General features: G+C 41.6%; 1 protein-coding gene and 1 non-coding gene across 3 annotated transcripts; one reads left to right on the top strand and one right to left on the bottom strand.

Annotated features, from left to right (window-relative positions):
* Window positions 1–21,450: 21,450 nt before the first annotated feature.
* On the bottom strand, window positions 21,451–23,558 carry LOC119869701. The gene is made up of 2 exons (XR_005372375.1): window positions 22,651–23,558; window positions 21,451–21,782 (listed from the first exon to the last, which is right to left on the bottom strand). It is a non-coding gene; the product is annotated as an uncharacterized LOC119869701 (transcript).
* Window positions 23,559–24,206: 648 nt separating this feature from the next.
* KCNG3 (potassium voltage-gated channel modifier subfamily G member 3) lies at window positions 24,207–71,784 on the top strand. Of its 2 annotated transcripts, none has more exons than XM_038561354.1 (2): window positions 24,207–24,871; window positions 68,732–71,784. In XM_038561354.1, the coding sequence occupies exons 1-2, from the start codon at window positions 24,207–24,209 to the stop codon at window positions 69,375–69,377; spliced, it is 1,311 nt and encodes a 436-aa protein (XP_038417282.1). In that variant the 3' UTR covers window positions 69,378–71,784. The 2 variants fall into 2 exon arrangements, with proteins under 2 accessions (XP_038417282.1, XP_038417283.1); XM_038561355.1 differs by having other exon boundaries at window positions 24,207–24,838; window positions 68,732–71,782.
* The last annotated feature ends 305 nt before the right edge of the window (window positions 71,785–72,089 follow it).

The following is a 72,089-nucleotide window of genomic DNA, read 5'->3' as shown; positions in this document are numbered from 1 at the left end:
TTTTTTCTTAAGTAGGCTCCATGCCTAGCGCCCGGGAACCCAATGCGGGTGAACCCTCGACCCTAAGATCAAGACCTGAGCTGAGATAGAATCAGATTCTTAACTGATTGAGTCACCCAGGTGCCCCTCCCATTTCTCTTGAAGTTGGTATACCGTGTGACAGTCTGACTAATGAAATGCAGATAAATCGTACGGTACTTTTGAGGAATCAAGCTAAAAAGAAAGAGAAGATCTTATTCCCTCCCCTTTTCACTTTTCTTCCGCCTGGAACTTGGAATTTCAATAGCCTTCTTGAACCCTGAGACAATAAACCAGTGATAACTTCATTGTCATTCAGGACCTGGGTTCCTTCTATCTTGCTGCTCTATCTTCATTTGCTCATTGCCTCATGGTCCTAGAAGCCCATGCAATGCTTCTTATTAGGTTCAGTTACCTATAACTAAGTCCCTCAAAAAATAGCAAAACAAGCCAGTTTATGTCTCTCAAAAAAATTTTGAAAAAAATTTTTTTTCCAAGGTCCCTGGCTTGCTCAGTCAGAAGAGCATGCTGCTCTTGATGTTGGGTGTAGAGATTACTTAAATAAATAAACTTAAATTTTATTTTTTCCTTAAGAAAGAAATAAAGTTCTGTTATTTATGCTACTGTTATTTGGGTTTTTGTCTTACATGCAACTGAACTCAATCATCCATCAAATAACCTAGAATGGGCACTGGTATATATTGGAGGAGTCAGTGATGGGGCCAGTTTCAGTCCACTGTGAGTAAAGGGTACTTTCCCATGGGAATCTGCTCCCCACCTTTGGAATCTTCTCAAACTTGTTAGGGCCTCCCACCAAGCAAACTAGGTAGAGAGATTTCATCTGAGAGGAGGAAGGCTGAGAGGGTGTTGCTCTTAACCCTTGCCTCTTTATTGAGGACAAGACTTCAGATTCAATATGAAAAATTCCCTGTTTCTTTATTTTCTCACCTGAGGAGGTCTCTATAGCCTAGAGTCTAGACTATCACAATCCAATAATGTGAGCCCACATATGCAATTAAAATTTTTCCAGTAGCCACATTAAAAAAAGGAAAAAGAGGGCTGCCTAGGTGGCTCAGTGGTTGACCACCTGCCTTTGGCTCAGGGCGTGATCCAGGAGTTTCAGGATCCAGTCCCATATCAGGCTCCCTGTGAGGAGCCTGCTTCTCCATCTGCCTATGTCTCTGCCTTCCCTCTGTGTCTATCATGAACAAATAAATAAAATCTTTAAAAAAAAAAGAAAAACTTCTTTTAAAAAAAGTAAAAAAGGGGATCCCTGGGTGGCGCAGCGGTTTGGCGCCTGCCTTTGGCCCAGGGCGCGATCCTGGAGACCCGGGATCGAATCCCACATCGGGCTCTCGGTGCATGGAGCCTGCTTCTCCCTCTGCCTATGTCTCTGCCTCTCCCTCTTTCTCTCTCTGTGACTATCATAAATAAATTTAAAAAAATTAAAAAAAAAAAAAAAAAAAAAAAAAGTAAAAAGGGCAGCCCGGGTGGCTCAGCAGTTTAACGCAGCCTTCAGCCCAGGGCCTGATCCTGGAGACCGGGGATCGAGTCTCACGTCAGGCTCCCTGAATGGAGCCTGCTTCTCCCTCTGCCCCCGCCCCCCATCTCTCATGAATAAATAAATAAATAAAATCTTTAAAAATGAAAAATAAAAAAATAAAAAATAAAAAAAGTAAAAAGAGGGAAGCCCCAGTGGCACAGCGGTTTAGCACCGCCTTCAGCCTGGGGTGTGATCCTGGAAACCTGGGATCAGGTCCCACATCGGGCTTCCTGTATGGAGACTGCTTCTCCCTCTGCCTGTGTCTCTGCCCCTCTCTCTGTCTCTATGAATAAATAAAAAGAGATCTGTAAAGTTAATTTTCTAAAAAATGATTTTTCATGAATAAATTTTTAAAATCTTTTAAAAAATAAATAAAAAATTTTAAATATTTTATTTATTTGAGAGAGAGAGAGAGAGCATAAGGAGGGGGAGAGACAGAGGGAAGAGAGAGAAGTAAGCTCCCTGCTGAGCAGGGAACCCATTGTGGGGCTCTATTCTAGGACCCTAGGATCATGACCTGAGCTGAAGGCAGATAACTTAACCAACTGAGCCACGAAGGCACCCCTGGTAAAGTTAATTTTAATAATATAGTTTACTAAAATATATATATATAGTTTACTAAAAAAAATAATAATAATATAGTTTACTTAACCCAAAATATACAAAATATTATCAATTTCAACATAGTCAATATAACCAATAAAAACAGAGTCGATATAAATTGTATTGGATCAAATGTAATCAATATAAAAATTATTAATAAAATGCTTTAACACTTGGGGTGCATGACTGGCTCAGTCATTAGAGCATGTGACTCTTGATTTTGAGTATATGAGTTTGAGACCCATGTTGGGCAGAGTTTACTTAAAAAAAAAAAAAAAAGATACTTTACAGTCTTGTTTTTGTTCCAAGTCTTTGAAATCCAGTGTATATTTTATACTTGCAGTGCATCTCAGTTTGAGCTAGCTACATTTTAAGTGTTTAATAGTTCCATATGGCTAGTGGCTACCATATTGGACAGAGCAATGGACAGGAATTGCTGGTTATAATCTGCCTCTAGTAGTGTCATCATGAGGGTTTTGCCTCTCTGCCTAACTCTTTTGGACTGATGCATTATTTTGGATCTTTTAGATCTTCTTTACCTCCTGGTCCACATGGTCATGGTCCAGCCCCATCTCTATTCTGTGCCTAGCCTTGACAACTCTAGACATCTGAAAGGGAAGTTCAGATGTCCGAAGTTCCTCTGTTGCTTCTCAGATACATGGCTGATCCTTCACATTGGCAGTCTCACGCCCTGCTTACCCAAATGCCAAGATTTTTTTTTTTTTAATTTTTTTTATTTATTTATGATAGTCACAGAGAGAGAAATAGAGAGAGGCAGAGACACAGGCAGAGGGAGAAGCAGGCTCCATGCACCGGGAGCCCGATGTGGGATTCGATCCCGGGTCTCCAGGATCACGCCCTGGGCCAAAGGCAGGCGCCAAACCGCTGCGCCACCCAGGGATCCCCCAAATGCCAAGATTTAAGATCTTGCAAAGGAAACAAAAAGTGTGGGAGGCAGAATCACCTGATGAGTGAGGTTACTCTTGATGTTAATCACTTGGGAAACTGGCAAGTTCTCAAACTGGAAATAAAAACTGGTAAGATTAGGTGCAGAAGGGCTTTCTCTCCTGGCTCTCAGTGTCTAAAAGGTATATGAGGTCGTTATATGGCTCTTAACACTTAAGGACAGGGAAGGACCTGGAGCAGGAAGGATCAAGGCCAGGGGCTAGTGTACTTGTACCAATTCCTGGAGATAGAGCTATGATTTTCAAACAGCACTCTCTGAAACTCCCAGTTTATGGAGATCTTCTGGGGGCTGCCTGGACAAGGATGTAAGGGGAGTAAAAGGGATGCCTAGTGGATAGAACTCTATGTTCCTCAAATCCCACTCAACCTGAAAATGACTGAGATGATAAAAAAAAAACCAAGGGGATACCTGGGTGGCTCAGAGGTTTAGTTTCTGCCTTTGGCCCAGAGCGTGATCCTGGAGTCCCAGGATGGAGTCCCACACCGGGCTTCCTGCATGGAGCCTGCTTCTCCCTCTGCCTGTGTCTCTGCCTCTCTCTCTGTGTCTCTCTTGAATAAATAAATAAAATATTTTTAAGAAAACAAAAACCAATGCTCAGAGAGATTAGGTGATTTTCCTAAGATCACACAGCTAGTCAGTGGTAAACCCAGGATTCAAATGACCAGATCTACCTCTGAAAGCTAAGCTTCTTTTACAAGAAAAATAGGTAATTTCTTTGGCTCACCAGAAAAATATGTACTGGGCAGCCCTGGTAGCTCAGCGGGTTTAGTGTCGCCTCCAGCCCAGGGCGTGACCCCGGAGACCCAGGAATCGAGTCCCACATCAGGCTCCCTGCATGGAGCCTGCTTCTCCCTCTGCCTGTGTCTCTGCCTCTCTCTCTGTGTGTCTCTATGAATAAATAAATAAAATGTGTTTTGTTTTTTTTTAAAGAAAGATATGTGCTGCCTGGAAACTCATGAGGCCAAGGAGAGATCTCATGGAAGAATGAATCTTTAACATGAACTGATAGAATCTGGACATAATGAACTCCTGCTGAGAATGTGCCCTAACAAGCAAAGAAGAGGAAGTCTTGGGACTCTACAGAATTCTGACATTTGGGGATCCCTGGGTGGTTCAGTGGTTTAGTGCCTGCCTTTGGCCCAGGGTGTGATCTTGGAGTCTCAGGATCAGGTCCCACATGGGGCTCTCTACATGAAGTCTGCTTCTCCCTCTGCCTGTGTCTCTGCCTGTTTCTCTCTCTGTGTCTCTCATGAATAAATAAATAAAATCTAAACAAAAAAATAAAATAAAAAATAAAAAGATTTTCTCTCTCCCTTTGGCCTTCTGCCCCTTCCTCCTCAGAAAAAAAAAAAAAAAAAAAAAAGGAAAAATGGTTTGAAAGACTGAAGATAAGGTAAGAAGACTGAAGTTTGAGTCAACATGCCTTCTCTGGGCTCTTCAAGTTTATATTATCTTTATCTATTTGTAACACCATGGAGGTCAAGAGGACTTATGCCTGAAGCAGCTCATAGTTGCATGAGTATATTCTCAGGACCACATCCAGCTGTTCTCCTTCCAAAGTGAACGTTCAATATATTTTTTTCAGTAAAGAAGAGAAGGAAGGAAGAAAGGGAGGGAGAAAGAGAAAAAGGGAGGGAAAAAATGTTGTGACCAACAGGAGACAAAGCCACACAGGCCTCCTTAGTATTCCTCCAACACATTCAGCATGTTGCTGCCTCAGGGCCTTTGCACTCTTCTTCCTCTCTTTTCCAAAATCCTCACACCTAACTCCTTTCCTTCACTGAGGTCTCTGCTGAATGCAGAGGGTTTCCTTGACCAACCTATCTAAAAGAGCACTCCAACCCTGCTTTTTCTTCATAGCTTTCCTTAGCACCCAACATATTATATATCTACTTTTTTTTCCTTTACTTTTTAAAAAAAGTTTGTTTATTCATGGGAGAGAGCACTAGCAGGGTAGGGGTATGGTGGAGGGAGAAGCAGACCCTCTGCTGGATTCGAGCCAAAAGCAGATGCTTAGTTGAGGTGCCCCTATTATATACCTCTTTTAAAAAATTATATCATTAAGCTTTATTTCACAGTTTTGAGGAGTTTTGAGGAGTACTGTTCGGGTATAGAATGTCTATATTTACTTTTTAAATTTTTAAATTTTTTTAAGTAGGCTCCATGCTTAATGTGGGGCTTGAACTCATAACCCAGAGATGGAGTTGCATGCTGTACTGACTGAGCCAGTCAGGCCCTCCTCTATTCATTTTTTATCTATCACTTCTATTTCTCCATTAGATTGTAAGCTCCAAAGCTACAGAGACTTCGTTTTGTTCACTGCTGTAAACTCAGATAGTAGAACAATGCCTATCACATAGGAATTTCTCAATAAATGTTGAGTGGAAAAAAATAAATAAATAAATTTTGAGTGGAAAAATAAAATAAATCACAGTTCAGATAGGGAGTTCAGAAACACAGGCAATCTTCCAAGGAGCCCAGAGATGAGGGTGAATGCAGCTGCCCTCAGGGTGCCTGTCATTTGTCTGGGTTCACATGGCAAAGCACAGTGAGTGTTGGCAGGGCCAATAGAAGTTCCAAGGAATGCATTAATCATCTTGGCAGGACCCTGGAGGCCTAGGGAAGTGTGGGACACAGACAGCCATGAATATTGGCCTCACCCAAGATATATTTTTTTAAGTATGCTCCACATGGGGCTTGAACTCTCGACCCAGAGATCAAGAGTCACATACTCTACCAACTGAGCCAGCCAGGAGCCCCAATATATTTTTTTTAATCCAGGCAATCATTTATTTAATCAAAGCAGTTTTAGCGGGGCCCACAATTAGCATAACCAGGTGCCTGTTGGTTCACTTTCAACAAGAATTGTGTCTTAGGGAGTATTTGAAAAATACAAGGAGGGCAGCCCCAGTGGCACAGCGGTTTAGCACCACCTGCAGCCCGGGGTGTGATCCTCGAGACCCGGGATCGAGTCCCATGTCGGGCTTCCTGCATGGAGCCTGCTTCTCTCTCTGCCTGTGTCTCTGCTTCTCTCTCTCTCTGAATTAAAAAAAAAAAAAAAAAAAAAAAAAAAAACAAACTTAAAAAAAAGAAAACTACAAGGAAAGGGCAAACAACCAGCTTCTGAGGCAGGCAGCCACCCCTGCACTTGCCTTTCTCTGGGACTGTGTCAGGGTGACAGAGCTCCTGGATATCAGATTGGTATTCTTATTGGTTCTGGGCAATGATTTCTAGGTCTAGATGGGGTTATCTGGCTGTGGACTTCAGGTGGCACTGGAGTCCCTTAGTACTCTGGCTCCCTGGGAAAGCAGTGACATGGCAGTTCTTTCTCTCTGGCAAAAGAGAGCTTAAAATGGAAGTGTATTAGTAATAGGACTAAATGAAGCCCTAATGCATCACCTTCAAGACACCCACAGGTGCTTCAGGCTTTGGTCATTCAGTATTATGTCATACAGTATTGGTTTTCCCAAGTTGGCCTTCCTGGCCTTCCCACCTGGAAGGTGTCCTGACCATGGGTGCTTTTTTTTTTTTTTTTTTTTTAAATAACAATATAGCTTTTTCTCTCACTTTTACCAGTGCCTAAATACAAGTTTTTCGATTTTCTAAAAAGATTTATTTATTTATTATTTATTTGAGAGAGAGAGAGAGAGAAGGAGCAGAAGAGAGGTAGAGGGACAAGAAGACTCTGTGTTTAGCACAGAGCCTGATGTGGGTCTCAATCTCATGACTCTGAGATCATGACCTGAGCCAAAATCAAGAATCAGTGGCTTAGCTGACTGAGTCACCTAGGTGTCCCACCGATACAGGTGTTTGGGGCCTAGTGCTTCTAGATTCTGAGACAAAATAGCACCACCCAAAGATTGGAGACATCTATCTCTAGCATAAATCTGGATCAGGGTATGTGAAGACAGACACAGGGATGAAGAGGATCTTAAATTTCCCAAAACAATGGTTGCAACCATTTCAGGTGAATATACAGGTTTTTTTTACAGGAGGTCAACCAAAGGTGATTTGTAGAGAAAGAGGAATCAGACTAGAGGAATAACCTGTAAAACCCAGGAACTGTTTTGTGTCTTTGACACCTTGAAGAGCTTGCAGTCTAGAACTATGGCCACCTTTGCTAGAGTCAGCATGCCCTGACAGAAGAGATACCCTAGGATGGCCACCTCAGGCTATAACAGTGTCTCTATTTCTGAAGAGGTGATTGTATTAGTTGTGGGGAGAGGGTGTTTCTGCGTTGCTATTCTTTTTTTTTTTTTTTTTTTTGTTAAATTTTTTTTATTTATGATAGGCACACAGTGAGAGAGAGAGGCAGAGACATAGGCAGAGGGAGAAGCAGGCTCCATGCACCGGGAGCCCGACGTGGGATTCGATCCCGGGTCTCCAGGATCACGCCCTGGGACAAAGGCAGGCGCTAAACCGCTGCGCCACCCAGGGATCCCTCTGCGTTGCTATTCTAAAGAGAATCCCAAAATTCAGTGACTTAAAGAACAAAGAAGCTGATTTCTCTTTTGCATAACATCTGAGGTAAGTGTCTAGGTCAGTAGGTAACTTTGCTTCTCTCTCTCTCTCTCTTTTTTTTTTTTAAGATTTTAATTTATTCATGAGACACAGAGAGAAGCAGAGACATAGGAGCCCGATGTAGGACTCGATCCCAGGATCCCAACCTGAGCGGAAGGCAGATGCTCAAGCACTGAGACATCCAGGTGTCCCATTAACTTTGCTTCTTGATGTTATGTAGGGGCCAGTTTCCTTCTTACGGCTCCTCCATCTCCTATGGTCTTACCTCCCTGGCTGAATCTGGGCCATCACCTTGTCCAGATTCCAGCAGTGGGGAGGTAGGAAGAGACCCTGTGTCAGCCCACATTTAGAACTTTGAGGCCAAGTTCAAGGAAAATAGATTGAACTATGAATCCTTTTAGAATAAAGACTGATTAAAAATTCATCTTTGGGGACGCCCGGGTTGCTCAGTGGTTAAGCGTCTGCCTTTGGTTCAGGGCATGATCCAAGGGTCGCAGGATTGCGTCCCGCATCGAGCTTCCTGCATGGAGCCTGCTTCTCCCTCTGCCTGTGTCTCTGCCTATTTCTCTGGGTCTCTCATGAATAAATAAATAAAATCTTTAAATAAATAAAAATTCATCTTTGCTGGGCGCCTGGCTGGCTCAGTTGGTACAGCATGTGACTCTTGATCTTGGGGTTGTGAGTTCAAGCCTCACATTGGGTGTAGGGATTACGTAAAAATAAAACCTTAAAAAAATTCACCTTTGCATCTTAAATCCCCAGAACCTAGCACAGTAACTACACATAAATATTGCCAATAAATACTTGTTGGAGTTTGTATTGATAAATTTCTTTTAGTTACGAGAAAATATTATTGAGAGGTTAGTGGACAGCTACTCTGGATGACTACTAGAATTTATAAAAAGGACTGGAAGTACGAAGTCTCGGAAAACAGGAACCATCACAGCTACAGGGAATCCAGCAGCTAGTTCATGGACATTTTCTGTAGGGCAATACTCTGGATTCTGCTCCTCAAACCCTCAGGCTTGGTTATTATTGATTCATTGAACGCTCCAGATGGACAGGCAAGAGAATGTGGTTGTCCCAGGCTGGGCCAGCTGTCATCTCCTGTCAGCCACAGCCAGGAACAGGGAAGAAAAACACAGAGAAGACCCCTGGTTGTCAGCCCAATGTTTTGAACATTTCTAGAGAAGAGAAAATCGTCCCATAAATTAGCATCCAAATGCATGAGCACTCTCTAGTTCAGGAAGTCTTACAAGTTTTGGGTTGTTAGGTGCTGGAGCAGAGCAGGGCAGATACAGCAGCTGAGATTAGGACCGGCTATTCAAAGCAGCTGAGCCTTGGAGGTGGTTTTGAAAATGTGCATAGCTTGGAACACACATTAGGTGGTGCTGATCTTAGCAGGGTCCCAGCTTGTTACTTTCATGCTTTACCAGTTTCCCAGGAGACTCTGGCAGGTAACTTGAGCATCTGATGAACCCCCAACATAAGTGTGTGTCTATGTGCTTCTTCTGGAGGACCTGGATTTTCTGCCTTTCCCCGCCTGTGCTTGGACTGAGTCCAGTCTTTATTCTACCAGTAAGACCATACCTTGGCTTCTTGCCCTTCCCTGAGTCAGAAGCATGGGACCTCCAGTTTTGCTCAGCAGTTTGCCTAGATGACTTATTCCAGAGAGGCTGAGCACTCCTCCTGAAAGTGGGTAGAAAGAACAATACTATTCCAGAGCAAGCCCCACACCAAGGGCCGTAGCTCACTGCTCCCAACTTTCCTGGAGATGCCACTGTGCTCTGACTATATTGACACAAACTGGAGACACAGATATCTTACATTCTGCAGTGAGTAATCCCTCATGATCCTATCGCATGTTGAAGTGAGGAAGAGAGGATGGTTGTTAACTGTCTCTCTGTCTCCCTAGTTGGGTTTATTTATTTATTTTTAAGATTTTATTTATTTATTCATGAGCGACACAGAGAGGCAGAGAGAGAGGCAGAGACCCGAGAAGCAGGCTGCATGCAAGGAGCCTTGATATGGGATTTGATCCCGGGTCTCCAGGATCACGCCCTGGGTCAAAGGCAGATGCTCGACCACTAAGCCACACAGGTGTCCCCACAGTTGGGTTGAAAATTAGGAAGACTCCTTAGTCAGCCTCTATCACACAGCTGGAAAGATTAGGAAAATATCCGTTTGCATGAGAACTTGGGACAGCTTGACTCAGCTGCCTTAGAAGGAATCAGATACAATACTCTGGCAACCAGCCAGCCTAGATTAGCCAGTTTGACAAAGGGACTCCCAAACTGGCTTGAATTAATGAAGAGGAAGCGGTTCTGCCTCTTCTTTAGTGCTATTCATTCCTTTTGAACTCTCATTCATGGCGCTGCATGATGATACCTGTTTCCGAGTGTGATGCTGGGCTCACCCAGTTTGAGTTACCCACGGAGGTAGTACAGGAGTTTGGGAGGTTTATTGATTCTCAATTGCTGTGTAACAAATGGCCGTAAAACCTAGCAAGATAAAACAGCATTTATTATTTCAGTTTCTGTCATCAGGAATCTGGGCACAGCTTAGCTGGGTATCTCTGGTTCAAGACCTCTCCCAAGGCTATCGTCACTTTGAGGGCTGGGGCGGTAGTCATCCCAAGGCTCAGGGGTAGGATCTGCCTCCAGGTTCACTCATGTGGCTATAGACAGGCCTTGGGTCCTCTCTGACTATTCGCTAACCAGAGACCTCATCTCCTTGCCCTGTGGGCCTCTCTGTAGAGCAGCTCACAACATGGCAGCTGGCTTCCCTCAGAGTGAGCAAATGAGAGAGCAAGAGAGAAAGCCCAAGATGGAAGCTGTAGTCTTTATGTAACCTGATCTTGGAAATGGCATTGTATCACCTTTGCTGTGTTTTATTGGTTAGAAGTGAGTTACTAGGTCCAGTCCACACTCAAGGGGAGGTAATTACCCAAAAAACCACTGAGGATCATCTTATAGGCTGCCTGCTATAGGAAGTCTCAGAGATAGGATGTCAACAGGGGAAAAAAAAAAAGGATGCCAACAGGGATTTTCAGTTCTAGGAGATGCCAGGACAGAGGAGTAAGGTGTTTATCAAAGTCAAGACCTTGAGGCCAGAGCTAGGAAGCTGGGATATTCAGGTAGAAAGGCCAGGCAGAAGAAGAGCCAGGTTGGGGAAGATTTTGGGGGAAAAAGACCAGAGTACCATTCTCATCACCTCATATCAAAAGTTACTATTAACATGGTATTGTTGGTGATATTAACCATTTTGTTCAAATTATTTCAGTTTTCATCATTGGGAGCCCTTTTAGTTGGCTTTTCTGTTGCTTTGATATACTGCCATCATGGCAATGGTTTTGTTTTGTTAGCACTTCCTAATTTTCTGACACTATAAGATACTCTAGGTTCATTGTAAATATTTCTTGCCTGGTCCTAGATTCAGCCATTCCTCCAAGGAACCTTGGTTCCTCTTACCAGAGAATGATATTAGAAAACAAGATCTGGGCACTGGGTGTGCTTAACTCAACAGTATTTTCAACCCTTATTATTTCCTTACCTAAGGTAAAGTGTGCTATACTTTTGCAAAGGCCTACTTTAATTTCCATTATGGCTTCCTAATTTCTTCATATACCTTGATACGCATGCTCTCTTCTCCTTTCTCTCTACATTTAAAGGTGCTTAAATGGTTTTTGGCTAGACTGATGTCCATGGGCTGTCACCACTAGATTTCTTCAGTCACATTTACTGTTTTAAGTCTAGACTTAAGCTCCTGCAGCCATTTTCTTCCTTCCTAATGCAAGGGTATTGATTGCCATTTTGCAAAATAAAACTATAAAATAAAACTTGAGTTTGTAAACCTGTAAAACTAAAATTCTGTAAAATCATTGTTGAGGAAGAGAGGGAGTCAGCTGGACATACCCAGGAAGCAGGGTTGAGTTGGGACCCTAAACTATAAAAGGCTTGAGCTTCAAGAAGATGTGTCTATTTTTTGTGCTTAATAAAAATCCTAGATCAAAGGAAGAGGGAGCAGTATTTATGGTGTTGGTGGTTTTTTTTTTTTTTTTTTTTTTTTTTTTTAATAATTTATCTCTGTGGCTACTACCATGAAATCCAAATATGGCCAAAAATCCCTTTCTCTTTAGTTTAACAAACACAAACTGAGCTTTTACAGACAGAGCTTTTTTTTTTTTTTTTTTTTTTTTTTCATGAGAGACACAGAGAGAGAGGCAGAGGCATGGGCAGAGGGAGAAGTAGGTTCCCTGTGGGGAGCCTAATGTGTGATTCAATCCCAGGACCCGGGGCATCCTAAGGTTCAACCACTGAGCCACCCAGGTGCCCCTCCTCCCACCCCGGAAGTTCTATTCTTTTCTCTGTCCTATGTGGCTATCCAAAGAATATTCTTGAAGGTCCTGGTAAGTCTGGTTATATCCTTTCATGGATCTAGGTCTCTTGATAGGTTTAGGTGTGGTCTTACCATTGACTAAGTGGTCTCTGGAGGCCACTGCTTTCTTAACTTAAAGCCCATCCCTTTTCCTGGGTGTCGTCACAGTTATTTCCTTTCTAGGCCTCCTAGTGGCCTTCAGGAAGGTTTTTTTTCTGGCCTCTGAAATGTTCAGTTCTTTTTTTTTTTTTTTTTTTTTAAGATTTTATTTGTTTATTTATTTATTTATTTATTTTTAAATTTTTATTTATTTGTGATAGTCACAGAGAGAGAGAGAGAGAATGAGGCAGAGACACAGGCAGAGCGAGAAGCAGGCTCCATGCACCGGGAGCCCGACGTGGGATTCGATCCCGGATCGGATCGCGCCCTGGGCCAAAGGCAGGCGCCAAACCGCTGCGCCACCCAGGGATCCCTATTTGTTTATTTGAGAGAGACAGAGACCACAAGCAGGGGTGTAGCAGAGGGAGAAGGAAAGGCATGCTCCCTGCTGAGCAGGGAGCCCAACATGGGGCTCAATCCCAGGACCTCAGGATCATGACCTGAGCCAAAGGCAGCCACTTAACCAACTGAGCCACCAGACACCCCTAAAATATTTGGTTCTAAGGATGCTTGTTAGACCAAGAAGGTTGACCCACAGAAGCTCAATGACTGCAAAATCCTTTCTCAGTCAAATACCTGTACAGGGACCATGTATTCCAAGTAGTTCTCATTTTGTCCCTTAAAATCTTCTGACCTGAATTGGTTTTTGCAATACAAATCACTACCATTTAACATCTAAAAACAAAAACAAAAACAAACCTTAAACATCTAACAAGGTACTTGCTAAGGCAGAGATAAAATGAGGTGCCCCCGAGGGGGTAACTGGAGGCACCAGCCTCTCCTATGTGCCTAGTTGATTATTTAGCAGATTAGAAGTGAGGGAAAGAAAAAAAAAAAAAAGAAGTGAGGGCAGAGTGAACATTCCTCTAGAGGATCCCACAGTGACTAAATCAAATGACGTGGCAATGTTACTTGTATACCTTGCATTTTCACAGTTTGGGAGAATTGATTGAGTGGCACCATTCAAACTGGTTTCTTTGAGGGTCCTAGAAGTAAAGGGGATGTCTCTGCAATATTTAATCTATACAGTATATAAATATCACTCTTTACTTGGTTGTTTGTCTTGACTTGGGAGAAATCACAGTGAACTATAAATTGAAAGTCCTGACTAATGCTGATTCAATGGAAGTTATATTCACAATTTCTCCCTTTCTGTAAGTATCTGTCACTATTGAGATAGACCGCTGGTACAGTCATTGAGCGTTTGCTAATCCCCTGACACCGGCTAAGTTAAATACACACCACATCTAGAGAAGAGAATGCCTTGGCATTGTCAAAGGAAACTTGGTAAGCCTATTTTCTTCTTTCTTTGGAGATTTATACTGACATTCAGTCTAATTGCTCCTGCAGTTTCATCCATCACAATAGAAGCTAGTGAAAGGGTATAAAAAAGCTTCTCAGTGTTCCTTTGCTACAAAGATTTTTATTTGTGATTACTTTCCTGTGGAAAAGAAAAATCCTACTTGGAAGACCGAAAGTACTAGCAAATGTTAAGCAGAAGGCAAGGTCCGTTGCAGGCAGAGGAAGGTTCTATTTGAAGATAGGATCTGATGTCACTTGGCCACGTGGTGATACCGCCCAGCACTCATTTTAGCATTTTTTGCTGAGCCATACATAGCCTCTGTTCTCTGACCTAGGCCTTGGACAGGCTTATACCAACCTAATTGTATTTGCTCCAAACCGTCTTTAAAAACTGTAAATCTTCCATATTTTGCTGTATTTTGCAGCTTTACTTTAAAAGCATACTTTTTTGCTAACCTGTGAGCACATGTGTTTTAGGGAAAACCGAGGCTGGGGTTTTGCTATGGAAGAGTATGGGATCACACAAACTAGAACTGAATGATTTTATCTCCATATAAGAACTGGAGAAAAGTAGTCCATATTTTAAATCCTGTACCTACAGAGAAAAATGCAATTGCTGTTGAACGGTGTATCAATTATTAAGTGTGGAGCCAATGCTATTTTGGTTGCATCTACAATGAGAAGATCATTTCCAGGAATACCATATGCTTTGTTTCAATAAACCCCGGCCCCAATCTTTCCTCTAAGGCAGAAATAATAGCACTGGGCATAAGGAGGAGGAGGGCTGGGATTGTGGGGCAAGGAAATAAGATTGTTACAGGGACAGAAGGGTAAGAACAGCAGGTGTTTTTCAAAACAGACTCCTAAACTAGCTAATTTTGGTTCATTAATGTTGATAAAGGCAGCTCTCTTTTCAGAATGGATAGAACACAGCGGGGAACTTTTCATTCATTTTGAAAATGTCTTTGATTTTTCTTGTGTGTAGAGTCCTTTCTGGGGCTGTTTGAATATGCCCTGTGATGTGATAAGGGGGCAAAGTGGGGGAATCCCTCTCTCTCTGCTTGGCTTTCCCATTTCCTTCCTGTCTGGGCTCAAAGCCTGCTTTGCTGGAAAGCTTCTCCTGCTGATCTGGAACACCCAATCAGGCAATAGGGTCTCTGAGATGTCATCTACCATCAGGGCAACAGCCTTTTACATTTCTTCCCATATTTTCTATAGTTCCCTGAGCCAAGACCCACAGAACCTCCTGGTTCTACATCCAATCCTTTCTCGACAGTTTTATTTATTTTTTGGTAACAATTTTGAAGTGTTTAATTCATTCGTTGCCAGTTTTTTTCCTTGAAGACTCTGGTCTGCTTCCATAATATCTCCTTCCTCCAGGGACAGGTATGGGTGGATGATGGGACCCAGACACAAGAAGAGCTGATTCCAAGAATTTTTCTAACTAAAACATCTGCTAGGTAAGGACTCCAGGTTTGGGGCTTGACCCAGGGTTGGGGCCTGCTAAATGAGGAGGGTTTCTGCAGTGCTTTTAAATGCTAGGAAGCTGGCATATACTGTAGGTCCAGGAAAAATGGTGCCAAGATCTCTGCCAGTATGCCATTTAACAAAATTGAAGTGGTTTTTCAGAAAAAGCCTGGATTTTTCGAGTGGGTCATTTTTTTTTTTTTGAGATTTTATTTATTTGAAAGAGAGAGAGAGTATACAAGTCGGGGGGACGGGCAGAGGGAGAGGGAGAAGCAGACACCTAGCCAAGCAGGGAGCCAGATGCAGAGCTGGATCCCAAGACCCTGAGATCTGAGCCGAAGGCAGACGTTCAACTGACTCAGCCACCCACATGCCCTCAAGTTGGTCATTTCTAACTTCACTGTAACGTATACACTGATACTGCCAGTTTAGTACCCTATTTAGAACACTATTTTAATCAATAGTAACAGTCATTAATTCCCTCATTCAACAAATAGTTATTGAGTTTGGTACTATTCTAGGAGCTGGGGACATTGCTGTGAACCAGTCAGTCTCAGGGTCCCCATTCTCAGAGAGAGCGAGCAGAGTCTGTTGGGGAGACATCATAAACAAGTAACAGGTCGATGAACAAGATGATTTTTTTTTTTTTTTAGAGTGATAAGGAAATAAAAAAATAGGTTGATATACAAGCATGGGTGGTCAGGGAAAGTCTCTTCAAGGAAGTGAACTTTGAACTGAGACTTGAGAAACAACGAGTCAGCCACATAATGCTCTGGGTCAGAGTGTTCCAGGCAGAGGGAACAGAAGGTGCATGGCTCCAGATGTAACTGAGCAGAGGAGGCAGGACACAGCAAGAATTGGCCTCAGGAAAAAGAGAATTTGGTAGGAGGATATGTGCTGAGATTTTTTTCTTTTTTTAACTGCAAACATAGTTCTTGAACTCAGTTAAAAAAAAAAAAAGTCTTACAACCAATAACAAGTAGATTTCATATTAACTCTAACCTTCCCAATTCCTTGAGCAGGAAACAATCACCAAACTGTATCTTATGTATCTTTTCTGAAGCCTTATCATATATCTATATCTATATTCATATATCTTAAGTTATAAAGAAGGAATAATTTAACTCATAGTACAGGATCTAGAATTTTTTTGTTTAGCAATTTGACTTATTAACTTTTTTTTTTAAAGATTTTATTTATTTATTCATGAGAGACAGAGGGGTAGAGACATAGGCAGAGGGAGAAGAGGCTCCTCACAGGCAGCCCAATGCAGGACTTGATCCCAGAACCCTAGGATCATGCCCTGAGCCAAAGACAGATCCTCAACCACTTAGCCACCCAAGTGTCCCTACTGATTTCTTTTTAAAGATTTTTAAGTAATCTCTACACCCAGCGTGGGGCTTGAACTCACAACTCTGAGACCTAACCGAGACCTTCGTTAGGACCAAGGCACCCTAACTTAGAAATGTTTCTGTAGGAATCTATATGAACAACAGTTCATGATTATGCTATTACTTCAATAACCAGTTCCCTAATTACAGACAGGTAATTTCTAGAGTTTTGCTATTGAAAACAATGCAATGATCTTAGAAGTATGTCTTTTTTTTTTAAGATTTTATTTATTTATTCATGACAGACAGAGAGAGAAAGAGAGAGAGAGAGAGGCAGAGACACAAGCAGAGGGAGAAGCAGGCTTCATGCAGGGAGTCTGATGTGGGACTCGATCCTGGGTCTGCAGGATCACGCCCTGGACTGAAGGCAGCGCTAAACCGCTGAGCTACCAGGGCTGCCCTTAGAGGTACGTCTTTATGAAATACGTGAATTGGGCACGTTGGGTGGCTCAGTGGTTGGGCATCTGCCTTCAGCTCAGGTTGTGATCCTGGGGTCCTGGGATCAAGTCCCACATCAGGCTCCCTGCATGGAGCCTGCTTCTCCCTCTGCTTCTGTCCTTGCCTCTCCCTCTCTCTCTCATGAATGAATAAATAAAATCTTAAAAAGAAAAATGAAATACGTGAATTTATTTGTAGGATAATTTCCTAATGTTAACATTGCAGGACCACTAGATGTGTGCATTTAAATTTTTTTTTTAATTTTTATTTATTTATGATAGTCACACAGAGAGAGAGAGAGAGAGAGGCAGAGACATAGGCAGAAGGAGAAGCAGGCTCCATGCACCGGGAGCCCAACGTGGGATTCGATCCCGGGTCTCCAGGATCGCGCCCTGGGCCAAAGGCAGGCGCCAAACCGCTGCGCCACCCAGGGATCCCAGCATTTAAAAGTTTTAGTAGACACAGTCAAATGTATGCTGAGCTTTTGAATACTCTGGAGAAATGAGAGGGCCTCTTTATGACAGACATTGTGAAAAAGTGCATTCTGGTTCAGTCTGATGGAATGATTGTTAACATTCAAAACTAAGCTTAAAGGAAGCTCAAGATTTAAAATTTTTATTTTTGTATTATGGACAATATCAAATAAATAAATACAAAGAGGTAGAGATTAATATCAGGAACTCCCATCACTCAGCTTCAACAATTATCATACTCATGGCCTAATCTTGCTTCATCTGTATCCTCAATCCACTTGCCCCTGCCCTTGATGGTCTTGAAGCAAATATCAGACATTATATCATCTCCTGCTTAAATATTTCAGGATATGAAAGCAACTTTTTGAAGATTAGTTATTTTGTAGAATTACCCCCATTCAAGATGTCAGATGGTTGTCTCTGGATTAAACTCACTTGGTTCCTCCCTCCCCAGGGGTGGGAGGATGCTTGGTAGAGAGGGGAATCAGTGGTGAGACAGCATGGTAGGCAAGAGAGCTTGCATGCTTTGGGTCTTGGTACTGGGTCTAGTGTTTCTTAGCAGCTGTGGATTCTTGAGCAAGTCCAGCCTCTTGAAGCCTCAGTTCCTTATCTGGAAAATGAGGGTTATAGTAAGATGTTTTTTTGTGGAGAGCTGAGCTTGTGGTGCCACACAGAAAGGGCTTCTACAGTGACTACTGTAAGGAGCAAGGGACAAGGGAATGGTGGTGGGGAGAAGGGGCTATTACGTCACCATCCAACATAGCAGCACAGGAGTGAGTGGTGTGGAGATAAAGGGAAGAGCCATTCTGTAAGTGGCACCAAAAAAAAATTTTTTTAAAGAGTTTATTTATTCATGAGACGCACAGAGAGAGAGAGAGAGAGAGAGAGAGAGAGGGGCAGAGACACAGGAAGAGGGAGAAGCAGGCTCCCTGCAGGGAGCCTGATGTGGGACTCTATCCCAGGTCTCCAGGATCACGCCCTGGGCTGAAGGCGGTGCTAAACCCCTCAGCCACCTGGGCTGCCCCAAAAAATGTTTTGTGGTTAATGATGAAGGGTAGCAGAATATGGCACTCCAAAACATGCCACTTTGGCATAAGGATTATTTTGAGCTAAAAGCAACTTACAAAAACATCAGGTGCGCACGAAGGGTGTTCTGACCCCCACCCCAGTCCCTGCCTTTTCTTCCTAAAAGCAGATGATGAAACCCCCACATGGAGATGTCCTCCCATACCAGGAGGTAAGTACCATTTTTATCATCAAGGAGGAGAGAACTTGAGGCTGAGAGAATTCTGTATAAGCAGACTTTGTTGAAATAATTCCTAGCTTCCTTTAGCCTCCCCATGTATTTCCATTACTTTTCTCCAACTGCCTTTCTTTGTTCAATCTAGTAGGAGAGCATTTAGGTTCTGTCATTTTCTTTTGCTCTTCATTTCCTCAGGAGGGCTCTCGGGTCACATAAAACTCAAATTAAATAAATTTGTATGCCTTTCTCTGTTAATCTGTCATATCAACCTGATTCTCAGGCCCAGTCAAAAACCCCGAGAGGTTAGAGGTAGAATTCTGGCTCCCCTGTAATGATTACACAGTGACCTTCTCAAAGCTGGAAATTTAAGGAAGATGGTGTTCCTTTTGCTCGTGTAAGAGCAGTAGTGTCCTGGAGCAGAGAATAAGGCAAGGACATTGGTCTAGGATAGGGGTGAATGTCCCTCTGATGGCTTTTCACCTTTAAGAATGGGGTCTGTTTGGTGGGATGGTCCTCAGGGCAGCTTATTAAAAGTTGCAGCTTTGCATTCTACTTGGGTAATTGTGCATAGTAGGTGAAGTCATTCAAATCTTTCATTTATATAAAATCAGAGACATTGGAAGGCTGACTTTCAAAAAAAGTTGACATTTTATTTTATTTTATTTTTATTTTTTTTAGAGAAATACTTGTCTTTTATTTATTTTTATTTTTATTTTTTTAAGTTTTTTTTTTTTTTAATTTTTTTATTTATGATAGTCACAGATAGAGAGAGAGAGAGAGGCAGAGACACAGGCAGAGGGAGAAGCAGGCTCCATGCACCGGGAGCCCGATGTGGGATTCGATCCCGGGTCTCCAGGATCGCGCCCTGGGCCAAAGGCAGGCGCCAAACCACTGCGCCACCCAGGGATCCCCAAAAGTTGACATTTTAAAGCATCTATGGATTCTGCAGATGCTGAGAAATAAGCTGGTGTAACTATAAACGCTTGGAAATACGAACTAACAGCAGAGTGAGAGTTTTTTATTTTTGTTAATATTTATTTATTTTAAAAAGATTTTATTTATTTATTCATGAGAGACAGAGAGAGAGAGAGAGAGAGAGAGAGAGAGGCAGAGATACAGGCAGAGGGAGAAGCAGGCTCCATGCAGGGAGCCAAACGGGGGTGGGGGGTGGGGGGGCACTCAATCCTAGGTCTCCAGGATCATGCTCCAGGCCGAAGGCGATGCTAAACTACTGAGCCACCCGGGCTGCCCTATTTATTTATTTTATTTTATTTATTTTTTTTAAATTTATTTTTAATTTATTTATTTTTAAGTAGGTTCCACACCCAAGGTGGAAGCCAATGTGGGGTTTGAACTCATGATTCTGAGATCAAGACCTGAGCTGAAATTGTTAGTCGTCTGACTGAGCCATCCAGGTGCCCCAAGAGGCTATATATATATATATTAATATTTTATTTATTTCAGACAGAGAGAGCAAGAGAGAACACGAGTTGGCAGAGGGCAGAGGGAGAAGCAGACTCCCCATTGAGCAGGTAGCCTGATGTGGGGCTCTATCCCAGGACCCCGGGGATCATGACCTGAGCTGAACATAGACGCTTAACCGACTGAGCCACCCAGGTGCCCTGAGTGAAGACTTTTTAAAGCAGAGTGGATAAATAAGCAGCAAAGACTGATAGTGCCCACGAAGTATTTCAATTTATAAAGTGTTGGGGCAGGGTGTTCAGAGTCCCTGAGCTCAACCAGTTGTACAACGCAAAGTGATGGAGGAATGTGCTTTCCACCCAGAGTCAGCAGTACGAGGGTCATGACTTTTCACTGAGTCTTTGATGTTTTAGGTTACTATTTGTGATCAGTCACATTTTTAGATGAATCGATTTATATTTATTTAGAACCCAGGAATGAGAAGGAGCATGGCTTGACTGGGCTAGGGGAACCGTACATGGACATGTGATTTTGCCAGTATCATGCACTGGGCTGTATGTCATCCTCACATCACCTCATTCAACCCTCTTATCACCTTGTGACATAGCTAGCATTACCTCCACTCTATGGAGGAGAAAACTGAGGCTAAAAGAATCTGTTGCAGGTCACTTAGCGAATAAATTATGCGGCCAAAATTTGAATCTAATGAGGGCCCTAATAACTAGGTTGGACTTCATTATGCAGACAGTTTGTAATTCTACAGATCTATAGGCCTTTTAGGATCTGATCTGGGGAATCACTTAATAAAAATGAACAAAAGGAAGAGCTGCCTGGTGGCATAATACAGGATTCACAGAAGGAGGAAAGAACTGGGGTGTGGAGAGGTCAGATGAAGGTTGTGGCAGCAAGGCAGGCCCTGGAAATGGAGGAACCAGAATCTGGAATTAGAACACTTGGTTCCAGCCTGGTCTCTGCCATGATGCTGCTAAGGGGAACCGAACCACATGGGTCAAGTCACAGCCACATCTCTAAAACCTTGTTGTTCCTCCCTAAATAATGGGTTGATAAATTGAGACTAGAAAATCTCTTTGGTTCTTTCAAACTCTAAAATTCTGCCTGGTGCCTTTAAATTTTAATGCATTCTAAAGATTTATATATGAAGGCCCTAAATGTCATCCAGAACCCAGAAAAGAATTTAGCTGAAATGATTCTCAACATAACCTTCTCAGAGTACAAAGGAATAGAATTTTAATAATTCTAAGAACACAGTTTTTAAGAAGACTTTCTAAACTGGATTATATTGAGACAAGCCAATCACTTGTGCACCTTACTGTTTTGTGTAAGAACATGTTTTGGGGGGAGAAAAAGAAGACGATTTGGGTGTTGCTTCTGCAGTTGTGGCTGATGATATCAAAATCAAATAAACACATTACGTTTAAAACAAATGAAATTATTTAAACCTATTTCTCTAAGAAATTTTATGAAAATATACCTAGGAGGCACAAATTGTATTATCATCAAATTAATTTGTTTTCTAAGCTCAAATTTAATTTAAAATGTGATATTTCTTCAACTGGTTCAATCAACAGACTTTAAAAGGATTTTAGAGAACACAGGAAATATAAATACAATAACATTGGAACAAATAATCAACGAAATAGTTGTTCTGTGTTCAGTTGCTGTGATGCTTCTAGAAAGTATTTTTAACAATTCCCTGAGGAACTTGCTCTTGCTGGTGTGAAGCCAGGCTCTTCTCTCCACTCACATCTGCAAACTTTTCTTCATCTTCATATCCTCCAAGAAATCCATTTCCAAGCCTTGCTGAGTCTTGCTCAGCATTTCTCAGAACTGACCCTTCCTCAAAAAAAAAAGAAAGAAAGAAAGAAAGAGAAAAAGAAAGAAAAGAAAGAAAGAAAAAGAGAAGAAAAAAAGAACTGACCCTCATGTACAAAGATTTGGGGGGTGGGGCTCCCATTCTTGGGTTGCAAAAATTGCCTTCTCCTTAGATTAAACTAAAGGGCAAAAGAATCGTTCTGAATAAAGCTTTCATCAAGCCATTTCTACTATTAAAAACATCAAGCATCCCATTACTTATACTTTGAAATCTAAATTCTGCAGCTGAGATCCTGGTCCTTTGAGCCAAGCAAATGCATTAGCTTTCTTTATAGACTTTAATCCTTTACATCTGAGATTTCTGCTATTGGAATGCTTTTCTGCTCTTTCTCTCTGCCAGCTCATGACCATCACCTCCTTCCATTCTATCTTGAAACTCATTTCCTTCAGGATGTTTTCTTGGTTTAGTAGCTACTTTGCAAATAAACAACTCTTGTTTTTGAGCTTTCAGTCACATTAAGAGCTTTTAAGATAAACTATCCAAGTCGAAAGATAAACAGCACATAGAGATTTCCATTCTTTAAGAAACCACCCAGAATGATTTCATTTTGTGAGGAGGGACAGCACTTCAATTTTTAGGTGTCTGCTTTTCAGCCAGGAATCCGTAATAGAATCAGAGCAAAATGACTCTTTATGGTGACCTCTAGTGGGCATGGACAATCCTACAAAATTATGAAAAGTGAAGGGCCAAGTAAAAACCTTCCCAGTAACCAGCTGGGTTACTCTCAGGTCAGATGACCGCATCCCACCCCACCCCACCCCACCCCACCCCACCCTTATTCTTTTCTTCCAGCATTTGTTTTGCATTTAACTTAGTTTGCCTTGCAACTCACCTGTTTCGCCTCTGGCGGGCACGGCGCGGGCTGGGCTGCGGGTGTCGGATGTCGGGTGAATTGCTGGTAGTAGTTTAAAATAATCCCTGCCCCTGGAACCCCCTCCCTGGGCTTCGAGCGGAGCGCAGGGCAGTTCGCTCTGAGGAGCCCTAAAGGGCTTCTTTTCAGCTCCGGGAGCCGGTGCTGCAGCTGGCTCGGGGGGCGGAGCGGGGGGGGGGGCACGGGGGAAAGCAAGACATTATGAAAAGGAGGACGCAGACGAAGGCTATGGGGAGAATTCTGTTCTTGCCAGGGGCAGAGCGGTTCTCCCCACTTTCACCCCACTCTACAGGAAGCGTCACGGCGGGTGTGGGGGAGCGCCCAGGCGCTCCACGTAGGCGCCCTCCTAGGACCCGCGCCCCAGAAGGCAGGGGCCCGGGCCGCTCCCCTGCGCGGGAGGACGGCCGCGAGGGCGACACCGAGCTCGGGTGCCGGGGTGGTGGCCGCCCTCGGAGCGCGCGGTACGTGGGTCTCCGCGCCGCGAGAGGAAAAGCGAGTCGGCCAGAAAAGCAATTAATTGCTGGGGTGCCTCCTCTGAGAAATCCCTTAGGGCGGTCTCAGAAACCGAGCTGGGCTCCGGACAGTTTCTGGAAAAAGCTCTCCAAACGCCGTCTGTCCTCACCCTCCTTACCCGCCTGTCGCCTCCCTCGGTGGTGGTGGTGGTGGTGGTGGTGGGTTGGGCGGGGGCTGTTAAAAGGGCCCTCGGGAGCTGCCCCAGTCATCCCTGATGGCCCGGGGCGGCCCGCGGGGCTCTGCCCCCCTCCCGCCTCATCCCCGGGGCTCCCCACCGCTCCCTCCCCAGGCCCGCGGACCCCTCCTGGCCGCGGCGGGCGGGAGAGGAGGGGGAGGACGGCGTCACGAGGCGGGGAGCCCTGGGTCCGGGGCGGGGCGCCGGGGAATCCCAGCCGAGCGCGCCCGGGAGGTGCGGGCGCGGGTGGGGAGAGGGGGGCGGCGCGCGGAGGGAGCTGAGCCGAGCGGCGCGGGGAGGCGGGGAGGGGAACCGCGAGGAGGCCCCGCCCCCGCCTCGCGGAGCCGGCTCTCCGCCGCCTCCGAAGCCGCTCACTTTGCCTCTCGCCTCTGGACGGCGGCGGGGCGGTTGCCGGAGCCGCGGCCAGAGGGAGCGCCGGGGACCGGGAGCCATCCCGCACCGGCGCCTCCTCCCGGCGCCCGCGCCCCTCCGGGAGGGGACAGCGCCGCCGTTGGGAAGGACACCCCGGCCTCGCAGGGGGCATCCCCGGGCGCTGACGGCCTCGTTCCCGGCCAGCGGGGCGCAGCGCTGGCGCCTGAGGGGGCTCCCCGGCCACCTGCAGGCACCGCCGCGCCGCGGGAGCGTCGCTAGCCGCAACGCCGGGCTGCGGAGGAGGCTGGGGCCGAGGGGTCTCCGGGCCGGCGAAGGGCCCCGACGGCGCGCTTCCCCGGCGGCCAGCGGCAGGCAGGCCCCGCTCGGCGGCCGGGGGGCGGCGGCGGCGGCGGCGGCGGCGGCGGCCTCGGGCCTCGGGGCCTCGGGGCGGCCAGCCATGACCTTCGGGCGCAGCGGGGCGGCCTCGGTGGTGCTGAACGTGGGCGGCGCCCGGTACTCGCTGTCCCGGGAGCTGCTGAAGGACTTCCCGCTGCGCCGCGTGAGCCGGCTGCACGGCTGCCGCTCGGAGCGCGACGTGCTCGAGGTGTGCGACGACTACGACCGCGAGCGCAACGAGTACTTCTTCGACCGGCACTCGGAGGCTTTCGGCTTCATCCTGCTGTACGTGCGCGGCCACGGCAAGCTGCGCTTCGCGCCGCGGATGTGCGAGCTCTCCTTCTACAACGAGATGATCTACTGGGGCCTGGAGGGCGCGCACCTCGAGTACTGCTGCCAGCGCCGCCTAGACGACCGCATGTCCGACACCTACACCTTCTACTCGGCCGACGAGCCGGGCGCGCTGGGCCGCGACGAGGCGCGACCGGGCGGTGGCGAGGCGGCCCCCTCCAGGCGCTGGCTCGAGCGCATGCGGCGGACCTTCGAGGAGCCGACGTCGTCGCTGGCCGCGCAGATCCTGGCCAGCGTGTCGGTCGTGTTCGTGATCGTGTCCATGGTGGTGCTGTGCGCCAGCACCCTGCCCGACTGGCGCGCCGCGGCGGCCGACAACCGCAGCCTGGATGACCGGAGCAGGTACTCCGCCGGCCCTGGGAGGGAGCCCTCCGGGTAGGATGCACTGCTTCTCTGCCCGTCCCGTCCGTCCGTCCGTCCGTCCTGTCGCATCTGTCGGTCCCGTCCGTCGGTCCTGTCTCCGACCTGTTTGACTCCGGGCCCCCGGCGAGGCCAGCCAGGGGACGGGTTGGCCCTCGCTCCTCGCTCCTATTTTCCCGGCACCAGGTGGCGGTGGTCTGCGCACTACGCCGTCCTCTGGAGGGCGAATCGCCAGGCATGGGGAGGGGCGGGTAGAGAGAAACTAAAACCAGCTTCCCGCCTCTGGTTTACTTTTGAGCAGAAAAGCACCTGGCTAGTTAGATGCCTCTAAACTTTTATTGCTAGTATTTCAACAGTTTAACCTCGGGCTAATAGCAGCTTGGCTTATTTGCCAGTTCTTGGTGGGGTTTGAAAAGATGAAGTCTTGTGGTGGTGAAATGTGGTCTGCCATACACTGGTCACACATTCTACGCTCTGCCTAATATGCGCTTTGATGGAATTGTTACATTACAAAGGAGATTCAGTTAACGGTAGACTCTAAATAATGGATGTCTGTGCCCTCTTCTCTCTTCTTTTGTTCCTACAAAGTATGGAGTTAGAAAAGCAACTGTCCACCGTTTGGTATCAAAGATACACACTGTGACTTTCAGAAGGCTCTTCAGTAGGGGCAAGGAAAAAAAAAATCACAAACATTTAAACAGCCCCAAATCCAGTTAATAGTTTTTCTTTTCAGTTTATTGGGGTGAAAGGAAAATACTTTAATCTTCTATTGTGTTTACCTTTCTTTTTTTTTTTTTTTTTAATATTTTGTTTATTCATGAGAGTCACAGAAAGAGAGGCAGAGGGAAAAGCAGCCCGAGGTGGGACTCCATCCCTGGACCTGGGGATCACACCCTGAGCAGAAAAGCAGATGCTCAACCACTGGGCCACCCAGGCGTCCCTGTGTTTACCTTTCGGTAGAGATAACATACTTCTGATTTTAGTACTAGTGAGTTTATTTTGCATATTTGGTAGGAGAAATAAACAGTAAAGTTGGACTTTAAAGGGAGACGGTCTCTTTGGACACAAACACAAAATTGAATATTCTGTTTTTGATACTGTTTTAGAACATGTTTTTTTTATTTAAAGATTTTATTTATTTGAGGGAGAGAGCAAGAGAGCAAGCATGAGCAGGTGGAGGGGCAGAGGGGTGAGGGACAAGCAGATTCTGGGCAGGGAGCCAAAGGAGGGGCTCCATCCCAGGACACCCAAGAGATCATGACCTGAGTCCAAGTCACACACTTAACCAACTGAGCCACCCAGGCACTCCTTTGATACTGTTTTAAGAGGCTTCCTTCATTCTTATTTACTTATTTATTTATCCATCCTCCATTCGTTTTTTAAAATTAGGTTGTGCCTGATAATCTTTTCCTGATAGACATGTGCATGTTTTCAATGATATTATGTATCTTGAGGTTGCAGTGCATTACTTACACATAATATTCTTTGGAGAGTGAAGATCGTTTTTTAATCTAAAGGGTAAATTGTCTAGTACCACAGAGTCCATTACTGATATATTGATATCTTGGCATGAAATCCAAGATACATGCTTTAAAAGGAAATTCATTAGTAAACTAATTTTGTTTAATGTATTATGTTAGGAGTTTTTGATTTACAGATAAGAATTACTTATTTAATGCTCCATCAGTACAGTGAAATTAATTTATATATCTAAATACATAAGTGCTCTTGATTCTTTTAGAAGACCATAGGAAAATGAGCCATAACTGCCCTTGAAATGATTCACTAGTAATTGTGGAATTCTAAGGTTAGTGAAAGTTCAAGCTGCATTAACAAAGGAAACAGGAGAATTGAGTTAGACTTACCGGGACTGAAAAAGAAGGAAGAAGAGGAATTCTTGATTTGTGTATATGTATTTTATATATGTATGTAATTATTCAAGTCAGAACTGTTTCCTAGATACCCAGATATTTCAGGCAAAAGCATGTTTTTCTTGGCGTAATGGTCCAGTTTTAAGCTTCACTTTCCAAGTGTAGGTATATGAAAACCAACCTCTGTAATTCCAAACAGATAAGCTGAAGGATGAGTGAGCAGCTAAGGCAGCTGGAAGTCCCAGAGGGAGCCTCCCATAGGCCTCCTGCAACTGACAGGGCCTCTATACTGGCACTTTGACCATAGTCTCTCAAATCCTGCTTTCTTATGGTTGCTGAAATTAGTCTTTATTTTATTTTATTTTATTTATTTTATTATTTTTTTAAAAGAATTTTATTTATTTATTCATGAGAGACAGAGAGAGCGAGAGGCAGAGACACAGGCAGAGGGAGAGGGAGAAGCAGGCTCCATGCAGGGAGCCCGACGTGGGACTCAATCCCGGTTCTCCAGGATCACACCCTGGGCTTCAGGCGGCGCTACACCGCTGCGCCACCGGGGCTGCCCTGAAATTAGTCTTTAAAACATCATCCCAGGATGCCTGGGTGGCTCAGCAGTTGAGCGTCTACCTTGGGCTCAGGGTGTGATCCTGGGGTCCAGGATCGAGTTCTGTTATCAGGCTCCTTGCGGGGAGCCTGCTTCTCCCTCTGCTTGTGTCTCTGCCTCTCTCTCTCTGTGTCTCTCATGATTAAATAAAATCTTAAAAAAAAAAAAAAAACCCCATCCTGATCATATGACCATATTTGGCATCTACCAAATAAAGCCAAAACTTTTTTCTTGGCCTTCAAGGGTCCCTTTTTTTTTTTTTTTTTTTTTAAGATTTTATTTATTTATTCATGAGAGACAGAGAGGCAGAAACACAGGCAGAGGGAGGAGAAGCAGGCTCCCTGCAAGGAGCCCGATATGGGACTTGTTCCTGGATCCCAGGATCACACCCTGAGCCAAAGGCAGATGCTCAACCGCTGAGCCACCCAGGCTTCCCTCCCTTCAAGGGTTTTTATGATTTTACCATAATCTGCGTTTCTTGACTTATCCTGTCATTTGCAAGCATCTTTTTTGAGCATCTGCTGCGTTTGAGGCACTGTTGGTATTCCAAATATTCTAACTTTTTTCTTTTTAATAAAGAAAAGGTGTCAAGTTGATGATCTAGGAATCAGACAGAACTGAGGCACTGTTGGTATTCCAAATATTCTAACTTTTTTCTTTTTAATAAAGAAAAGGTGTCAAGTTGATCTAGGAATCAGACAGAACTGATCAACAATTGACTTGTTCTGGGATATAATTTGGCCTACAAAGTGGGTGGAGATGGAAACAAGTCATCTTTGGAAGGTTGCAGATGTTGTATACTGTCCAACAGTGGTGATGGGAATGTCATTTATATGAACTGTAGTGTTCACAGTCTTTATAACTATGTGCCCTGCTTGAGAAGATAAGGAAAATTTTCCAGGTAAAAGGAACAGCAGCAGTATGGGCATGAAGTTTGCAAATTATGTTTAGGGAGTGTGAAGCCAGTGATGGAGTGAGAGGAGGATAGAGAGCAGATGTTAGAAGGCCTAGAATGAGAAAGAGCATGATTTTATTTTGCAGGCAGTAGTTAGCTATTGGCACTTTTGAGGTGAGTGGGTTATGCTTATAAAAGAACAAATGTCATGAGTTGTGTACTGTGAGTTGGGGATGGGGAAGATGGGAAACAGGGGAGTTTGGAGATCTTTGCAGAGGGAGGGAGTGAGGGTATAGATTGTATTGAGGTGGTAAGAAGGGAGAAGAAATGACCACTCTGGGAAATATTCAGAAGACTTGTAATTAATTAACCCAGGGCATTGGAAGGATACAGACAGGCATCAGGGACTGATTATGTGGGCTTCCAGGAGCTAGGAGCACTCCCTGTCACTTGCAGGCTCCATTTGTTCAGACTGGTCTGCTCACTTGTTCTTGAACCACGCAAATGTTCCTTAACTGTGCAGTGCCTTGCCTGTTGAAATTGGATCATCCATCAAGCCCAACTCAGATTCTGTTTCTTTTTTGAAGCCTTTCCTTCCTACCTTAGGAGATGTAATGTTTTCTTCCAAATTTCTTGAGGGATTACTTATTCGTATTATATATTTGCCATCTAATATCCTTCCTAGCATGGTAGTTATTTTTTCATATAAACATGTCCTAGCTCCTAAACTAGATGAGACAAAAAGTCCTAGAACACAGCTGAATTCTCCCATACTATTTATTATGGCAGCATCTTTTAGGAAAAAAATATTATTCTGGCACAATAAATGTCTACTGTTTATATTACAATTCAGAATATAACCTCCCAGGAATATATCTTCTGTTCCCCACATTGAAGAGTTGTGTGGGGTAGGCCGTGGACTTCAAGTGGAGCTCTTTGTTGAGGAGGATGAGATCTTGTGCTAGAAATGAGAAAAAAGTCTATTAAAGAATGATTATTTATCAAGTACTGATTATGCAAAAGGAATAAATATAAGCACAGCATCTCTTTTTATTATACTTTGAAATTTTGGAATAACAACCTCAAGTTTGGAAGAAGTCTTGAGAGACCTTCCAAATCAATAATTTGAAAGTTTTTTGTGTGTATAGATATGACCCTTTTAAATTGATACGTTCTGATGGTTAGTAATCGTGTAAATAATGGTTTAAAGTCTGAAAGCTACACAAGCAAGCCTTTCTCCATCTCCTGGGCATTTAGTTCTTTTCCCTAGATGTAACCAAAGTTGTTTGTATTTTGTGTATATTTTTAGAGACATTCTGTGTATTTACAAGCATATCATATATATTTACAAAACAACAACAAAAACAGTGCAATACTGTTCTGAAACTTGCTTTTTAAACTAAACAACATGCCATGAGATTGTTCTGTATGAGTCTATAAAGAGCTACCAGATTCCTTTATGCAGCTGCATAACATTCCATTGTATGAATGTCTCATAATTTTTGGATATTTATGCTGTCTCACCTGTAGAAATGCTGCAATGAATATCCTTGTGCATGTACGTTATTTTTGCTTTTGTCCATAGGATAAATTCCTGAAAGTTAAGACATAGGGTCAGAGGGCATGTACATTTGTAATTTGACTAGATAACTCTAAATTGCTCTCCAAAAATCTGTCATTTTATTTTTTTATTTTTTATTTTTATTTATTTATTTATTTATTTATTTATTTATTTATTTATTTATTTAAATCTGTCATTTTATACTCCTGTCAGCAATGTGTTGGAGGACATGCTTTTTTCAAATGCCATAAAGTGTTGTGATACTTCTGATCTTTTCCATGCCATACTGGAGAAATATCTAGTAGCTTTTTTTTTTTTTTTTTCTAGTAGCTTTAATTGGGTTTTGCCTTATTGTTTTTTTAAACATATACTGAGGGATCCCTGGGTGGCGCAGCGGTTTGGCGCCTGCCTTTGGCCCAGGGCGCGATCCTGGAGACCCGGGATCGGATCCCACGTCGGGCTCCCGGTGCATGGAGCCTGCTTCTCCCTCTGCCTGTGTCTCTGCCTCTCTCTCTCTCACTGTGTGCCTATCATGAATAAAAAAAAAAAAAAAAAAAAAAAAACATATACTGAAATTTAATAAGAACACATAATCTTGTAACATTTGATGTCAGAAATTAAGTTGGGGACAACTTTCAAATCATCCCAACTTTTTTTTTTTTTTATTCATGAGAAACATACAGAGAGTGGCAGAAACCTAGGCAGAGGGAGAAGCAGGCTCCATGCAGGGAGCCTGATGTGGGACTCGATCCCAGGACTCCAGGATTATACGCCTGGAAGGCAGGCGCCAAACCGCTGAGCCACCCAGGAATCCCCCTCATCCTAACTTTTGTACAGTTGAACCTTCTGTCATAAGTAGATTTCAGTTTTTTTTAATTCAATTTAGTTAACACATACTGTATTATTAGTTTCGGGGTATTTTTGACTTATTTTGAGTCAAATTGTGCATCTTGTATTTAGGAGTCATCTTACTTTTTTTTTGGTGAAATATTTATACCTTTTGCTCATTCTGTCATTGACTTATTTTGGAGTTTTGAAAGATACATTAAGAAATTAGACCTTTGTTTATGATGCGTTGCAAATATACTTTGTTCTCTAAGATCCCTTTTTTTTTTTTTTTTTTAAGATCCCATTTTTTAAAAAGATTTTATTTATTAGAGCGCGAGTGAGCATGAGTAGGGGGAGGAGCAGAGGGAGGAGAAGCAGACTCCCCATTTAGCATGGAGCTTGACATGGGGGCTCAATCCCAGGACTTGGGGATCATGACCTGAGCCGAAGGCAGATGCTTAACCGACTGAGCCACTCAGGTACCCCAATTTAGGACCCCATTAAAAGAAAACCATAATTGTTTAGAACATACTAGCAGTAATTTTAATATTTACTGAGAAAAAATGCACAATGATTAAAAAATAATTCTGAATTGTAACTTTCTGAGCCATTTTTTATTCTGGTGACCGTGTCTGGCTGTGTGGCAGCCGGGGCACAAAAGATGGGGTTCCTCCTTGTGGAATTGGTGGGCTGGTGGTGGTAGTGGGAAGGGAAGAGACACAGCAAAGGAAGCAAATAATTGGAAAGGAAACAAGGATTTCAGATAGTGAAGGGAAATCAAACAGTGTATTCAGGTATGGCATGCAGCAGGAATGTCCTTTGGCGAGGAGGTAGCGTGAGTGGAGACCTGAATGATGAGAAAGACCCAGCCTTGGAAGAAGGAGGGAAGGGTATTCTTGACACAGGGAACAACAAAGGCAGAAGCTCTGAGATGACAGTGAGCTTGGCTTGTCTATAGCATGGAAGGAAGGCCCACGTGGGCTAGCAGTTAGTCCAAGGGCAAGAAGGGGTTAGATGAGATTCCAGGGGGGGGGGCAGAGACCTATCAGGCTTGGCCTGTGTGCCAGGAGAAGTAGTTTGGATTTTCTTCCAAGTGCATAAGGAAAGTGTTTGGAAGGTTTTAAAGCTGGGGAAGGATAGGATCTGATGTGGGTTCAAAACATCACTGACCACTGGGTGGAAAATGGACCATGGACAACAGCAGATGCAAGACCCGGCAGGTGAGAGGATATGGGGCTTGATTAGAGGAATAGCAGTGGAGATGGTGAAAAGTTGTTGGATTCAGGTAGGTATGTTGGTTTTTATCACGTTATCCTAATGGTGACTGACCCACCCTTACTAGGAAAAGTGTGAGATCTAATTGAGTGAAGCAGTGCTAGGCTACTGGACATGGGGTCCCTTCTCTTTAACTGGCTTGGCCCACATTTTGTGAGCTGAGAATCCAGTTCCTTTCTACTGGGTCTGCCTCTCATTTGGAGGGGTATTGTGAGGAAAAGGATCTGGAGGAGGGATCTTTTGAGAGTCAGTGGGAGAGGGATCATTTGCTGTTTTCCTTTCTCTATAACCAAAACCATCTCATTGAGCGGACTTAGTTAAAGATCTTTGGTAAATGCATTCACAACCTTCACCAATGTATAGTTCTGGTCATCATGATGACCAGAATGATGATGTTCTTACTGTTTTATTTGAGAAGATAAACTACAGATTTCTCGGGCAGTTTGCCTTCCAGTACCATTGAGTATCATTCTGACACTGCCAAGGAGATGATTTTTTTTTTTTTTTTTTTTTGCATTTTAAACAAGATTTTATTTGAGACAGAGTGCAAGCAAGAGAGCAAGCACACAAGTGGGAGGAGGGGCCGACTCCCCACTGAGCAGGGAGTCCGATGTGGGACTTGATGCTGGGACTCTGAAATCATGACCTGAGCCAAAGACAGATGCTTAATCAGAGCCACCCAAGCGCCCCCTTTTTGGGGCATTTTAACATACAGACATACTAATTTTTTAAACTTTGTTTATGTATTTCATAATCTCTACCCTACTGTGGGGCTCAAACTCACAACCCCTTAGATCAAGAGTCGCACGCTCTTCTGACTGAGCCAGCCAGGCACTCATTTTAAAATCACTCCAGAGTGGCACTGGCGTGGCTCAGTGGTTGGGCATCTGCTTTTGGCTCAGGTCGTAATCCTGGGATCGAGTTGTGCCTCGCGCTCCCTGCTCAGCAGAGAGCCTGCTTCTCAGCCTATGTCTCTACCTCTCTCATGAACAAAACAAAACAAACCAGCATTGTTAGCCTGTGTCATAAAAAGATGCTCTATGCTAGTCAAAACCTTGAGAAAGATGGGTCAGTTATAAAGTACTTACCCCTTTTACTTTTTGGTCCCATTTGCCTCTGAACTTTTGTCCCTTCGGCTAGGTTCAGTTGTACTGTTCTCTTTCTCTTTTGAGTTTTAAATCTCCTTATTGTGCAAAGTCTTCTGTAATTTTAATTTGTTCTTTAGAAGTTATTTCTAAAAGTTGCTTTGTGTTGGGATTTTTTTTTTTTTTTTTTGTGTGTGTGTTGGGATTTTGATCTTTAATTTGTATTGCTTTGTGTTGTGGTCATGAGACTGAAGAGATGTAAAGATATTCAGGTTTTTTGCAATGTTTTTTAGCCCAAGTTTAAAAAATGAAATATATTATCAAAATGAAACACCAGGTGATGGAAATTTAAAAATCAATTGTATTCTATTGCCTATTAGGTCAATATTATACAAATTCAGTAGGTTTTTAAGTACTTTAAAAATAAAAAGCAGTATTTGAAACTGAAGGTGAAAGTCTCCGTGCTTTTACTTTGCAGATAAGGTGGATATTTTCAGAAGCCAGTAATTAATAGATCTCTGATAGGATTGAACATAACTCAGAATCTCAGTTAAATTCTGTTCTTGCACCATGGACTTTCTTTTAATATGTGTACAGGGTTTTTATATCTGCTGCCAATTTTAGAATTCAGTGGAAACTTTCTTTTGTCAGTGCCCTTTTTTTAATCAAGGTGCTTTCTCCCTTAGTAATAAGCAAGTAATTTTCAGTGTTACTTTTTTTTTTTTTTTTAATGAAAACTTTGCCCACTGAAGAAAAGTATGGTTCTAAGTATGATGAAGTGAAGAGTAAACATGCCCCTTTCTTCTCAATCCCATAACCCTTTTCTGGGTATTCTTTCCAGAAATGCACATATAAACATATACAGACATGTACTTGTGTGTGTATAAATCATATATACATATTACATAGATTTTTTAAAAAGATTTATTTTTAGAGTGTGCACACAAGCAGGAGGGGGTGGCAGAGGGAGAGAGGAAACAGACCCCTCTCTGAGCAGGGAGCCTGACTCGGGGTTCCATCCCAGGAACCTGGGATCATGACCTGGGCCGAAGGCAGATGCTTAACCAACTGAGCCACCCAGGCGCTCCTTTTATTATATAGATATTTTTTAAAATTTATAACTGAGATTGTTCTGTAATTGTGTTTAGCAATTTGCTTTTTTCTCTTCACATCTTAGAACGCTTTCCATATCAGTTGATCCAAATCTCCCTCATTCTTTTGACAATCTATAGAGTGTTGGATTGAATGGATGGGCTGCAACTCAGTTAACAAGTGTCTGTCCTGTCAATAACAGTGATGGCCGTCATAGTAATATCTATTTTTGTAGTTAATATGTGCTAGCTGCTTGTTAATTTTTTAAATGTATTTTGTTCATATAAGTCTCATAACAGGCTTGTGAGGTGGCACCATCTGACTCTCTCTCTCTCTCTCTCTCTCTCTCTCTGTGACTATCATAAATTTAAAAAAAAAAAAAAGAGTTTTGGGATCCCTGGGTAGCACAGCGGTTTGGCGCCTGCCTTTGGCCCAGGGTGCGATCCTGGAGACCCGGGATCGAATCCCACGTCGGGCTCCCAGTGCATGGAGCCTGCTTCTCCCTCTGCCTATGTCTCTGCCTCTCTCTCTCTCTCTGTGTGTCACTATCATAAAATAAATAAAAAATTAAAAAAAAACATAGTGTGAGTATATCTGTGGAAAAATAGCTGGATCAAGGGGATTGTGTTTATTATTATTATTTTTTAATTTATTTATTCATGATAGTCACAGAGAGAGAGAGTCAGAGACACAGGCAGAGGGAGAAGCAGGCTCCATGCACTGGGAGCCCGATGTGGGATTCGATCCCGGGTTTCCAGGATCGCGCCCTGGGCCAAAGGCAGGCGCCAAACCGCTGCGCCCCCCCAGGGATCCCGTGTTTATTATTTCTTAAGGATTTTATTTATTTATCTGAAAGAGAGAACACGCATGAGTAAGGAGGAGAGGCAGAGGGAGAAGCAGGCTCCCCGCTGAGCAAGGAGCCTGATATGGGGCTCGATCCCAGGATCCCAAGATCATGACCTAAGCCAAAGGCAGACATTTAACTGACTGGTCCCCAAGAGGATTGTGTTTAAAAACATTTTTTGACAGATAATACCTAATTTCCCCTGAACTATTAATTAAATTCTGTACTTTTTATTAATAATAGTGACTATTATAATGCAATTAATAACAAATAGAATGCTAACATTAATAACATGTTAATAGGAAACATTTTGAAATAACTGCCTTTTAGTAAATATAGCAGCTTTGTGGAGATATAAGTCACATACTGTAGAACTCACTTGTAAAGCGTACAATTCAGTGACTTTTAGTATATTCACAGAATGGTACAAGTGTCATCATCCATACCACTTTAAGCATTGGGTCTTGATGATGTGTGTTTGAAGGAGCGTAAAATGTGTTTGAAAGCTAGAGCTCATAAATGGCTAGGGAAAGGACCTAGGCATTTTGGCTGAGCAGGTGAATCAGATGAAGCAATAGGCAGAACGTTTCTTTTTGAATTCATTCATTTATTCATAAACTGACGGGTTCTGTTGGAGTGTTTGGAAAAGCTATACATACATAATTTTCTTCACCTGTGAGTAACAAGGACTTCTCAGCTTTTACTCTACTGGTGAAGAGAAGTGTGTAATTGAGACCATCATCTGACTTTCTCAGGAAAAAAAAAATGTCAAAAGGAAAAGGTTATGGTGGAAAAAACTCAGGATCCCAAGTTGGGAGGCCTCCCTTGAGTTAATTCGTTATTACCCTGCTCTGGGCCTGTACCTTCATCAGTGAAGTGGGGATTTCACACAGAAGGGTCAATGAGAGAATGAAGACCGAGCCCTCAGCAGGAAACTGAACTTCCTTAGTTCTCTGTCTTTCCCTGTACTGAGCCCCTTTCACAGTCTCTCTCCTTGAGGTTGCTTGAGAATGTCTTGGCTCCCTTTTAGTCTGCAAGTTCTCTGAGAACAAATTCTGTGCTTCACCACGTGTAGTTCAATACCTTGCACATTGGCAGTCACTCAGCATGTGTTTGAAATGAATTATACCTGTGAAAGAACCATGCAAATACAATAGCATTTTTTTTTTTTTTAGATTTTATTTTTAAGTAATCTCTGCACCCAACATAGGGCTCCAGCTCACAATCCTGAGATCAAGAGCTGCATGTTCGTTCCACTGACTGAGACAGGCAGATGCCCCACATTTTCATTTTTTATTAGAAAGTGTGTGTTTATAAGTTGCCTTCAACGTATAAGCAGGTTATATTTTAAGAAATCAGTTGCAAAATGGTTTTATGGCTTTCCATTCATTTATTCATTAAATGTGACAAACATTTATTGCCCTTGTCCGCTGGAAGAACAGCAAGGAAGCAGAGTGGTAGGGAATTGGAGGTGATGGTGACAGAATGGGAGAATGTAGTTCTTATAGAGCCTTACAGGTATAGAGGCTAAAAGGATTTTCTTATTTATTCACGTAAATTTTAAAATTTTTTTTAGAAAGAGAAAGGGCAGTGAGGGGAGGTGCAGAGGGAGAGGGAGCCCACACCCAATTCAGAGCCCAATCTCATGACCCTGAGATGATGACCTTAGCCAAAATCAAGAGTTGAATGCTTAACCAACTGAGCCACCCAAGAACCCCTGATTTAATTTAACATTTTATTTATTTTTTAAAACAACTTGGCACTTTTTAAAAAAAATTCTATTTATTCATGAGAGACACAGAAAGAGAGAGGCAGAGGGAAAAGCAGGCTCCATGCACCAGGAGCCCGATGTGGGATTCGATCCTGGGTCTCCAGGATTGCGCCCTGGGCCAAAGGCAGGCGCCAAACCGCTGCGCCTCCCAGGGATCCCTACTTTAATATTTTAAAAGCTCACTCTGGCCTTAGATGGAAGACAGAGTCTAGGGGGCAAAGGTGGAGCCCGTGAGGCCAATTAGGACCACCATTACACTAAATACTCAATGGCTGCCTACACACCAGCATCTAGGCAAGTAGCTGCCATGTTGATCCGGATTGTGGTGGCAGGGTTTCCCTTTTCATTTTCTGGGTAAAGAAATGATTGAAATTGGTCAGGTTTGCCTTTGACATCATTGTATGACCAGCATCTCTGCTGTCCCTCACACACTCTGTTGCAGGACTGATGGTCTGGAGTGAGGGTGAGCTGAGTGCTCAGGCCCACTGCCTGTTTTGTACAGCCCCTGAGCTAAGAATAGTTTTCACATTTTTATCTTATATTATTATTTCTTTTTTTAAATTTTATTTATTTATTCATAGAGATGCAGAGAGAGAGAAAGAGAGAGAGGCAGAGACATAGGCAGAGGGAGAAGCAGGCTCCATGCAGAGAGCCTGACGTGGGACTCGATCCAGGGTCCCCAGGATCACGCCCTGGGCTGCAGGCGGCGTTAAACCGCTGTGCCACCGGGGCTGCCCTATATTATTATTTCTTAAAAATTTCTTAAGTAACCTCTACACCCAATGTGGGGCTCAAACCCACAACCCTGAGATCAAGAGTTGCATGCTCAATGAATTGATTCAGCCAGGTACCCCAGTTTTTACATTTTTAAAATGGTAGGAGAAAAAGAAGAATACTGTTTTATGACTTGTGAAAATGATCTGACATTCGAATTTCAGTGTCCATAAATAGAGTTTTATTGGAGCACAGCCACGCTCATTTGTTTACATGTTGTCTGTGGCAGCTTTCCTGCTGCTTCGGTGGAATTGAACCATTGCAACAGAGACTACATGGCCTGCAAAGCCTGAAACATTTACTCTCTGGCTCTTTATAGGAAAAGCTTGCCAATCCTTGGTCTAGGATGGCCCCTTCAAGGGTTTGGGCCTGTCCAGCTGAGTGCCTTCAGGCACATTCCTTCTTAAAGCGTTGGTGTGTCCCTGTTTGTAAAGTAAGGATAGCGATAGAGGGTTGAGAATAGGTTACTGATTGTTGTCTCCTAAACCAGCTTGATGATGGATGCTGCCCTCGAATCTCAGTGAGGCCCACTGTGCCTCACGGATTGTTGTTTTCCCAAGATACTTCCTCTTACCAGAGCTCATTATTTGGTCATAAGAGTTTTGGTACAGCAGGGACTTCTGTTAGTGTTTACGGTTGGTGTGGGAAATCAAATATTTATAAGTTAGGGACTGTCTGTGTTAATTTCAGCTTACAGATTTAGACTTACCAGTTTGCTCTTCATCAGTGCAGAGAGGTGGCTGGGGAAGGGATCGATGACCAAAACTAGGATTCACAAGGTGCAGGTCCTACTAACTCAGGGACTGTTTTTGTAGCATATTAAAAAGTTATGATTAAAAAAAAAAGTTAGGATTGTATAGGAAATAAAACGGGAGGTACATTTCAAAAAGGAAGTGAGTTATATTTATTAACACAGGGTATAACTCAGTTGGCCTTGAGGTATAATCAGGATGGCCCTTGCCGTGCAGTAGCTTCCTTTATAGTGAGAAGAAGCACCAGAGTCACTGATGATGAGACAAGAAGGTGAGATGGTACTGCCATAGAAGGGGCACTGATGCTGCCTGGGGTGTCAGGGAAGGGCTTCTGGTGTAGTGTCATTTGAGTGCAGAGAAGACCCTACGATCTGGAAGGCCAGGCACAAGGACACAGTGGACAGTGCTAGTAGTGTTCTCTGGCACCGTGTACTCACAGCTTTAAAAAAAAAAAAAAAAAAAAAGTGTCACCAGGAATGCCTTTGACAATGCAGTCAAAATTACTGCTTTTGTTAACAGCTGATCTTAAGTGTATATTTTTAAGTGTCCTATGTGACGAAACGGGAAGATGCAGAAGGCACTTCTGCTGCATACTGAACTATACTGGCTGTCTCGAAGGAAAATACGTGAATAGTTGGATGAGTTGCAAGCTGCGCTAGCAGCTCTTTTCGTGAAACAACATTTTTATTTGAAAGAACAACTGACAAACTGTGGCTATTTAGACTTGAGTATATAGCATAACAGACATTTTCTCATAAATGAGCAAAGGTGAGTCTGTCACTTCAAGGAAAATAGGATGGTGTTTATTGCCTATGATAAAAATTAGAGCTTTTTTTAAAAAAAGATTTTGTTTATTTATTTGAGAGAGTGAGAGCGTGCACAGTGGTTCCAAGGGAGAGGGAGAAGCAGACTCCCTGCTGAGCAAGGAGCCCAATTCAGGACTCCATTTCAGGACCCTGGGATCATGACCTGAGCCAGTTAGAGGTTTAACCAACTGAACCACCCAGGAGCCCCTAAAATTAGAGCTTTCCAGTAAGAATTAGGCACTTGGAAGATTCAAATCTTGTCACTGTGTGCTTGCTGGCTTCCCAGTTCTTAACTTTTATGATGAGATTAGCAGTGATATTATATTAATAATTGTGACTTTTAAAATATTACAGAATGGAATGTGTTAACATTTGGAACATCTGCATAATTCAGTAACCAGTACATCCTAAATGACCAACACTTGATGTTACAAAACCGTGCAAAAGTCTGAGGAACTATAAGGGGTTTTGTTATAGTGACAAGTTACAGTGACAAGATTTGTTTCCACATTGCAGCTAACTTTTAAAAAAACTGCCACTTTTCTTAAGTTTTGGGGTAGTATCAAAGAAGCATACTCACAATTATCAGAAAAGGCTACTAAAATACTCTTTCTTTTTCCAACTACATATTTTTGTAAGGCTAAATTCTCTTTATATACTTTAAAACAACATAGCACAACATATTGAATGCAGAAACAGATATGAAAATTCAGCTGCCCTATATATATTTTTCAATTCTCTCTCCTTCCCTCTCTTTCTCTTTGCTCTCTCCCTTCTCTTCCCTTTCTTTTTGCCTTAGAATTCAAAAGGGTTGTCATAGAGAAATCCTTCTGCACATCATTTGAATTGAAAAAAATAAGTCTGTTCCTTAAGAAAATACATCTGATTAGAATGATTGGTTTGAGACAGTGAAGATTGACTTTGCAGATTCAATTACATGGTGGGCATGTTCCAAAAGCTGGATGAGATAAGTCTGCAGTTCCAAGGTTTTGATGAAAATATACTTAAAGCATATAATAAGATATAAATATTTAATTTAAAATGTTATATTGACAGGGTGCCTGGCTGGGTTAGTTGGAAAAGTCAGGAGTTCGAGCCCCACTTTGGGGGGGGGGGTGCAGATTACTAAAAAAATAAAATAAAATAAACTTCAAAATAAAATAAAATGTATTGACAAAGATGAATTGAAATATTTTAACCCTCTTTAATATTATCAGATTTAGGTCTGGTTCCTGAAAGTAGAGGAATAATTGGCTTATTTGGCAGCTACTTGGATAAGTCTTGGTCTAAGTGCTTTTTTTAATGCAGTACCTCCCAGGAAGTAAAAAAGTGAGTGATTCTAATGATGGGCAATGAATCTTTTTTCAAGTTAAGTGGTTCTCAATTTTGCTTTCAGCAAATTTGAAGAACGTAATTGATTCCACAGTAGATTATTAAAAGCAATTTTTCCAATTTTTAATTTTATAAATATCAAACCTATAGGAAAGTTGCAAGAATAATACAAAGAACAACCTCTCTCTATAATTATTATTACTTTGCTGGAAAAATTGAGAATTGGTTGCAAACATCTTGTCACTTCATCCTTAAATACTTAGCATGTGTCTTCTAAAAACAAGGACATTTTCCCATCTAACAATCCAGTGATCACACTCAGGATATTATTTAACATTGACGATTTTGAAGATTCTAGGCCAGTTGTTTCATAGATGTCCCTTAATTTGAACTTGCCCGACAGCCTCATAATCTTTTTTTAAGACTTTATTGATTTATTTGAGAGAGTGCGGGTGCATGAGTGTGGTGCTCAACTCAGGGCCCCATCCCAGGACCCTGAGATTATGACCTGAGCTGAAGTCAGATGCTTAACTAACTGGTTGAATCACCCAGGTGCCCCTGATGGTCTCATAATTATATTCAAATCAAACCTCTCTGTAGAAATACTACGTAGATGTAAAAAAAATTTTTCTTTTTTAGAAAGATTTCATTTTTCAGCAGGCTCTACAGCCAGCTTGGGGCTTGGACTCACAACCTTGAGCTCAAGAATCGCATGCTCTGCCAACTGAGCCAGCCAGGCTCTCTTGTAAAAAGAATTTTTGATGATAGGAGGCAGTAAATCAAAATGTGATATTTTTTGCATATACTTGGAGGGAGGTAAAAGAATCTAACATTCCTATAATACAAGTCCTTCCATTTTTCTCTACTTGTTTAAGTAAGAATTCTCACCCCTCTTATGTGTAAAAACAAAAATAGGAATAGAAGTGATACTGATATATGTCATTCTACCAATTAGAAATACTCATTTGTTAATTTGGATTAAAATACCCACTTGCTAAAAAGACATAAACTAATTGAAAAGGAAAGAAACTTAGCAATTTCATTAAAAGACAGAGTTCAAATAAAATTTTTGTTTAGTTATGTGTTGGAATTTTGTAAAGACAACTCAATGAAAAAAATTAACACAGATTATAGGAAATTACACAGTCAATGGAAATTAAGAGATAAAAACATTTTTTTTGTTATTGCAGTGATACATGATAGGATATTTAAATTTTTTTCAAACATTAGAAGTATATTACATCAGAGCAAAATTATGTAAGAGAGGCCAAATGGAAATACAAGTTTTATGAGAAAAAGTAACAATATAAACTTTCTGTTAAAGGAGAGTTAGTGTGGGACGCCTGGGTGGCTCAGCAATTTTTTAAAGTGAGGTAGCCATTTCATTTTTAAAATGTAAACATTTACAATGTGCCAGAATTTGCATGCTTTGCAACTATTTTGACTTAAAAATTATTGTGTCAAAATAAAATGTACCAGGGAGATAATATAGTTTTTCTAAATTCTTTTGAGGAGTCACATGAGCAAAAGGTTTGGGAACCACTATGCTCAAGTGATTTAGAGACAGGTGAGAGCTGCTGGGAAGATTTTGGGGACCATATTGCTATAGGTCAGTTAAGTCAAGAGAGATCAGAGGAAATGACGGTGGTCACAGATGGGGCATCAAGTTGGGCAGTGGTTCCCTGAGTGACAGGTTATAGGAAAGGGACAGGATGCCAAGGAGCATTTAAATTTTATTTATTTTTTATTTTTTAAAAATTTTTATTTACTTAGGCACACAGTGAGAGAGAGAGAGGCAGAGACACAGGCAGAGGGAGAAGCAGGCTCCATGCACTGGGAGCCCGACGTGGGATTCGATCCCGGATCTCCAGGATCGCGGCCTGGGCCAAAGGCAGGCGCTAAACCGCTGCGCCACCCAGGGATCCCTTAAATTTTTTTTTTTTTTTTAATTTTTTTTTTTTTTTAATTTATTTATGATAGGCACACACAGTGAGAGAGAGAGGCAGAGACACAGGCAGAGGGAGAAGCAGGCTCCACGCACCGAGAGCCCGACGTGGGATTCGATCCCGGGTCTCCAGGATCGCGCCCTGGGCCAAAGACAGGCGCTAAACCGCTGCGCCACCCAGGGATCCCGGATCCCTTAAATTTTAAATAACAATACCGACAACACCTGGAAGGTAACCTTAAGCTTGGATTTTATAAAATCCCTCTTCATAGAACGCTTCATGACAGGGCTTTATCTACCCTGCGATTCATTTACTAATAATGTGCATTAATTTCTGATCACCAAGGATATGATTGTATGATGTGATGTAACACGTTTTGAAGAGAAACAAACATTTTCTTTTGGTCGCTTTGAAGGAAACTCTGAAGCAGTACGGGTAGTCTGCATGTCATCTTGTAAGCACCTTCGCATATGTTCAAGGTGGGAGTAGGTGAAATAAATATTACAGAGCTTTCAAATGTATGCCTAGCATCACATGATTTGCTTTATTTATTTGTTTTATTGTAAAGATTTTTAAGTAATCTCTACATCCAACATGAGGCTCAAACATACAACCCCAAGAACAAGAGTTGCATGCTCTACTGACTGAGCCAGCAAGGCGTCCCCATGATTTGCTTTACATAGACAAAAGACTCTAAGGTTTATTTTTTTTTTTTAAGATTTTATTTACTTATTCATGAGAGACAGAGAGAGAGAGGGAGAGGCAGGCTCCATGCAGGGAGCCAGACATGGGACTCGATCCCGGGACCCCAGGATCACGCCCTAGGCTGAAGGCAGCGCTAACCGCTGAGCCCCTGGGGCTGCCCTCTAAGGTTTATTAGTATGTCAGGTTACAGGTTAGGCAAAAGAGCAGTCACGTGACTAACTGCAGCTCACGAGAATGTGAAAGCAGTGGGAATTGCCCAGGTCTGATTCCAGAACTTGTGTGCTTGGCTGAAACTCCATTGCTTTCTGTACATAAAAGCTCTACTTTTGGGAATATAGCTGATGTGTAAAGACCTTTTACTCATATCTCAGGAACCAAATTAAGGACTGTGTTGAGTTTAAGTGAGTTATTTTTATGTATGTCATTTAAATAAATGAAAGTAAATGAAAAAGCAGAAATTTTCAGCCTCTGTAAAGATTAAAATTAAGTTTTACTAGCAGTGTGATATACAATGGACTTTTAATGATTTATTATTGTTATTATTTTAGAGATTTTTTTTTTTAATTTATTTGAGAGAGAACAAGCAAGAGCATAAGCAGTGGGGAGGGGACAGAGGGAGAGGAAGAAGCAGATTCCCTGCTGAGCACGGAGCCCCATGTGGGCCTTGATCTCAGGACTCCAGTCATAACCTGAGCCAAAGGCAAATGCTTAACCCACTGAACCACCCAGGTGCCCCTACAATGGGCTTTTTTTATTTTTTATTTTTTATTTTTTATTTATTTATGATAGTCACAGAGAGAGAGAGAGAGAGGCAGAGACACAGGCAGAGGGAGAAGCAGGCTCCATGCACCGGGAGCCCGACGTGGGACTCGATCCCGGGTCTCCAGGATCGTGCCCTGGGCCAAAGGCAGGCGTCAAACCGCTGCGCCACCCAGGGATCCCTACAATGGGCTTTTAAACAAATATCCCTCTTTCTTAATTGATCCGTATAATTTATTTAAATGTTGCTTTAAGGCATTACAACAAATGCTCTGAGATTTTTTTTTTACATTTAAGAGACTATTGAAAATAAAGCAAAATTTAAACATTAAAAAATATGGAATTCACAGGGCACCTGGGTAGTTTGGGCAGTTGGGTGTCTAACTCTTGAATTTTGGCTTGAGTCATAATCTCAGGTTGGTGAGCTCCACCCTATGGCAGGCTCCACAGTCAGTAAGGAGTCTGCTTGAAGAGTCTCTCCCTCTGCCTGCAACCCCCCCCCACCGCCACGTGCTTATGCACTCTTTCTCAAAAATAAAACCAGAAATCTTTTATTTTTTTATTTTTTATTTTTTTTAAGATTTTATTTTTTTAGAGAAAGAGAGAGGGAGAGCACAGAGGGTGAGTGAGAGGAAGAAGCAGGCTCCCCGCCAATCAGGGAGCCCCCATGTGAGGCTTGATCCCAGGACCCTGAAATCACGACCTGAGCCCAAGGCAGACACGCAATTGACTGAGCCACTCAGGTGCCCCTAAATCTTTTTAAAAGGTAGAATTCCTTGTTACAATCAAAATATGTTTTCCTAGAACACAACTATTTAAGCAGAACACAACTTAAAGCAGAACAAATCAATCTGAAATAAAAGAAACACATGTTTTATGCAAAGATAGAAAATTATACATAAAACTATAATCAAATCTTTCAGGCATGCAAAGAAGTATAGAATGTATATCTACCCACCCCAATTAATAAGCATAAAAAGTACAGTTGAAGTCCATTGGGTGCCCTTTTGCTATTGGAATCCCTTCCTCCTCCACAGAAATAGCTGCTTTCCTAACTTTGATATTACTGTTTCCACACATTTATAAATACTATTCCCATCTTTGTACATACATGTATGTAGCTACACACAAAATATAGTGTTTCGCACACTTAAAATGTTTTTTCTTTTTTTTTTTAATATATATATTTTTTAATTTATTTATGATAGTCACAGAGAGAGAGAGAGAGAGGCAGAGACATAGGCAGAGGGAGAAGCAGGCTCCATGCACTGGGAGCCTGATGTGGGATTCGATCTTGGGTCTCCAGGATCATGCCCTGAGCCAAAGGCAGGCGTCAAACCGCTGCGCCACCCAGGGATCCCTAAAATGTTTTTTCTTAAGTGGTAGCATCAGTGGAATCTGCAGCTTGCCTTTTTTTTTTTTTTTTAAGGATTTTTAAAGTTTATTTATTTATTTATTTATTTTATTAGTTTTTTTTTTAAGGCTTTATTTATTTATTCATGAGAGACACAGAGAAAGAGGCGGAAACATAGGCAGAGGGAGAAGAAGGCTCCATGCAGGGAGCTCAATGTGGGACTCGATCCTGGGAGTCCAGGATCACCCCCTGAGCTGAAGGCAGACACCCAACCGCTGAGCCACCCAGGCATCCCATAAAATTTATTTATTAATGAGAAATACAGAGAGAGAGGCAGAGACACAGGCAGAGGGAGAAGCAGCCTCCACGCAGGGAGCCCGATGTGGGACTCGATCCCTGGTCCCCAGGATGACACCCTGGGCCGAAGGCGGCGCTAAACCTCTGAGCCACCCGGGCTGCCCCCTTCCCCCCACCTTTTTAAATATTTTATTTATTTATTCATGAGAGAGACACACACACACACACACACACACACACACACACAGAGGCAGAGACACAGGCAGAGGGAGAAGCAGGCTCCATGCAGGAGCCCAATGTGGGACTCGATCCTGGGTCTCCAGGATCACGCCCTGAGCCGAAGGCAGAGGCCCCAACCGCTGAGCCACCCAGGCATCCCTGCAGCTTGCCCTTTTTTTTTTTTTAAGATTTATTTATTTATTTATGATAGAGAAAGAGAGAGAGAGAGGCAGAGACACAGGAGGAGGGAGAAGCAGGCTCCATGCCGGGAGCCCAATGTGGGACTCGATCCTGGGACTCCAGGATCACACCCTGGGCCAAAGGCAGGCGCTAAACCGCTGAGCCACCCAGGGATCCCCGCAGCTTGCCTTTTTAACTCTACTTCATGTTTTGGGGGTTTGTGCATGTTGATATCTATAGGCTGTAGCCCTTTCATTTTAACTGTAATGTACCAAGCATTGATTTATTTGTTCTTCCTTCACTGGAAATTTAGCCTTTACTGTAGTGCTGCAGTGAATAGTTTTGTTTATGTCTCAGTATACATATAGGAGAATTGCTTTAATGTATCTACCTAGGACTGGAGTTGCTATATTGAAAGGTATGCACATCTCCCCTAGATGTTGCTAATAGCTCTCCAGAGTAGTTGCACTGTTTATTCCCTTATTAGAGTCTTTTTGCTCAATCCTTGCCATATCCACATGTTGTCATACTTTAAAACTTTACCTAATTTGACTGGTGTAATATAGTAATCTCATGTTTTATTCTTTTTTTTAATTTGTTTTATTCTTTTTTAAATCAATTTTATTGAGCTATAGTTTACATAAAATGGAGTTCATCCATTTTTAAGTATACAGTTTGACATTTGACCAGTACATGATTCTGTGTGCCTCCCATCCCAATCAGGATACAGAACATTTTTTTTTCACCCTAAAAAGTTTCCCTCTGCCTGATTGCCTTAGGCAGCCATTGATTTCTGTCACTGTACTTAGAATTTGACATGACTAGAGTTGTACAGGTTGTATAATTTTGTGTCTGGCTTCTTTTCATTCAGCATAATATTGTTGTTGTTGGGGATCCCTGGGTGGCGCAGCGGTTTGGCGCCTGCCTTTGGCCCAGGGCGCGATCCTGGAGACCCGGGATCGAATCCCACGTCGGGCTCCCGGTGCATGGGGCCTGCTTCTCCCTCTGCCTATGTCTCTGCCTCTCTCTCTTTCTCTCTCTCTGTGTGTGACTATCATAAATAAATAAAAAAATTTAAAAAAAATATTGTTGTTGTTGTTTTAAAGTTTATTTATTTAAGCAATCTCTGCAGCCAACATGGAGCTTGAGCTCACCACCCTGAGATCAGAGTCACATGCTCTTTGGACTGAGTCATCCAGGTGCCCCATCAGCATAGTTTTTAAACATTCACCCATGTGTTATTTATATCAATAGTTCATTTCCTAAAAAATTTTTTAGATGTAACTCACATAAAATTCACCATTTTCAAGTGTATAGTTTGGTGGTTTTTTACTATTGTCATTGTATTGTGTGACCATCATCACTGTTCCAGAACATTCTATCACCCCAGAAAGAAACCTCGTACCTATTAGCACTCATCCCCCATTCTTTCCCCCCTCTTCCTGTCCCCTGAGAACCACTAATCTCCTTTCTGTCTCTATGAATTTGACTGTTCTGGACATATCATATAAATGTAGTTATATAGGAATGGAGCCTTTTGTGTCTGGCTTCATTCACTTAGCATAATGTTTTCAAGGTTCATCCATATTGTTGTGTGAATTAATATCTCATTCTTCTTTATAGCTGAGTAAAGTTATACCCCGTTTTGTTTATCAGTTGATGAGCATTTGGATTTTTACACTTTTTTACTCTTATGAATAATGCTGCTATGAACATTCATATATGCAAGTTTTTGTGTGAGCCTGTTTTTCTTTCTTTGCGGTAGACACTTAGAAATGGAATTGCTGGTCATATGGTAATTCTAGGTAATTTTTTGAGGAAAGCTCATGCCCTTTTGTAGCATTCCATTGTATGAATATACCACATTTTATTTATCAGTTCCTCAATTGATGGGCATTTGCACTGCATCTTTTTATTTTACTTATTTATTTATTTTTAAGATTTTAGTTTATTTTATTAAAGATTTAGTTATTCATGAGATACACAGAAAGAGAGAGGCAGAAACACAGGCAGAGCAGAAGCAGGCTCTATGCAGGCAGCTGGATGTGGGACTTGATCCTGGATCCTGGGTTCAGGCCCTGAGCCGAAGGCAGATGCTTAACCGCTGAGCCACCCAGGCGTCCCTAAGATTTTATTTTTAAGTAATCTCTACATCCAAGGTGGGGCTCAAACTCACAAACTCCCCCCACCCCAGGTCAAGAGTCACATGCTCTGCCGACTGACCCAGCCAGCTGCCCCTGCTTCTTGTTTTTAGTAATGAATAAACCTATTATAGATATTCATGTGCAAGAGTTTTTAGGGACATACTTTTTTTCCCTCTTGGACAAATACCTAGGAGGGAATCGTTGGATCATAGAGTAGATGTATATTTAACTTTTAAGATACTGACAAACTTTTCCAAAGTGGTTGTACTATTTTATACTCCCACCAGCAGTGTGTGAGAGTTCTAGTTGCTTTGTGTCCTCACTAACACTAGGTCTTGTCAGCCTCTAATTTTGGCAATTCTAGTGGGAGTGTATGGTATGTTGTGGTGGTTAATTTGCATTTTTCTGATTACTAGTGAAGTTGGACATCTTTTCATATCATTTTTTGCCATATGCATTTCCTCTTTGTGAACTATGTATTCATATCCTTTGCTCGTTTTCCTCCTTCCTTCTTTCTGTTAATAATTATGCATCCTGGGTACTGATTTCTGTCAGTTATGTGCATTGCAAATATATTCTTCCTGACTGTGGCTTGTCTTTTGACTTTGTTGATAGCATATTTTAACATACAGAGTTGTACATTTTAACATAGACAAATTTATCAGTATATTCCATTATAGTTTACATGTCTTATTTTTCTTAAGAAAACATCTGATATCTTTAACATCATAACAGTTCTTGTATATTTTTAAATATTTTCTTAAAATTTAAAAAATATATTTAGAAAGAATTTACTTAACTTTTTCAAATTTGATCTTTACCTAAAATAATTTATGATGTGAGGCATCTAATTTGTTTTTTCATGTGGGTAACAGTTCCCTCAGCACTATAGAATATCCAGTATGTACCTGACTGATGTAGAGAGCCCTGTACACCATGTATCCCATCTCTGAATATGTGGACCTCTGGGTTCACTGTTTTCTCCGTTGTTTTTTGTTGCCTTCTTTTTTTTCTTTCTTGCCGAATCTTGTTGGGAGCAAGGTATAATTAATCTTCTCATGGAACCAGCTTTTGGATTTGTACTTTTCTTTTTTGTATCTTTGTGTCTTTTTTTTTTTTTTTTTGATCTTTGCTATTTTCTTGATTCTTCTTTCTTTTCCCTTCTGCTCTCCAGTTGTTCTGTTTCTGAGTCATACAAATTTGCTTTAATGAAAACTCATTTCAGGAAATCGTTAACTCATTGATTGTGTCATGTGTTTTTGCCCATCAGAAGTCCATCTAGGGCATTGGGGCCTTACCACACTGTTTCCCAGAGTTATTATGCCATTCTAACCATCGCCCACAATGTATAAGAGTTCTACTTGTTTCACATCCTTGCCAATATTTGGTGTTACCGATCTTGTTAATTTTACTCTGTTAGGTGAATAGTAATATCTCATTGTGGTTTTAATTTTCATTTCCCTGATGATGGGAATATTGATCATCTTTTTTATGTGCTTATTGACCATTTATATACTTTACTCCCTCTATATAAAAAATATATTTTATTCCCCCCCCTAAAAAAATATATATATTTTATTATGTGAAGTGTTTGTTCTAATACTTCATCTATTTTTTAAATTGATCTTTTAGTCTTTATTATGAGTTATAAGAGTTCTTTACGATCCTGGATACCAGTCCCTTGTCAGATAAATGCTTTGTATCCATTTCCCTCTAGTCTCAGAGGGACTAATCATTTCCTAATCATTTAGGATTTCCTAAATGCTTTCCTAATCATTTTCTTGATGGTGTCTTTTGCTGTACAGTAGTTTCCTCCCCCGACCCCTTCTGCAGTTTTGCTTCCCATGGTTTCAGTTACCCACAGTCAACCAGGGTCTGGAAGTAGATGATCCTCCTCCTGACATCAGAAGGTGGATAATAGCCAGCAAGTAGGTCACAATGCCCACATCCTTTTTTTTTTTTTTTTTTTAAACTTTTTTTTAATTTTTATTTATTTATGATAGTCACACACACACAGAAAGAGAGAGGCAGAGACACAGGCAGAGGGAGAAGCAGGCTCCATGCAGGGAGCCCGATGTGGGATTCGATCCCGGGTCTCCAGGATCGCACCCTGGGCCAAAGGCAGGCACTAAACCGCTACACCACCCAGGGATCCCCAATGCCCACATCCTGCATCTCATTTCATCTCATCACACAGGCCTTTTATCGTCTCATATCATCACAAGAAGACGGGTGAGTACAGTGAGGGAAAATATTTTGAAAAAAAGGTGAAAAACCACACAATTACATAATTTTTATTACAGTATATTATAAAAGTTGTTTTACTATTGTTGTCAATCTCTACTGGGCCTGATTTGTAAATTAAACTTTATCAGAGGGATATACAGGAAAAAACCCATAGTATATAGGATTTGATACTATCCTTGGTTTTAGTCATCCACTGGGGGTCTTGGAAAGTACCCCCATGGATAAGGGGGAGGGGCTAATGTACCAAAGTTTTTAATTTTGATGAAATCTAACAACAGGATTTTCTTTTATGGTAACTACTTTGTGTGTCCTGCATATGAAAGTTTGCCCACTGCCAAATCACAAAGATGACTCCTTTGTGTTCTTATAAAATCTTTATGGTTTTATAGTTTTTATATACTATATCATTACTTTTTGTGTGTGATATGAAGTAAGGACTGTACTATATTATCTTTGGTTTTAAATTTTTATTTATTTATTTATTTAATTTAAAAATATTTTAAGTAATCTCTATACCCAGTGTGGGGCTCAAATTCACAACTCAAGACCAAGAGTCACATGCTCTACTGACTGGGCCAGCCAGGTACCTCATCTTTGTTTTGTTTTGTTTAACTTTTAAATCAACACAACAAATACATCCTTTTGTCGTAAATATTTCATGAGCCTCATAAAGCAGCTGAACTCACTAATGATAAAACTTATTATACCTTTTGTTTATTCAAACTTTACTGAATACCTCATGATTAGGCACTATAGTGATTTTTTAAAAGCAGACACAGGGCAGCCCCGGTGGTGCAGAGGTTTAGCGCCGCCTGCAGCCGGGGGTGTGATCCTGGGGACCCTGGATTGAGTCCCACGTCAGGCTCCCTGCATGGAGCCTGCTTCTCCCTCTGCCTGTGCCTCTGCCCTTCTCTCTCTCTGTGTCTCTATGAATAAATAAATAAAATCTTTTAAAAAATAAAATAAATAAATAAAAGCAGACACAGATCCCGTTGCCCTAAAAAGCTGGGAAAACACATAAATACACAATCATGTCACAATGTGATAATGTGCTATGCTAGAGTTACGCACTGGCTGTTTCAGAGGGCATGGGAGAAACCCAGTCATGCTAGGAACATAGGGTGAGGCTTTCCAAGGCTAGTGATACGTGAGCTCAGACTCGAAGGCCTGATTGCTGTTAGTCAAGATGGTGGTGGTGGGGGTTAGATGTGCAAACGAAGAGGCATGAGAATACTTTACATTGCTTGGAACAGATGGTGCAAGGCGGTGAGTGGCATGATCTGGAGCCTTGTATGGTGTGATCATGAATTCAGCTTTTATCTGATGATAGTTGGGAGTCAGTAACTCATTACTGGGAGTTGAACATTGCTGCTTTTAGTGCTACAAATGTTTTGTATCCTTTACTGTAGATTAAAACACTTAGTTTGTTGTTTCAATAAGACCTAACTTGGGATCCCTGGGTGGCGCAGCGGTTTGGCGCCTGCCTTTGGCCCAGGGCGCGATCCTGGAGACCCGGGATCGAATCCCACATCGGGCTCCCGGTGCATGGAGCCTGCTTCTCCCTCTGCCTATGTCTCTGCCTCTCTCTCTCTCTCTCTCTGTGACTATCACAAATAAATAAAAATTAAAAAAAAAATAAGACCTAACTTGTACATATTTTATCTTTTTATTTTTTTATTATTATTATTTTTTAGTAATCTCTATATTGAATATGGGGCCCAAACTTATAACCTGGAGATCTAGAGTTGCATGATCCACCGATTGAGCTTAGCCAGTCACCCCTAACTTGTGCATATTTTAAAATAGCCTATAATTGGGTAGAAAGAAATAATCTTTTGTTTTAATGTGTATGTTGGAAGCTTTGTGTGATGAAGTATCATTTATGTCCTGATATTTGCATATGAGAACCTGGTACATAGTAATTAAGCAAAAATAACTCAACTTGAGCTCTGGACCTGTGATTAGAAAGTAGCAAATAATGATATTACCATGAAATACCTCACTTACTTCTGAAAATATCACACTTTTGAAATTCATCTTGAGTGGCTTTGTAGGTAAAAACTATTTTTAATGTCAAAATTATAAAATACTGTTAAAGAAGAGAATTGGTATCAGTTTTTAGAAGGTGATCTCCGAAGAAGATGATGGTTTTCTGATCATCCTTCTTGTTTCTTTCTTTCTTTTTTAAATTTAAATTCAATTTGATAACATACAGTATAACACCCAGTGCTCATCTCATGTGCCTTCCTTAATGCCCGTCACCCAGTTACTCTATCCCCCCCACTTCCCCTTCTGCAACCCTTTGTTTGTTTCCCAGAGTTAGGAATCTTTCATGGTTTGTCTTCCTCTCTAATTTTTCCCCACCCAGTTTCCCCCCACTTTCCTTTCACTATGGGCCCTTTCACTATTTCTTATATTCCACGTAGGAGTGAAACCATATGATAATTGTCTTTCTCTAGTTGACTTATTTCACTCAGCATAATACCTTCCAGTTCTATCTGTATCAGTGTAAATGGTAGGTATTCATCCTTTCTGATGGCTTAGTAATATTCCATTATGTGTATATATATACATATCCTTCTGCCTCCTTATCCTTATATACGTATGTATATGTATGTATATGTATGTATATGTTTATACATACAACACACACACACACACACATATATACCACATCCTCTTTATCCATTCATCTGCTGAAGGACATCTGGGCTCCTTCCACATTTGGATATTATGGACATTGCTGCTATGAACATTGGGGTGGAGGTGTCCTGTACTTTCACTACATCTGTATCTTTGGGGTAAATACCCAGTAGTGGAATTTGCTGGTCATAGGATGGCTCTGTTTTCAACTTCTTGAGGAACCTCCACACTGTTTTCCAGAGTGGCTGCACCAGCTTGCATTCCTACCAATAGTGCAAGAGCGTTCCCCTTTCTCCACATCATTGCCAACATTTGTTGTTTCCTGTCTTGTTAATTTTAGCCATTCTCACTGGTGTAAAGTGGTATATCATTGTGGTTTTGATTTGTATTTCCCTGATGACAGGTGATGTGAAGCATTTTTTCATGTGCTTGTTGACCATGTGTATGTCTTCTTTGGAGAAATGTCTGTTCACGTCTTCTGCCCATTTCTTGACTGGATTGTTTGTTTTTTTGGGTGTTGAGTTTGAAAAGTTCTTTATACATCTTGGACATGTCTTGTACTAGTGAATTACCAATTAAATAAAAAGGGAGTAGAACCCATCTGGGTCGTTATATATGGAATATATATAATATATATAGAATAGATTAATTCTTGTGGCAAGATTGATTTTCTTGTAGCATTTACTTATTTATTTATTAAAATATTTTATTTACTTATTTGATGAGAGAGAGAGAGAGAGCACACAAGCAGGAGGAATGGCAGGAGGAGTGGGAGCCAGACATGGGGCTTGATCCCAGGACTCCAGGACCATGACCTGAGCTGAAAGCAGACACTTAACTGACTTGTAAGCAGATACTAACCAGTTGAGCCACACAGGCTTCCCTTCTTATATGTAGATGGACTTGTGTTTGAGGTGATGGTAAAGGTACTGTGAGAGATTACTGTGTCTGCTGGATGAAGGAGGACCCACCAGGAGTGGAGAATCAGGTGGCCTGCAAGGGTGAATGCTGGTGTGTCTTAAACTCGATATGTTATGTCCATTGAGAACATGATGGTCTTCTAAAAACACATTCCTTAGCAGCTGGGGAAGAGAAGCCACCCTGATGTCCCTGACTTTGAGAGCCTCAGCTCACACTGCAATGCATGATGGTTTCTTCACAGTCACCCCATAGCCAAGGTTCTCAGTTAGAAGGTAAGGAACATGGGGAGCCTGGGTGATTCAGTTGATTGAATGTTGGACTCTTGGTTTCAGCTCAGGTCATGATCTCCAGGTTGTGAGATGGAGCCTCGCCTTGGGCTCTGCACTCAGCAGGGAGTCTGCTTGTGATTCTCTTTCTCCCCCTACTCACACATGCTCTCACTCAAATAAATAAATAAAATCTTAAAGAAGATAATGAACATGAACACTGAAGCAAGAAGTTGATGAATTCTTTTTTTTAACATTTAATTTATTTATTCATGAGATACACACAGAGAGAGAAAGGCAGAGACATAGGCAGAGGGAGAAGTAGGCTCTATGCAGGAGGCCTGATGTGGGACTCAATCCTGGGACTCGGGGATCGTACCCGAGTATGATCAACCGCTGAGCCACACAGGTGTCCCTGAAATTTTTTTTTTTTTTTGTTAAAAATTATTAGCGAAAGAGCACGAGTGAGGAATGGGGCAGAAACAGAGGGAGAGGGAGCGAATCCTCAAGCAAACTTCCCACTGACCATGGAGCTGTCACAGGGCTGGATCCCAGGACCCTGAGATCATGACCTGAACTGAAATCAAGAGTTGGATGCTTAACTGACAGCCACCCAGGCGCCCCAAGATGTTGATGAAATTCTTTACATAATTTAACTCTAGAAAGGTGATGTGTGTCTTTCCATCTGGTAAGAGAATGAAGATGGTTCAGAGTGGCCATCTCTCTCTCTCTTTTTTTTTTTTTTTTTAAGAGTGGGCATCTCTTATACTGAGATTTTTCTGGGCAGTTTCCCTGTCTTCACTTGCCTTTCATTTTAGGGACAGTCTGGTTCCCTCTTCTGATATATCTCTCTGGGAGGTCTGGGACAGTGATGAATGTCTGCTCACATCCTTGCAGCTGGATTCCCTACCCCTCATAGCCAGCCAGTGGCAGGGTTCTGCTGAAGGCTTCTGGCATCTCTCTTCCATCATTTCACTTCATTTCATTCCTATCATCTTCTGCTAGTTTGGGCTTTCCATTTGTCTTGCCTGTGTCACAGCCTCCTGACTGTTCGCACCCTCCAGCCATCCCATAAACTCCTGCCCAGTGCGTATTCCCACAGTCCACTTGGCCTCTTCCCAACTCAGGGGTCTGGCAGCATGCCCAGCACATAGTAAGTAGCCTCTTAAGAAATGCTTATTGAATGAATGAATCCACCTGTTCGCAAATCTTTAATGGTTTCTCTTTGCTGTAACTTGACTTTCATAACTCATCAGCCTCACTGTAAAGCTTCCATGTACACACCCAGCCATTATTCCACAGTCACCCCTTCTTCCCACTGCACACCTCACTTCCCAACCAAGCGAGGCCCTATTCTCTGAGAACCACAATACTTTTCTACTTTGCTTTTTCTGACTTGACACCTCTGCTCCTTTTCCTTCTGTCACTGCTTGGTTTTTGTCCTTTATTTTTGCTTTTGAATGTTTGGTGGTTCCCCTAGCCAGACCTCCTGTCTTTGGTCTCTCCTCCAGCAGAAATGTCCATGCTGCAGACTCAGCACCCCAGCTGGGCCACCGACTTAGCCCAGAGTGTGTTTCCTCAGCTATAAAATAGGGATAATATAATAGTGATGACCAACTTATGGGCTCCAAAGAATAATAACAATATATACCTAAAAATCACCTGGTTAATACTTAAATACATTCTAGTTGTGAAAAACTCAACTATTCATAGATGTTTATGGTAAGAAATGGATTCCTAACTTTATAGTCTTCTACCTGCCAATCTCCCTCTTTCTCTTTATCACTTGGCTCCCTTCCTGGGTATGTGTGTGTGTACCTATACATAGGACATGGTGTATTTAAAGCACCAATCTCCTAGTCATTTTATTTTATTTATTTATTTTTAAAGATTGTACTTATTTATTCATGAGAGACAGAGAGAGAGAGAGAGAGAGGCAGAGAAACAGAGGGAGAAACAGGCTCCCCCAAGAAGTCAGATGCGGGACTTGATCCCAGATCCTGGGACCATGCCCTGAGCCAAAGGCAGACGCTCAACTGCTAAGCCACGCAGGTGTCGCTCTCCTAGTCATTTTTTAAAAAATTTTTTAAATTTATTTATGATAGTCACAGAGGGGAGAGAAAGACAGGCAGAGGGAGAAGCAGGCTCCATGCACCGGGAGCCCGATTTGGGATTCGATCCCGGGTCTCCAGGATCGCGCCCTGGGCCAAAGGCAGGCGCCAAACCGCTGCACCACCCAGGGATCCCTCTCCTAGTCATTTTAATAAATGATCGTTGCCATCAAATAAGCTTCAGGCTCCCAATTTACCTTTCCATCTTTGTCACTTTTGCTGCCTCTATTAGGCTTTTTTTTTTAAGAGCTTTTTTTTTTTTTTTAAGATTTTATTTATTTATTCACGATAGTCACAGAGAGAGAGAGAGAGCGAGAGAGGCAGAGACATAGGCAGAGGGAGAGGAGAAGCAGGCTCCATATAGGGAGCCCGACATGGGATTCGATCCCGGGTCTCCAGGATTGCGCCCTGGGCCAAAGGCAGGCGCCAAACCGCTGCGCCATCCAGGGATCCCTTTTTAAAGAGCTTCTTAAATGTCGCTGCATTCATATGTCTAGTCAAGAACCTGGTTGTTCCTTTGCTAAAGGTTAGTGGTCCCTGTTTACCTATAAAGAGAGAATGTGGATCTGGTGCCTACGTTGCTAAAACAGAGGACAGAGAAATGACAGAGGAGAAACTGTTGTGCAGTTAGGAGGTAGAGCCCCATTTTACTCTGGCCACAGAGAGAACCACACGCTTCTGTCTGCTAAGTGAGGATTGAAAGCGAGGGCAGCCTAGTGCATGTGGTCACAGGGAGAAGAGATCCAGCAGAATTATAGCAGCCCTTTAAAAACTCCAAGTGGGGAGCCTAGGCCTGCATAGCCAATCCTCAACTCCCAATGGTGTTTCTATTTATCACTATCCTTATCCTGCCCGTGTGCTAAAGAAATGGCCACCCAAACACAGGCATAAGTAAACAACAGTAGTATCAAGTGGGGAACATAAAATAACAAGTATACAATGATTACAGCAATAAGGAAATATATAAATCCCAGCCAGGATTCAATGTAACTGTGATGAGTATGTATTATTAATCTGCCATTGATGAGCTGTGGGGCATGAGCAAATGATTTGTCTTTACCTCAGTTTCCTCCATCATAAGTGGTGAAAATAACAAAACCTGTTGTATTTAGTCGTAAGAACTAAATGAATTAATACATATAAATTTAGAGAAAGATGCTTGGCACTTGAGTCGGTACATAATCTGTATTTATTCTCATTATTGATCTAGTTTGGAAGATAAAAAGATATGAATGATACGGATTTTTTTTGAAGGTAATTAAAGTGTACAAGAAAAATCAAGATTTGTTTTTATTTTTATTGTTATTTTTTAAAGATTTTATTTGGGATCCCTGGGTGGCGCAGCGGTTTGGCGCCTGCCTTTGGCCCAGGGCGCGATCCTGGAGACCTGGGATCGAATCCCACATCGGGCTCCCGGTGCATGGAGCCTGCTTCTCCCTCTGCCTGTGTCTCTGCCTCTCTCTCTCTCTCACTGTGTGCCTATCATAAATAAATAAAAAATAAAAATAAAAAAAATAAAGATTTTATTTATTTATTCATGAGAGACAGATTGAGAGAGAGAGGCAGAGACATAGGCAGAGGGAGAAGCAGGCTCCATGTAGGGAGCCTGATGGGGACTCCATCCCAGGTCTCCAGGATCACGCCCTGGGCTGAATGTGGCACTAAACCGCTGAGCCACCCGGGCTGCCCAAGATTTGTTTTTAAAATTCTGCTATTTTTCCCATTTAACTTATTGTTATGGAGAAAACTCTTGTAAGGACATAAAAGACACTTTAGGTAAAGTGGTGACATTGATGTGCAGTGTGTTGGAAATTTTTATTACCTATGTATTTTTATACTGTATGTGCCTGATAGAATTGTGGTTGGAAATGCCTTGTACATTTAGGCCTGAAAGCTTAGGGTAGGAAGAATGTGACTTTTCCTTTTGTGGCATTCCTGGGGTTGTGCTGGCTGACTCAAGCTGCTGACAACTCCATCATGGTGATTGCTCTTCTATTTGGGCATGCATTTTACTTTTTCTTAAATTTGTTATTAAATTAGAAAAATAATGTATGCACATGGTAAAGCATTTAACAGCACGAAAGGGAATGAAGTAAAAAGTGAGTTTCCATTCTGCATCAGGCTCCTAGGCTCTCTCCCTAGGAGTAGCAAGTGGTGTTAACAGTTTCTTGAGTATCCTTCCCAAACATTGTGTGTGCACATTCATACCATTATAACATATTTTGTGTACCGTTCTGCAGCTGTATGTCTGAATGTTTCCCATCAAAATACAGGAATGCACCTTATTCCTTTCCTTGCCTACATAGTATAAGGTAGAGTCATAATGTTGCCGATATCAATTTCATATGATTCAACCTAATAACTTTGGGAAATATTTATATAATCAATCTCCTGTGCATAGACATTTCTGTATCTTTTTTTATCCTTGCCTATTACAAACAGTGGGTCTCACTCTACAGTTCTTGTGTCGATATGAGGGTAAGTGTGTGGGATATATTCTTGCAGTGGATGGCTGGGTCTCCTGTGCAGCATTAAGCTTGATATATCCTAACAATTACTCTTTTAAAAGGTTTTACCAATTTATGCTGCAACCAGCAGTGTATAAGAATATAGGCAGAATTCGTGAAAGAAGAAAGAATGAAAGGCTAGAACATTCATCCTTGCTTTCTCTTTCTACTCAGGAAGGCACTAAACTGAACTTCTTTTAGTGTAAAAGTAGGACCGTGAGCCCAGAGATGGTTTGTAACAGTAATTATAGCCACAATCTGTCCAGTACTTACTGTTATTTTATATTATTTCATTTAATTCTTGCGACCACTTGAGAGATAGGTTCTATTATTATTGTCACCATTTAACCAATGAAGACAATTCAGGAGGAGAGATTAAATATCTTATTCAAAGTTCTGCAGTGAGTTACTAGTTTGATGTGCAAAAGAAGGACATAATATCTTTATTTTGGGTAAAAAATGATCACAGCCTATTATCTTTACACACACACACACACACACACACACACACATTTGTCTTTAAGGAATTTATATTTCTTCTTTCCCCACCAAGACAATAAAGTTGATTTTTAAAATCCTATTTCAATTTAAAGATAATTTGAAGCTATTATTTACAATAATCGAGACTTGGAAGCCATGTAAGTGTTCATTGACAATGAGTAGTAAAGAAAATGTGGCATATATATTATGGAATATTACTCATCCGCAAATAGAAGGGAATTTGCCATTTGTGACAACATGAATGGACCTTGAGGGCATTTTACTAAGTGCAATAGGTCAGACAAAGAAAGATAAATACTGTATAATCTTACTTATATGTGGAATCTAAAAAGAACCAAACTCATAGGACAGTTTGATGGTTGCCAGAGGAGGAGCTCAGGGGTGGGAGAAATGTGGGTGAAGGTGTCAAAAGATACAAACTTGCAGTTACAAGATCAATAACTCTGTGGGGGTGTAGTGCATTGTGATTATAGTCAACAATATTATATATTTGAAAGTTGCTACTAGAGTAGATCTTAAAGTTCTTATCACAAGAAAAAACATTTGTAACTATGTGAAGTAGTGGATGTTAACTATTGTGGCAGTCATTTCATAGTATATACTATACCAAATAGTTGTGTTGTATATCTAAAACTAATACAATGTTATATATCTATCATATTGCAATAATACTGGAAGAAATAGAAAACAAATTTTAAAGATAATTTAATAGGAAATAGTTATTGGGATTTGAGTTAATATAGCATTTTCTTATGTCATATTCTTTTTCATTTTATTTTATTTTATTATTATTAAAAAAACTTTTAGAGAAGGAGGGGGGTAGGAAGGCAGAGGAAAGGGAGAATCTTTTTTTTTTAAATTTTTAAGTTTATTTATTTATTTATTTATTTATTTATTTATTTATTTATTTATGATAGTCACAGAGAGAGAGAGAGAGAGAGGGGCAGAGACACAGGCAGAGGGAGAAGCAGACTCCATGCACTGGGAGCCCGATGTGGGATTTGATCCCGGGTCTCCAGGATCATGCCCTGGGCCAAAGGCAAGCGCTAAACCGCTGCGCCACCCAGGGATCCCCGGAAAGGGAGAATCTTAAGTAGGCTCCAGGCCCAGTATGGAGCCCCACATGGGGCTCCATCTTTGATCCTGAGATCATGACCTAAGCCAAAATCAAGAGTTGGACCCTTAATCGACTGACCTACCCAGGTGCCCTTATGTTACATTCTTATAAATTGTGATATTGTACTTATTTTTAATATAGTATTGTTATAATTACATAAGTGTATATGTGTATAAAATTTATAACATGTTTATAATAACTATTTCAGGTGGTTCTCTGTTCTGTTGTATGTTTTTGTAGTTCATTTAGCTTCATCAGGTCAACTATCTAGTAAAAATACTCAGTCTTTGGGTGTTTTTATATTTTTATTTTCCTAATTGTCCCTGTTTCAAATTTGAATCAGGTTCTGCTTGGTGCAAATACCAAGAACAATCAACCTTAAATCCTTTTGAAGTAAAGCAGAATATGTCACTAAGTTAATTAATGACAGTGTCAGTACCATTTTTTTCCCCTTGTGCCAGGATGGCCCAGTGGTCCAAGGCTCTGAATTAAGGCTCCAGTTTCTGATGAGTTTGAATCCCACCACAGCCTTATTATTATTTTTAAATTATTATTCTGATATTTTTAAAAACCTTAAAATTTACCATTTTAACCATTTAAAAATATTTTTAAAGACTTACTTATCTTAGAGAGAGAACATGAGGGAAGGGGCAGAAGGAGAGGGAGAGAGAATTGCAAGCAGACCCTGCGCTGAGCATACAGCCCAACCGAGGGCTGGATCCCAGACCCAGAGATCATGACCGGAGCCACCAAGAGCCTGATGTTCATTGACTGTGACACATAGGTGCCTCCCATTTTAACCATTTTTAAATGTATATTTCAGTAATGTTATAGGAATATTCACATTGTTATGAAATGGATTTCCAGAACATTTTCATCCTGCGAATCTGAAACTCTCTGCCTATTAAACAACTCCTCTTTCTCCTCCCCTGCTAGCCCCTGGTGAATACCATTCTACTTTCTTTTTCTATGAATTTGACTACTTTAGGTTATCTCATAAAAGTGAGATATAAGAGATAAAAGGAAACCATACAGTATTTGTCTTTTTGTGGCTAGATTATTTCACTTAGCATAATATCCTCAAGGTTCATCCATTTTGTAGCATATGACAGATTTCTTTCCTTTGTATTCCTGAATAATACTCCATTGTATGTATATACTACATTTGTTTATCTGTTCATTGTTGATGGACATTCAGATTGCTTCCATTTCTTGGCTATTGTGAATAGTGCTGCTATGAACACAGGTGTGCAAATACTGCTTCCAGACTCTGCTTTCAATTCTTTGGATATGTACCCTGAAGCAAGATTGCTGAATCATATTACTATATGATCAGTTCTATTTTTAATTTTTTGAGGATCCCCCCAGTGATATCCTTAGCTGCTGCACCATTTTGTAATCCCACCAGCAATGCCCAAAGGGTCTAATTTTACCATATCCCCACCAACACTTGTCAGTTTTTTTTTTTTAATAGTAGTCATCCTAAAAAAAAAAAAAAAATAGTAGTCATCCTAATGGATGTGAGGATACCCCCTCATGGTTTTGATTTGCATTTCTCAGATGATTAGTGATGTTGAGCATCTTTTCATATGTTTGTTGGCCATCATATATCATTTTTGATAAATGTCTATCAAACCCTTTGCTAATTGTTTGATTGATTTTTTTTGTCGTCGAGTTTTAGGAATTCTTCATATTTCCTGGATGTTGACCCTTTATTATGTCTAATAACTTTGCAAATAACTTCCCCCATTCTGTAGATTGCCTTTTCTTTCGAATGATTTACTTATTTATTTGAGAGAGAGAGAGAGAGTGCACATGTGTGGGGGTGGGGGTGGGATGGGGCACAGGGAGGGGGAGAGAGAAACCCAAGCTGACTCTGTGCTTAGCCCACAGTCCAGTGTGGGGCTTGAGCTCACGATCTTGAGATCAGACCAAAATCAAAGCCAAGAGTGTAGATCAACCAACTGGGCTACCCAGGTACCCCTGTAGATTGCCTTTCTCACTCTGCTTAGAGATTGTGTCCTTTAATGCACAAAAGTGTTTAAGTTTTTCCCCTTTTTCTAAATCTCATTTGTCTGTTTTTGCTTTTGGTGTCTGTGGTTTTGGTGTCATATCCAAGAAATCAGAGCCAAGTCCAATGTTATGAAGTTTTTTCCCTATGTTTTCTTCTAGGAATTTTGTAGTTTGAAGTCTGTAATCCATTTTGAGTTAATTTTTGTATATGGTATAAGAAAAGGATCCAATTGAATTCAACACAATTTTAATGGCATGCTTCCAGTTATCCCTTGAGGTCCCAAAGAACCAAAAGGCTTCTTGTGGCTGTGGAGTGGCCATCGTGGGCCCTTGAATTCTACCAAAGTCATTTACATTGTACTGGACAAACATCTGTTGAGCACTTGCTAAGTGTCTAATGGATCTGGGAAGTGAGAGAAGGCAATAACAAAAATAAGACTTGGAAATTCCTGGGGTGATGTGAACGCTGTATATCTTAATAGGAGTTTAAATGAAAAAAAAAAAAAGGAGTTTAAATGATAGCGGTTATGTCTTTGTCAAAACTCAGTGAATGCACACTTAAGATTTGTATATTTCAGGATCCCTGGGTGGCGCAGCGGTTTGGCGCCTGCCTTTGGCCCAGGGCGCGATCCTGGAGACCCGGGATCGAATCCCACGTCGGGCTCCCGGTGCATGGAGCCTGCTTCTCCCTCTGCCTGTGTCTCTGCCTCTCTCTCTCTGTGACTATCATTAAAAAAAAAAAAAAAAAAAAAAATTGTATATTTCCTTGCATGTGAAGTTTGCATCAAAAGAAAAAATGAGGGACATCTGGGTGGCTCAGTGGTTGAGCATCTGCCTTCGGCTCAGGTTGTGATCCCAGGGTCTTAGGATCGAGTTCCGCATCAGGCTCCCTGCAAGGAGCCTGCTTCTCCCTCTGTGTATGTCTCTGCCTCACTCTCTGTGTCTCTCCTGAATAAATAAAATCTTAAAAGAGAGAGAAACAAATATTGAACACTAGTTAATGATATGCACTTTGAAGTTTCTAGAGGGAAGTGCACTTTGCTCTTAAAAAAAGACAAATGGGGCACCTGGGTGGCTCAATCCATTAAGCATTGGACTCTTGTTTTCGACTCAGGTCATGATCTCAGGGTGGTGGGATTGAGCCCTGTGTTGGGCTCCACCCCACTCCCTCTCCCCCACAATGCGCATGCGCACTCTTACCCTCTTTCTTTTTCTAAAATAAATAAATAAAATCTTTTTTAAAGAAAGAAAAAGAAAAAAATGAAACAAGTATTGAACTGTAGTTAATGAAATGCACTATGAAGTTTTTAGATGGAAGTGAATTTCCCTCTTCATAAAAAAGATTAATAGATGGGTAGAGACAAAAGAAAATAGATGGGTAGAGAAGTGAATAGGTGATAAACAAGTATATTTAAAATATAAATGAGGGATCTCTGGGTGGCTCAGTGGTTTGGTGCCTGCCTTCAGCCCAGGGCGTGATCCTGGAGTCCCGGGATCAAGTCCCATATCGGGTTCCCTGCATGGAGCCTGCTTCTCCCTCTGCCTGTGTCTCTGCCTCTCTCTCTGTGTGTGTCTCTCAGGAATAAATAAATAAAATCTTAAAAAAAAAAATTTAAAATATAAATGAATTTGCTCCATGTTTGAAATTTTTCATAATAAAACGTTGGTGAAAAAAGTTGAGAAGATAGTACACAGAGGTAGACTAGTCTTTACCTCACACAGCGTAGTTAATGGCCTCTTCTGTTTTGTCTAGCATTTGGCTGGGTGGGAGGGCGAGGGGTAGAACTGGTTAGTGCTTAAAGGCACTTGCTCCCTTTTTGGTGCTTCTGTAAAACTCTGAGTCCTTCCTGAATGGGCCTTCTATCCTGAGGGATCAGTTAAGTGACTGCTGGTAGCCAGCAATTGTGGTGGTCCTCCAGTACCTACAGGAAGGAACACGTTTTACACTGTGAATTAACGTAAATTACATGTAACTGAAATGAAAGTTTCATAGGACTATACTTGCACTCTGATATTTTCTATTCAATTTCTGGGGGAAAAAAAGTCAATTTTGATCCACTAATGGGTTAAGAACTGACAGTTTGAAAAATGCTGCTCTATCACATAAACCATGGAGACCAAAAGATTGACATCTATCATTTAACATTCACAGCGAACATTGCCATAAAAATCTTTTGTATTTTCAGAAGTTCCATAGAGCTTCAAAGCCTAAGAGATGTGTGTTTCGGTACACGTGCCACTGCGATCTCTTAGTTGTGTGACCTTGGGAAAGATGTTTAACTTTTTATTTTATTTATTTTATTTATTTTTATTTTTTTTTAAATTTATTTATGATAGGCACACAGTGAGAGAGGGAGAGGGGCAGAGACACAGGCAGAGGGAGAAGCAGGCTCCATGCACCGGGAGCCCGACGTGGGATTCGATCCCGGATCTCCAGGATCGCGCCGTGGACCAAAGGCAGGCGCCAAACCGCTGCGCCACCCCAGGGATCCCAGATGTTTAACTTTTTAGCCTCAGTTCCATCATGTGGAGAATGGGGATATTAGGGGAACTACACACTTCATTCACTTTCCTTTTCTAGAAAAGGATTAAATGAAGTGATGTCTATAAAGTGTTTAGCACAGTGCCCGAGGGAAAGGCTTAGATAAGTGGTAACTATTTTTATTAGCCATTAGTTCATGAGCTTCTGTGTTTGGGCCTCAAAAGAAATCAGAATGGGCTTCTAAGGAATATGGTGTTCTTAGTATCTTCTTTAGGTTTTTTTTCCTGTTTGTTTTTTATAGAAGTAACCTTTGGGAGTACCCGATTGTTGGCTATCGCACTCAGTAAAACAGTACTGTTTTCCAGCAGTTGGTGGTGGTGGCTTTGGCGAGAGTGCCATTTGGAAACATGGGGCGTTTTGGCAGGCTTCATCGTGTTTGTTGTTGGAGACTGCCTTGGCATAGTCCTAGGTGAAGGAGGGATGCCTGGGGTGTCTCACTGATTCATCCCTTTGGCATGGAATTCTAGATAAACTGCATCTGATTTGGGGGGTGGGCAGGAAGAGCCCAGAGGGCCTAATTACAGAGGAGTTTACCTCTTTGAAATTCCCTTACTGAGGGATTATTCTACCATTTGGATTTCCTCCTTTTTAATCTGAACAGCTTTGGCTGCTGGTGGAAATAATTAGAACATTTTCTGATATTTTTGGCACCATTAGAAATTTTGCTCTTCTTAATTTAATAGAATCTTCGAGTTATATTGCTGGGAGAGCCCTTATAAGATCAATGTGAGTCTGCTGCCTGATAGGCCCCTTCAGAGCAGGAGCAGTGGCAGGCTTTGGGCATCAGATGCAGCACTCTTGCTCCTATCTGGCCGGGGAAGAGATGCAGTACTCTTGCTGGACAACTGGTGCATTTAACCCACAGCCAATCTAAGAAAATGATGACCATCACTACTGTGTGCTGCTGCAATTGCTTTGTGTGTATATCTTACTGCTTACTATATTTACCAGTTTATTACCTAGGATGGCAACCAGTTTAAAGATCTCAGCGGCTTAGAACAACAAAGATCTATATGTTGCTCATGTATCCTATCCGATATGAGTCAGGATGGAGAATGTTTCTTTTTCCATACAGACACTCAGAGGCTTGGGTGGATAGCAGCCCCAGCCATCTTGTATCCATTTAGGATACATGTCTTCCAGGTTGCCATGGCAGGGAAGAGAATTAGCCTTCACTCTTAAGTGCTTTCATCCAGAAGCAATAGAGTCATTTTGCTCATGGTTCATTGGTCCAAACTGATCATATGACCCTGCCTCACTGTAGAGAGGGCTGGAAATATGGGGGGACCTATGGACTATTTGATGAGCATTACCAAGGAGAAGTGTTATATGTGGTATTTTATTTGTTAAAACTGTATATTGAAAAAAATGCAGCTTCCTCTTCTCTTAGATCTGCCAAGTTTCTTTACTCTCCCACTTTTCTAAGCCGCCAGGTTCAAAGAGGCCATCATTGCAGCAGCTTTTACTGATGGCCTGGTGGGGACAGGGCAGCTACTGCCAACCACAGGGGAATGCAATCCATGGAGCAGCAGAATATGCAGTAGAGAAACAGTGGGGGAAGCTGTGACTTTATTTGCTGACTTGGTATGGTAGATTGAAAAACACTCCCTACTTTTCCGCAAACATATCAGGTCCTAATCCCTGGAACCGGCAGGTGTTACTTATATGCGGAAGAGTTTTTGCAGATATGATTAAATTAAGGATCTTGAGATGGAGGGTTATCCTGGATTAGCCCAGTGGGCCCTAAATGGTATCATATGTATCCTCACAAGAAGGAAGCAGAGGGATTTGACACCATGACAGAGGAGGAAGAGGCGGAGACTGAAGTGAGATACAGCTACAAGCCAAAGAATGCCCACAGGCCCCAGAAGCTGCAAGAGGCAAGGAGTGGATTCTCCCCTAGAGCCTCTGAAGGGATTGGGTTCCAGTAATGGGGAATGGGGCAAAAGTGAGAATTATCTTCTTATACTCTCTATTTTCATCTTTTAAGTTTAAACCATGTGAATGTATTACCTATTCAATAAATAAGTACAGTTAACCTTTACAGCCCTGCCAGCTCTAGGATAGGTGAACATGGTTCATTTCATTTATTCATTTTCCCGAGTAACTTCCAATGCAACTTGTGATTTGTGGACTGCACATTAATTCTTTTCAAAACGTTGCCTCAAGGCAGGGGCCCCTTGCATCCCACCTACTCCAATTTCTTGTCTCTTCATTGTACTTCTGATGTTTGGGTCTAGATAAGTGGTGGGAAAGAATTATGTGGAGAAAAATGAATGATGGGATAACAATTACAACTTTTAGTTAGAGTTTCAAAATGTAATTCGATTAAAAATACCTCAGAATTGGGATCCCTGGGTGGCGCAGCGGTTAAGCGCCTGCCTTTGGCCCAGGGCGCGATCCTGGAGACCCAGGATCGAATCCCACGTCGGGCTCCCGGTGCATGGAGCCTGCTTCTCCCTCTGCCTGTGTCTCTGCGCCTCTCTCTCTCTCTCTGTGACTATCATAAATAAATAAAAAAAAATTAAAAAAAAAAAAAAAAACTCAGAATTACCTCTCTCTCTGGATCAAGGCTTCTAAAACAGTGTGCTGAGATTTAATTTCCTCAGCCTTGAGGAGTGCAGGCAAGGGCCAGGGTAGCCAGAGCCCCCCAGGCTGGTGTCTTCTACTTCAAGAATACTACCCCTTGCTGCCAGTGTGCTATATAAATATTATTATTTTCAATGCGTGCTGTGATGCGGAAAGGTTGGTAAATACTGCTTTAGGTAAAATGTGGCCTTATATTTTAAAATACATGTTGCATAAAAATAGCTATGGAAAACAAACAAACTAGTTAGGTGTTTGGGAAGAATCTAGAGATTGCTTTGCCCCAGTGTAGGAATCCTCAGCCTTCTTTCCACGGTGACCTTTGTGATAAGGATGGTCATAACCTGGTGCTGTCCTGGTAAGGTCACTGGCACTCCTGCAAAACCAAAAAAAGTAGCTCAACTTCAGTGTTTCCCACATAAGCCTACAGGAAAAGAAAGCCAAGTAACATTTTAGGAAATGCTCTTGAGTTCATTCTTATTTACCAATAAATAATAAATCAGCAAAAACTTGGGTAAGTCCACTCTCTGTAGAAACAAAATCATTCTGACCCATCTCATAACTGGCATCACAGTTGAGAACCACTGTCCTCATAGAATAAGTAATATTTCATGTTGTGGCTAGCTGCATATAAGTAATTTTTTTATTTTTTATTTTTTTTATTTATGATAGTCACAGAGAAAGAGAGAGGCACAGAGACACAGGCAGAGGGAGAAGCAGGCTCCATGCACCGGGAGCCCGATGTGGGATTTGATCCCGGGTCTCCAGGATCGCGCCCTGGGCCAAAGGCAGGCGCCAAACCGCTGCGCCACCCAGGGATCCTCATATAAGTAATTTTAAAACACCAAATAAGAGATCTTTTTTTTTTTTTTTTTAAAGATTTTAATTACCTATTCATGAGACACACAGAAAGGCAGAGACATAGGCAGAGGCAGAAGCAGGCTCCCCATGGGGAGCCCGACGCGGGACTGGGTCTCAGGACTCCGGGATCACAACCTGAGCTAAAAGGCAGACACTCAACCACTGAGCAACCCAGGTGCCCCAGAGATCAATTTTTTAAAGGATTAGTGACAAGCAAAAAAAAATACTTAGTGGTATTACATGCAGTAATATAAATAGAAACTTTATTAAGATCAATTTTCGTTTGAATTGTATTACTTGTTGCTCTGTTGTGTCCTGGTGGGTCTGATGATGTTGGTAATGCTGTCTGTTCTTTATGTTTTCTGGAAAAAGTAGCTTAAGTAGTTTGTCAGTACTATCTGAAGATATCGAAGAGCTGTTAAAATGCTTAAAAATAAAATGATCAATTCTTTTGTTCTCTTGACAGGATCATTGAAGCTATCTGCATAGGTTGGTTCACTGCAGAGTGCATCGTGAGGTTCATCGTCTCCAAAAACAAGTGTGAGTTTGTCAAGAGACCCCTGAACATCATTGATTTACTGGCAATCACACCGTATTACATCTCCGTGTTAATGACAGTATTTACGGGCGAGAACTCTCAACTCCAGAGGGCTGGAGTCACCTTGAGGGTGCTTAGAATGATGAGGATTTTTTGGGTGATTAAACTTGCCCGTCACTTCATTGGTCTCCAGACACTTGGTTTGACTCTCAAACGATGTTACCGAGAGATGGTTATGTTACTCGTCTTCATTTGTGTTGCCATGGCAATCTTTAGTGCACTTTCCCAGCTTCTTGAACATGGGTTGGACCTGGAAACATCCAACAAGGACTTCGCCAGCATCCCTGCTGCCTGCTGGTGGGTGATTATCTCTATGACTACAGTTGGCTATGGAGATATGTATCCTATCACCATGCCTGGAAGAATTCTTGGAGGAGTTTGTGTTGTCAGTGGGATTGTTCTATTGGCATTACCTATCACTTTTATCTACCATAGCTTTGTGCAGTGTTATCATGAGCTCAAGTTTAGATCAGCCAGATATAGTAGAAGCCTCTCTGCTGAGTTCTTAAATTAACGCATTGCAAATCGATTCTTGCATACACTTCATTTGATAGAAAGAATTGATGCTACTTCCTATTCATCATGCATTTCTTGCTGGGTGAGCACTGCAGTGGTACTGTCATCATGTTGGTAGGGTAAAAATTATCCTTCCCAGCTGAAGGGATAAAAAAATTTATTTATAATGGAGTAAATAGGATTGAGGCTTCAAAGGAAAAGTAATAACTCCTAGAATAAATTTTAGCATCTTATTTTATTTAGGCTTGTCTCCGCCTTGAACAATTACACTTTCTGTGTTTGTTTTAAAGTATATTATTTGAACATTTTGAAACTGAAAGGTACTATTTTCCAAATGTTTTTCCATTTTATGAATTCAGAAGAAGCTTGGAAGTTGCAGTGTTTTTTGTTGGAGAGTAACATTTTCATTTCTAAATGTTTTATAATCTCTCATATCAATGTCAGAAGTATCCTGGAAACATATGTCACATGCAGGAACTGTTTAACAAATACTTTAAGAATTTGGCCAAATTTTAAACTGTATAATGGAGCTAGATGCAAGCAAGGGTAGTATTTGAACAACTTTTCAGCATATTTCTCAATTCCCTGATTTATTTTTGTTTCAATTATTCACCTTAGCATATACAGCTTCATGGAAACTTGAGCATGTTTCCTTTTTTCCATTTTGGATTTCTTTTATCTATTTACTGAAATGACTCAACAGGGTATTTCAGAACAAGGAGAGCTTTTATTGTGTAGCATTTTATTGGAGTTCATTTTACTTGAATCCACTGCTGTTACTAGGTGATAATTGTCCTAACATTCAGATGTCCAAACAAGAATATTTCCAACATAAAAACGATAATAGAAAGTTTGATACTACAACCCATATTTATCTTCTTCTCTTAATTTTTTTCCGTGGGTTTAATAAGACTTTCTGGTTGAAAGGATGTTTGTGTAGCCTTTTTATACCAAAGTCATACTTAGATGTTGTCACTGGATTATCATAAAAAGAGAAATTAAATATTTCCTTACTCTTGGTTGCTATGTAGCTAAGCCAATTTTTAAGCCAGCTAAAAACAATGAATACATAATTATTTGATCTGAGTTTCACCATTTTGAATTGTAGCTACACCAAAACTTTTGTACAATTTTGAACAATATGCCACATTAATATGGGTAGATTATTAGGACTAGAAAATATAAAACTGATGACTATTTAATGCTAAGTTTTAGCAGTATGAATTAAGATTTTGCTTTGTTAACCAGTTGCCATAAAGAGGTCAATATATAAACAGAAAAATTAAAGTCATAGATTCACAAATACTTTAACGTTGTACACTATAGTTTATGGGAGTGGAGAAGGCGGGTGGAGAGGGAATAGGACCTGGATGTATTTATCAAAGAATAGAAATGTTCATTAGAAGAGTATTAGCCATCATCTAGTTCGGACCTCAATTAGTACAGGTAGTATAAGTATGTCTGTGGAGGACTTCGGGCCGAAACCTGGATATCTAGAAATCTACCTACCTAGTACAGCAGCTTACTATTATTTTTTAAAGATTTATGTAGTTTAGAAAAAGATTTATGTATTTATTCGAGAGAGAAAGAGAGCGCATGCACACGTGTGCATGAGTGGGTGGGGGAGGGGCCAAAGGAGAGGGAGAGAGAGAGAGAGAATCTTAAGCAGACTCTGAGCTGAGCCTGGAGCCTCTCACAACCTGAGCCCTGATCAGGACCTGAGCTGAAACCAAGAGTCAGAAGCTTAATGGACTCAGCTATCCAGGTGCCCACCCAGCAGCTTATTCTTAACACATGTCTGGGGTTTGAGAAAAAGGCTCGAGAAACCATACTTTTTTGCCATTGCCATTGCAATAATAGCAAGACTGTCCCTTTTCCTTAAATTCTGAATTTATGTAATATTTTGGCCATTAAAAGAATCTCACCTATCTTTTTTACTCCTGCACACCAGTATGCTACTTATATACTCAAAATAAATTGTTATTTATTGTATATTTATTGTATTTTACTATATTTGAAATAAATGGCATGGATTTATTTTTTCCTACCTGTTTTGTTTAAGGCTTTGTGATTCATGCAAATAAGATGCAGATGTTAGCATCCCCATATTATTAATAAAAATATGATAACCATCCATTCTGCTGGCATTGGGAAGGCTTCATGGGAATATGTCTTATGTCCCCAAATAGTTTCTAACTATCTTGAGGGCTGAGATCCACTTTTCTTGCACACACCTTCATATCTGTGACAATATCTGTGACATATTTGGGCACAGGCTATTGTTGACTGATTCAGGAGAAGAAATTTCTGTGTGAAGAGGCAAGGAGAAGCACACAGCCAAATGTGTACCTGTGGAGCTACGCACGTGAACACACACACAGACTTTGAGGCTGCCCTTAATAACAAGAAATCTCTCATTGGTGATGCCAGACTAAGGACTTCTAATGACTAATTCTAATGACAGCTCAGCTACCCATTTACTAAGAATGATGATGAGAGATAGTTTATTCATGAGCTAAAAAAATACATCGTGGATGTTGTCATTTTCTAGGAACAGAGGCATTTTTCTTACAACTTTCCCTGAATCTGCCTGCCTTGAAGAAATCACTTGGTAGGACTTTTTTTTTTTTTTTTTTTTGGACGTTAGGGGGAGAGAAAACGAGCAGAGGAGAGGCAGAGGGAGAGAGAGAATCTTAAGCAGGCTCCACAC

Source organism: Canis lupus, chromosome 17, assembly GCF_011100685.1.
Source record: "Canis lupus familiaris isolate Mischka breed German Shepherd chromosome 17, alternate assembly UU_Cfam_GSD_1.0, whole genome shotgun sequence".
In the NCBI taxonomy this organism is placed as follows: domain Eukaryota; kingdom Metazoa; phylum Chordata; class Mammalia; order Carnivora; family Canidae; genus Canis; species Canis lupus.
Note: the sequence above shows the minus strand (reverse complement) of the source record. Positions and strands in the feature narration are given on the sequence as shown.

What these genes read in the sequence shown, in the direction of transcription:
- KCNG3 (XM_038561354.1), top strand. Translation starts at nt 24,207, where the DNA reads ATGACCTTCGGGCGCAGCGGGGCGGCCTCGGTGGTGCTGAACGTGGGC. An exon ending in CCTGGGAGGGAGCCCTCCGG is followed by an intron (nt 24,872 to 68,731) that starts GTAGGATGCACT and finishes TTCTCTTGACAG; the next exon opens with GATCATTGAAGCTATCTGCA.